Here is a 72,089-nt window from a genome sequence, read left to right as displayed (position 1 = left end):
CGATGACTGCAGCTATTGCCAAAGTGTTCCCTGACACTCGTCATTGTTACTGTCTTTGGCATATTATGCAAAAATTTCAAGAGAAGCTGTCATTTACTAAAATTGAGACACTGGTAACTGACTTGAAGAACACTATTTCTTTCTCGTATAAGATTAGTGATTTTGAAAAAAGATGGTGTACAATAATAGAGAATAATGAGTTGTCTGAAAATCCTTAGTTGACAGAAATGTATAATATACGGGAGAAATGGGTGCCTTGTTATCTCAGTAACACATTTTTTGCTGGTATGCATACGACTGAGAGAAGTGAATCGATGAATTTTTATTATGACCAATTCGTAAATTCGACAACTAGGCTGATGGAGTTTGTACATGGTAATGAGAGGTCTTTGGCTTTGATTGCTAGGAATGAAAGAGATTTTGATTACCGCACCGAGCATAGTTCACGAATTGTGCCTAAAGATGATTTTCTCCTTATGCATGCTGCGAAGGTTTATACAATTAATCCATTCAATAAATTTAAGGAGCAATTAGAGAAGGCAAAGACATAATATAAATTTGATGGGGACGAGATTGTCAACAATGGAACCGGAAGCTATATGGTGAAATTCAGAGACCCACAGAAGAAGTCCGTTCGGAAAGTGAGTTTCAATATAAGAACCTTAGAGGGAGGCTGTGAATGTAAGCATTTTTAGTTTATGGGGTTATTTTGTGGTCGCATGTTAAAGCTTTTTCAGCGTTACGAGATCGAAGAGATTCCAATGCATTTTCTTTTGAAGCGGTGGATGTAAAAGGCAAACACGTATAGAGTGGAGTTTGACACTGGATTAGTGGTCGGCCATGAAAACCATAAACCTTTGAGAGTGGCTCATTGTATTAAGGTTGCTTCTCAAGTGGCTTACGATGAAGGGAATACTGTTCAAACTTATTTATATTTTATAGAAAAGATGGGTGAAATGGCTATTGGAGTTTCAAAGTTGAATGAAACTTCCGAAGGTGTCGCAGATAATGAAGAGCCTCCAGTTGAAGAGCCTTCAATTGATACCTCACAGGTTAATTAATTTTAATGTTTAATTTGATATAGGTTTAATGTTTAATTTGATATTAATATTTATTTCATTTTGACTTTCAAATCTTTATTTCAGATATTGATTTTGAATCCTAACATTTTTCAAACAAAAGGGAGAAAGAAGAACGCGGAGAGATTTAAATCCCATAGGGAGATAGCCCTAAACAATCCAGGAAGAATGTGTAGAAACTATGGAAAGATTGCTAACCATGACTCGAGAAATTGTACAGAGAAAAAGAATGTGTAATCTGTGTGAAATGTAAGTATTTTTGGTTATTGATTGCATTTTCATGGTCTATTATTAAGGATACTGATGCAAGCTGAAATTTGTCAGAGTTTTGAGTTCTGTCAGAGTTAAGGGTGTCAAAGTTTTGAGTTCTGTCAGAGTTAAGGATACTAATGCAAGCAAAGTTAAGGATAATGATTATTAAGAGAGTAGATAGAAATAGTTTTCGTTCATAGTATACATATCTTGTTTTCTTTTGAACTTGTGATGTGGATGTTTGTTTTAATTATGATTGAGATGGAAAATGATAAACTGGATCTTTGAGTTGAATTAAATTGTTGAAACTCCATTGCCCAAGATACAAATGAGGGTGCACCATGGGGGAAAATTCATTGACTATAGTGACTACTGCTAAAGATTATATTAATGGGTCTGATTATTGAATTTTTAATGTTGATGCAAAAAATTTGTGCTTGGTTCGATTGAATGCATTGATTCTTATGCTTGTCCCGAACCCATTTCGTTATGAACTTGAGATTGGTGGTGACCCAATATATTGCTTAAATGGGGATAGACTAAGTATAAAGAATGACAGTGATTGTATGATGTTTGTGAAGGATTCTCGATGTTGATGATCTTTGGTTTTTAATTTATTTGTGGAATTTGTTGTTGTGCCTCCTAAAAAAATTTCAATTGGGGATGGTGAAGTAGGGGTATCTCAAATTGACCCATGAACATTCAGTGTTCATAGTCCAACAAGAGTATGAACATTCAGTGTTCATGTTCATAGTCCACTAGGAGTATGAACACTGAATGTTCATAGTCCAACAAAAGTATGAACATTCAGTGTTCATGTTCATAGTCCACTAGGAGTATGAACACTGAATGTTCATAGTCCAACAAGAGTATGAACATTCAGTGTTCATAGTTGATGCAGTACAGTTTGCCAATGCATATGTCAATGAACTTGGCATATGATGCGTATGTCAATGGACTTGGCATATGATGCATATGTCAATGGACTTGGCATACGTCAATGAACTGGAAAAGCGGATAACAAAGTCGGAAAGACATGGACGCGGCCATATTTGATTGGAAATGTCAAAATAAGCATAACCCTCTCGGGCCCTAAATCCATTGTTTAGGACCTTCAAGATCACGTTTTTGCCGTTTTAGGAAAGTTTTGTTTTTGCTATATCTTTTGATAGGAGAGTCCGTTTTTTATTTGGTCAGTTGGGTTAGTTCTATTTTGATTAATAGTTTCTTAATATGTGGTTATCCCAAAACTTTCCATTTTTAGAAAATTTCGAGTTTTGTGGTAATTAGGGTATTTCGCCTATATAAAGGATGGTAGTCTGTATTAGGGTTTTAAGTTTTGGTTTGAGTTAATAATATTAAGAGTTACTTCTCTTTTTTCCATTGTTTGGTATTCCTTGTGTGTGAATCAACAAACCTTAAAGCCATTAATCCCTGGTATTTCACAAGAAATCAACAGGCTTTAATGTTAATACCTTGAAGCCATTGGACTATGAACATTCAGTGTTCATACTCTTGTTGGACTATGAACAATGAATGTTCATACTCTTGTTGGACAACTTATACATTGTCGTATATAAACTTTCTTTGTTATATAGTGTCATGACACAAACAAAGTGAACCTTTCAAGGAACCACACGTTCAGGGAAATGCAATTTAAAAGTGAACTATCATTTATTTTTCAATCATACAATCAGCATCAGACCCTATGTCCCTATTTTTAGGAAGCTTAGGAGCTCGATCAGATTCATCAAGCATTGGGTAAGGGTTGATCGCGGAAGTTAAAACTACAAAAATGTATATACCAACCACGGAAGTTAATACTATGAACAATAGATTAATAGGCTAATAATATATGAAAACAAAAAGACCACATCTGCTCCCCCAAATCATCTCCTGACACAAATTCTATGAACTCTGAGAAGTTAGTGGATGTGCAGACGAAATAGAGATCCAGAAAACTGAAACATCATTAATCTGAGAGAAGTTAAATGCATTTGTTTACACAAACAACTAGAATTCAACTTAAGAAGCTTCAATGTTCATTAACTGCAATGTAAACAGACAACAATTTCTCAATCTTACATCTTAACTTTGGACCCAATACTGAAACCTTGAGTACACATCTTTTGTTAGTATGCCTTCAACAGTTCAGGAATCTCATGATGATGATACTTTTGATTACATACTCCTAATCTTACCGCATTACCTACAACCTTCTTCGTTATCAAACCCTCGGATACCACAGTTTGAAGAACCTCTTCTTGGGAATATTCTATTTTCTAAGCTATGTCCTAGAACGGTTGTATTGTTAGAATACACAATTTGATGAAACTGTCAGGTTTACAGAGTAGAGTTCCAGGGCTCGAAAATGTAAACTTTGAGATATACCATTTAAGCACACCATGATCATCAGTCTTCGTCCATACCTTCCTCTTCATTATCTTCTCATCTTCATCTTTGTTACCATCTTCATCCTCCTCCTCCATAATGTCTCCTTCAATTTCCACAAATCGAAAATGGGTTATTCAAATTTGGGTACTGAAAATCGAAAATAGGGGGTTTTGGGATCTTTTGATTTCAAATTTAGGTACGTGAAATAGAATAGTTTGTTGGAGGAGAGACGTTTGTTTTGGGTTCGGTTTGATTTTGATTTTTGATAGTTAAAATGGAAATTTTCGGTTTTTGGAGAGAGAAAGAGTGAGAAGGTAAGGGTTTTGACCACAAAATAGAAATGAAAATTGGGAGAGAAAGAAAGTAATTTACTAAAATACCCCTGCTCTATTTAGTTAAGACAATATTTGGGCTTTTGATTTCTAATTTAGATTGGGCGATCCAATAGTGAGTTTCGGCTGTAAGGTTGCTATTAGATTTTCGGCTGTCAACCTATCCGGCCCGATATATATATATATAGCTTGGCTCTTAAGCGGACTGATAAATACAAATTTCAAACGGACTCAAAAATCATATCTCACGTGTCTCCTTCGGTGTTTAAGTTTGGTTAACCAAATATAACTAAAAGTTGGGTCCCACAAGTCCCACGAACAAGCAAAAACTACTTCATCCTCTTACTTTCTCTCTCCGCCATTCCAGTTCTCTTTCACTCCAGCTTCTGTTTTTTAATCTGCTAATACCTTACTGCAAAAATTAAAGTCGTTTTCTTTCTTCTTAACAACAATGTCCACTACAAAAATATTCATTGAAGCTTGAAAAAATTATGAAAGACTCACTTCCACTTTGGTTCGACTTAATAACGACCACTATACAATCAATCCAAGCACATTAGTCCATCCATGATACAATTCTCCATTCTAGAAGTGAGGAAGCACCAGTCGCAGGTCCAAATGCATAGTCATTTCTAGAGCTAGCTATCAGTAACCGGGGTCTTTCTTTGCCTGCCTTCTCTTTGACATGGAAAGCAAGAGCCTGTGGAAAACCCATGCGAACCCAGTTCGAAAGCATTGATGGTCACCTTGATGACGGCACCTGGTGTAGTAGGCCTCCTTGCAGGACAACTCCCTCCATGCTATCCCCCCGTCACGTACGGATAACTGCTCAATGGCTTTTTCTTTCTCTGCAAAAAAGGTTATGAGTGAGTGATGCGCTTCATTTTCAAAAAGCCTCAAGGAGGGAAAATGTGACTGCTTAGGCGGACAGAGAGATCACTTGACGATGGATCTGCCTTTCTCCTCCGATATCGGTAGTATTTATTATAAATAATGCTTTGAGATGTGGATCACCTGGATTATCCTGCCCAGACAAAATGGGAGCGAAAGAAGGGGGAGTCGACCAAATCGAGAAGTGCTCGCTTGGAGCTTGACTGAGGGTCTCTTTCATGTCGAATGTAAGTTTCAGTGAGAACCCAGCCATCCATTTTGATTCAGTGAAAGTGGTAAGACAATGGGCTCCCACTCGAAGTAAACTGGGAGTCTCAATTATTCTCAAATCTTAGAGCAACATTCATCACCAAGCTTTTGTAGTGGAACAAAATCACAAAGGGGAGATTTACACACTAGTATTCATCATCAAGCTTTTGTAGTGGAACAAAATCACAAAGGGAAAGACTGATCAATTTACACACTAGTATAAATAGATTTGTTTTAAATGATAGATTTAAAAAATGTAATTAATACGATACTCATACACTAATAGGGACCAAGTTTTACAGTTTTGGCTTTAATGTAAAAGCGGGTTGATGCTCATACATAAATCTTTAAGGATGGCGATGCAATAGCTTTCTTAATGAAAAACCGACAAATTACTATTGCTTCCTCATTTATTAGCTTATGTCGATCATTGATATTCACATTCATTAATTAACTTTACAATCTTTGACTAAATTGAAAAACCATAAATTTATTGCTCAAAATATAACACTCGAAAAAAAATGTTTAAATTTCAGACTTTTATTTTTCAACATCACCTAATTCAAACCAATAGAAAGTTACTGATTCTTAAACCAATTGAAAGTCATAAATCAACCCATCCGAATATGAGAAGTTACTAAACAATCAATAATCTTCTCCAATCAACAATAGGGAAAATCTATAATAAAGGAGATGGAAAAGAAACACAAGAGAAAAATAGATGAATGGGAAGTAGGATAGTGAAAGAAGAGAGAAAAAAAAAGAAAAGCAGTGGAGTGAAAGACAAAAGTCCAGGAGAGAGATGTGAGAGAGAGAGAGAAAGAACATGATAGTCTCACGAAAAAGGGAGCAAATATAGGAGAGTTGTTTTATATTTGGTAGGTGGGTTGTTTTTTTGGGTTAAGACTCACGTGAGATTCCTTTTTAAGTTTGAGTCCGTTCGAAATCCGTATTTATCAGTCCGCTTAGGGCATCTCCAATGGGGGGTGTAAACCGTATAGAGTGGACACCCCAAATATCAAAAAACTCTTTCCAATGGGGAGTGTAAACCGTAGGTAATATAGTATTAGTTGATAGAGAGGGTGTGGAATTCCCCCTCTCGCTATTAGTTAATAAAAAGCCCGGGCGACACTCGAACTCACATCGGACTAAAATAATTTTCGGACGTCACTTGGAGTGACGTTACTACTGTTGCAACTCAAATGTTACTTAAAGTGACGTCCCATATAAATATCCTGATCCTCCTCTATATAAATATACACCCCTCACTTGATCCCTCCAATAACAAATCACACCGCCAAGTGAAAGTGAGAGAAGTATCTCATGTTTTTCATTTCTTTTTATCTGTTCTCTTTACTATTTTCAATTACGAATAAAACCCCTAATTAGCAAACCATAACAGTTTTCACAGAGAATAGTATACATTATTAAGATATCAATTTTTTTTTGTTTGTTTTTCATACGGAGCTAGTTTTCTTTTCCTATATATTTAAAAATCTTTGTGTAAATATTTATTTATTGTGCTGATTTGAATGTTTATTTATTATGTTTTGGCTGATTATTAAAGCCTTAAAGGTGGTGTAAGAACGGGATTTGGGCAATGGCTAAAGTTGGACTTGGATGCAATCGACGAGGTTTGTGTACGATCAATCTGAATGTAGCTGGGACTTGGGAATCAGCCTTGTGCAGTAGTGAACAAAAGAGGATTGTAAAACCCCTGATAAGTTCTCTCTTTTAACCTAGTTATAATACTTGATCCTTTGCCTTATTTGGGTTTATTTGATTTTCATGGAAAAGCAGTGCAGTCAATGATAAAAGTTCAGTTATTGAATAAGATCCATCAAGGGAAGCCGTCGCCCAGACTTTGATGGACTTAGGCAGTAGCTAGCTTCTTTCGGTTCTGGTTAATCGACCAATTACAAGGTTAGATGTGAGCAATTTGTTAAGTTTTGTATTTCTTTCTTTCTAAACTTGAATGTATTAAATGTGCTTTGATCGATAGTTAATGATCAATTTTTGTTGTATTGTAGGGAGGTTTGCGTCGCAATTGGCGAACAAGAAGGAAGTCAAGCAACCTTCTCCTCTCAAGATACTTCTGATGTAAAATTTGTCATACCCTTATTTTTCGTTTTATGGTATGGTAAGTTGGCTGGATTCTTATGATGGGTTTGTCTTGTATTACAGGAAGCCCAAAATTATCAATACTACCAGAAGACTGTAGTATCATATATGCGGATAAGGAAGAAGAAGAATGGAGTTGAGAGGAAGAAGAAGGAGAGTTTCGGTCTACTGGACTGTTTCTATGTTTTTTTTTGTAAAACAATTGACTATGTTACTCAAAGTGACGTGCCACTTAAAATAGAAGCGGGACTTTTCTTCAAGAAACATAACAAAGGTGGGACGTTATTTAAAGTGACGTTTGAATCTATTAATTTCTCAAACGTCAGTCTGACAAACGTCTGTCCTTTAAAATACACTTCACTCATTTTGCCCCATTGGAAACTACTGAGGGTGTATATTTTGCTTAAATATATCATACATGATTGGGGGTATAAAATCATAGTGGCACCTATGTGGAGCCTATGTGGGAGTGTAAAATTACACCCTCCATTAGAAATGCCCTTAAGAGCCAAGCTGTATATATATATACTAGAAAGTAGATCCATGCATACGCACCGGCTCTTTTAAAAATTTGCTCAACAATCATAACAAATCGTGATTACTATTTACGTCGCTAACCTATTTTAATTTTCTAACAAATTGTTTTAATCAAGTCTTAAAAACCCATTTTAATTTCTTAACAAATTGTTTTAATTATGTTTTTAAAACCCGTGTTTTTTAATTAGGGGAGGGATACCATTTTAATTTGGAAATAAAGAGTTTTTATGCTACTATTTGAGTGTTGGTTTTAAAAGGAAATGAGATTTCGGTTTGAAATTGGATTTTAAAAGGAAAAGAGTTTTCCATTTTAAGTTAACTATTAAGTTGATGACGTGGAATTTTAATAGAGCTCAAAAAATACCCCTTGTGGGAGAAAAATACCCCTTGTGACTCTTTTGAAAACATTTAGATTTTTTTTAGAAAATTGGAATTACCGTTTTAGTCACTAACCTGTTTTAATTTTCTAACAAATTGATTTAAATGAAATTTTAATTAAATTTTAAAAACCTGTTTTTTCAATTGGGAGAGAGATCCTGTTTTAATTGGAGAATAATTCCCGTTTGAATTAGATATGCTAGATTTTCTCTTTTCAATAGAAGAGAATGATTTCCACTTTAATTAGAAGTGTTAGAATTTGTTTTAATATGAGAGAAATTCCCGTTTTAATAGGAGATGACGTGGAATTTTAATAGAGCTCGAAAAATACGAGCTTTAATATTAAGATATAGATATCGGTTTAGCTAGGCAGACAACCAAAATGGAAACAGCCATCAGACAACCAAAATATAACCGTTGGATTTTATAAAATCCAAATCAGAAACCTTAATCGCGATATAATCTAATATTACGAAGGGGTTGTCTATCTCCTCTCATTCTCTCTCCAATTTGCTCCATTGAGCTGCAATTCTCTCACGCCGAGGAAATCTCCTCGTCTCCTTTAACAGGTTCGCTCCTCGATTTCTTCTCATCTCTTCTTGTATATATCGGTTTTAGAGATCTGTAAATCAAAACACCGAAATTCATGACTCTAGTTGTTCATGACTCATTTGGAGTTTATCGAATTCATCGGGAAATTTATCTCGCCATAGCTAGGGATGTACATTACAGAAAATTGAAATTTAATTTAGGTTGCTATGGTTGTATCTATCTTACGATACAAGAGAGAGATAAATTTTGAATGATCTCTTGTATTTCAATTGGAAAGAGAGGTTGTTCCCAAAAATATGCGTCCCTTGATTTTGAATTTGATAGATGGAGAATCTCTTCATCATAAATTCATGACTCTAGTTGTTCCACAAAAATTCATGAGTAGGCCAATGTCTGAAGAATGGACATTTTAGATGGCTGATAAGTGAAAGTGTGAGGAGACAAACGTGATAGTGGGTGTGGAGTAGTGGACTGGTGTGGTGATGACTGGTGTGTTGTAGTGATTGCTACTGCTACCTTGTTGCCTGCCTGCTGCTGATGGAAAGCAAGTGTTGCTGCTGCTGGAGGCAATTACTTCATAGCTAATTTCCTTTTGCTGCCGCCTACTGATGCTGAACTTTCAAAACCGTCGAGCAGTTTTTGGTATTTGCAGAATTAGTTGATACACTCCTTCTAGATACACTCATTTTTGTTAGTTTTTGGAATCTGTTAGAGTTAGTTCTCAATCATGTATAACTTTTGTAGGTTGTTTTGATTGTATCAATCTTACGATACAAGAGAGAGATAAATTTTCTACCATTATGAAAAATATATAGCTTTTCTGCCGTTATGAAAAATATCATGCTGCATCAGCAAGATGAAGTGAAACTGAAGATTTAATGCGAAGCAAGATACCAGGAAAGAATTAGCAAAAAAGACCCGAGCATATGAGGATTGGTACCAAAAGTACATGGAGCGCAGGACACCACCTGATGCGATGGACCCGGGGAGGACTGAAGATGTAAACCGTAAAGACCCTCTTATTGAGAGGCAGTTTGCAATGGAGATGTTGACGCATTGGTTGAAAGGGGGAGGAAAAAGACTACTAAAAGCACTTCAGGCAGGTGAGGGAGAAGACTACCATGTCTGTACATTGCAAATGCTATCAAATTTTGCTCGCTCTGATAGGTGTAACTGTATAAGTTGCTACTATCTTGTCGTGCAGATGCAAAAGCGATCAGAAGTGCGTCCTGAGGGGGTGAAAATTATGTTTACTGCATAGAAGGAATTCCGTGTATAACATTTAGGGCCCTAACATTTAAGTGGCCTTCTTTTTTGTGACAAGATAAATATAATTTATGCGACTTTTAATGTTGGCATAACATTTCTACCTATCTTATGATACCTAACACTTTAAAGTTTAGGTGCTGGATAACAGAAAGTGAATGCAAGTTATTACTTAGGTGTTAATTGCAATATAATGTTTTTTTACAACAGTTATCTTGTAAATGTTAGATAGTGACTCATTGGTTCTAGAGCTTGATGTATCATGCATACAAATTCTGATGTCTTAAACCAAGTGTGCCAACTTAGTTCCAATCTTATTGCAAATCTCTGAAGAACAAAAAACCTGGTCCCGGTTGTATGGAAACAGTGTAGAATGAGTTTTCCTGCTGAAACTAACTGAACAAAGAATACATCAAAATTTCTTCTACATCTCATACTTGGAAAGCAAAACAAAAGAACTAAAAGTATAGACATAAACTTCGAAGCAGAAATTCGTCTTCTCATAGCCCTTCAGAGGAAACCATAGAGCAATTGAGTCTGATCTGACCCAGTGAACTTGTAAGGACTCGAAGGCTCAAAAGCTTGAGCAAAGTCCTGCTGGAATAGTGGTCCATATGATGAGTAGGTTTGAACCCAACTTGCAGTTGCTTCACTGGCCATATATCAACTGCTGATCAGCATGTAGAATTCCCTTCCCTTCCACCAAACTCTTATAGTAGTGTGTACCAAACCCTGATCCTGTTGGCCCCTCATAGTCCATATTCATGCCAGGCTCCTCTGGTAAATCCCCACTGTTATTACCCCAAGGTTATAAAACTCGTGTATATTCAAACACTAAGATTTCAATTTTTTCCAACTTCGAGTATCTGGCCTAATAAGCAATGCCCCTTATCTGCTAGTCTTGGATTGTGATATGAACTGCAATGACCTGATGTCGATAAGCTCGACAAGCAATGTGTTTCATCCTTGATCCTGTGATTTCTAAAGAACTGGCTTTTGTTCAATTTCCTCATTACTTTCACAACATCAGTGAAAATGATATCTATAACAGCCAAATAAGAACATTATTCAAGGTATGTTTAAAATTGAAGTCTTAATATGATTTATGACTACTGCACCAATGTTAATAAGTAACATTATGAAAGCAATTTGGTTGGTTTCATTTCAGGTATCATGCTATGGTTTGAATGGCCTAATGGGGCCATTTCTGTGTGGAACTGGCTTTTCTCTTTTCTTAGAAGGGAGGCATTATATAAAAATTCTATAGAAGGTAATTGTGCGAAAAACGAAAAGTTTTTTTCAAGTAGTGAGCAGAGTAGTTGTACTAATTTTTTTTTTATCTGTTCTATAGATATAAATCTCTTACAAGCAAAAAAGTGGTTAGCCAAAAAATATTTTGGCACTTCCAATGAACTCATAGCATCGATAAGCGGAGACAGTAGGCATCACAATATCATTGAAAATGAAGATGCATCAAACAAACTGTCCCATACTCCCATAACAAACCATATATCTATGGTACGTACTTCTTCCATATTTGAAACAAGGGAACAAATTAACTAACATTTTTTAATTTTTAGACTTATTTTTTTCTTGCAAAAATAGATAGATTTTTGGTACCATTCTTTGGTAGAAGATTTCCTCACAGGGATGCTCTTAAATACAAAAGGGTGGACTTCTGTCTATTATGATCCTCCACGACCGGAGTTTTTGGGTACTGGCACTACAAATTTGAATGACACTTTGGTTCAGAACACAAGATGGAACTCTGGTTTGCTACAAGTCAGTATGTCAAAGTTCTGCCCTCTCACTTATCAGCCATCTAAAATGTCCATTCTTCAGACATTGGCCTACTCATGAATTTTTGTGGAACAATGATAAGTGCTCAAAAAGTGCTATTTAACCCTCGATTATGCCTCTTGTTTAGCCATCTTAGTGGACTAATAGTGTTTATAAGTTGTGTTTTAAGATTCTACAGGTGAAAAAGAGAGTTTTGTAGAATATTAGAGAAAATGGGGTAAAACGAAGCAATACGGAGCATTAAGGATCACATGGGAGACCCGTGGACAATCATGGAGAAGGCCAAGGAATTGGAGCTGTTAAAGATGCGACTTGGACCTATTTTAAAGTCTATTTAGAAGCCCAAGGCCAAAGGATTCGTTGCTTGGACCAAAGCCCGCAAAAGAGGATAGAAGGATAGAAGCGAAAAAAGAAAATCGGCTTTATCGTGCAGGGACGATGTATCGAAAGCGCCCGTGACGCATTGATCAAGCGTCTGGGGACGATAGATCAAGCGCCCGTGGCGCATTGATTAAGTCCGACGATGAATAATGCGTCCCGGGACGCATGAATCGATTCTTGTAGCCAATTCCTTCCGGTTTTGAAAGGCGAAGTCGACTCACGGAAGAAGTCTATTTGTATTAGGAAACAAATGACGGTTTGGAATGCTTCTAGAGCTCATTGTAACCCCTATAAATAGAGGACCTAAGTGCCTCATGTATTTTGCCAATTGACTTATATTCTTGTCTCCAGAACTTGAGGCAGAGAGAGATTAATAATAAAAGATCGGTTTTAACTAGCTGAGTCTTAATAAATTAGTCTTATGTTCTTTAACTCTTCTTCTTCTCGTTCTTCGTGTTCTTCCTTCTTTATGGAAGGCTAATCTTCTCCTTCAAGGGAGGAGATGAAGCCGGTGCTTAAGGTTTAATGATTCTTCCGGTTTTATGGTGTTCTTCAATCGGGGTTAGTTCTTTATGTTTTTAGTTATTAGTTCCATTGCCCACACCGGGGATGGAAGTATAGATTAAGGTTTTTATTTATTACAATTGAATATCATGCTAGTTTAGGGTTTTATTTATTGCAATTGAATATTTGCTAGTAACATGCTTTTATTTATTGCAATTGAATATAATGCTATAATAGAGTTTTATTTATTGTAATTGAATATTATACTATTATTCTCTACTTTTCTTCTAATTGTGTAGTGTTTTAGAGTAAGGAAAGTATTCCTTGTGTTTGCCTTAGATGGTGATTCATTGAATAGCTGCCCAAACTCACATAAAAGGAAAGAAGATACTAGTAACATGAACATAGGAACAACCTTAAGTAAAGTTAATTGTTTAACGATGTTTCACCCAAAAAGGCATCGGCACTCGCTCGATTGCCCGATTGTAGTCTACTCGGAGAACAACATGAAGCAAAGAGTCATTGAATCAAAAGCATTGGTGGATTTGAATCTCTTGAATATATCTCTCTCATATTCTCTCCCTATTTCCAATTCTTAGCTTTAGTATAAGTTTAGTTAGTTTAGTTTAGTTTAGCATTAGAATCTAAAATCTCTACAATCATAGTTTTTAATCCCTCAAACCCCTTTCCAGTCCTGTCCTTCATATAAACATACACTTAAAAGTGGAACGATACCCTACTCATCCTTTACTTATTGAGGGATAATTAGGTTTTGATACGCTTCTTTTTGTTCAACGACCATCATCTATCTACATCATCCATATAACATCTACATACCACAAAAAGAGGAAGGGTCAAATGGCGCCGCTGCCGGTTTAAGTTGTTTATGTTTAACGTTTTCTTTCAAGATTAGAACTTTAGATCTTGAGGCAATTTTTGTCGCATCATCCAACCTTTTGAGAAAGAGAGAAGCTTGAAGGACATCTCGAAGACAAGATCTACCATCCAAGTTAGTCGAATCTTCATTCTTTTTATTGCTTTCTTAGTATAGTTGCATCATAGTTTAGTTTATTGCTTTCTAGTATAATTGCATTTAGGATTTTTCAACAATTGAAGTTGTAAGCCAACACAGCGAAATATCAAACTCTAGTGTTTCTTGACGGACTATCGTCTGTGGGACGTGGTACTTAAGCAATCCAAGTGATTCACCATAACCCTAGAAAAGACAGCTTTAGACAACGGGCGAGATACTAGCTGCAAAGCCCAACCAAGTTGAAGGAAAGTAGTTTTGCATATTATTATAATTTAGAATAGTTGCATATTAGTTTAATTGCATTCAAGCATAATAGGATAGTTTTCATCATCTTTGATAGCAAGAATACTAGACGGGATTGATATAATGGCGCGACTTATGATGATGGAGGTGTTTTGGACACCAATAATCCCGAAGCTATCCCACCCATGCAAGCCACAACAGAGGAAGAAGTTGGCGATTTCTATTCGCCAATCATTGGAGACCCACCCAGATATTGTTTTTCCGTAAAACGAAGCTAACCGGTTTGAGCTTAGAGCAGCATCAAGTAATCTCTATGCTTCCAAAGTTTAACGGTTCGCATAATGTTCAGCCTTATGTTCACATGAACAAATTTCTATCAGTCCTCAGAACTTTCAAGAACCAGAATATCAGGGATGAAAGTATCAAAATCATTCTGTTCCCACTCTCACTCGATGGTAAAGCATCTGAATGGTTAACTGCACAGCCGATCAATTCAATAGACAACTGGGAGAAGTTGAGAACAAAGTTTATGAACAAGTTCTACCCACCCCAGAAGACAGATGCCATGCAGCAAGCTATGAGCAATTTCAAAGGAAAAGTAACTGAAGAATATCATCAAAGCTGGGAGAAATTCAATAATCTGCTAGTCTCATGTCCACATCATGGATATGACAAGAGCACACTGGCTCATTTTTTCTATCGAGGACTCTCGATGATGAACAAGCAGATGATCTGATCAATGCACAAAGGCAAGTTTACATCAATGGATGGAGAGGAAGCTTACAACTTTCTCGAGAATTTAGCTGAAGAAACACAACAATGGACTACTAGCAACGAGGATGTCGCTAGAATGGAGGGGGAGCCAAAGCAATTTGGTTACCAAGCACATGAACAATGAGATCAAGAACTGAAGTCTACATTGGCCAGCCTGGCCACCAGCATTGAAACTCTGAGTAAGAAATTTAATCAGTTCTCTATGAATCCCTCCAAGTTCAACAAGTCTCAAGATAAATCTCTCCCAGTCATGCAAGCTAGCCAATACTGCGAAGTTTGTTCAGACACTTCCCATGCAACTCTAGAATGTCCTAGTTACTATCAACATGCATCAGTTGGAGAGTACAATATAAACTCATTTCAGAGGCCCAACCAAGGTGGTAATAACTTTCAAGGTAATTATTGGAGACGAATCTTTGGACCCCCAGGTTCTCAAGATCAAAGTTATATTCCACAGACAAGTCAAGTTTCACAGTTGGTCCCTCAACAACAATTATACTCTCAACAAAATTCCAATACAAGTGGAGAGTTATTGCCTGATCCTAGGAGAAATTATGCCAAGACCTGCCAACACGGAGAATGCAATTACTTTGCTATCACAGAAAAATTAGAAGTTTGAAAGTGTTCTAGAGCTTATTGCACAGTCTCAGCTCAATCTCCAGCAATCTCAGGCAAGTCAATGTTCTAGAATGGAGTCTCTAGAGGCTAAGGTCGAAAAACTCACCACTGCTTTGCCTGTAAAGATACAAGCCACTCAACCTAGCTTATTGGAACCAATATTGAAGAGTGAAGATGTATGCCACATTGGGACAACTTATAGTATTGATCACCTCCATGATCATGTTAGCTCGATTACTACTCTCGATCGGGGATTGAAGATAGACAACAAGGTTGACTTACCTTCTCATGATGACATTCTTCTGAAGCAATTGGTCAAGATTTCAAATAAAGTTCAAAAAAAGGAAGTGGGGAAATCCTTTCCACTCCCATTTGTCAAGATGACCAAGACAAGATATGCAAGAATGGCAAAGAGAAGAAGAGCAAACACATCGATGTGTTTGTACCAAAGGTACCTTTTCCTATGTTTTTGCTCAAAGCAAAAGGACAAGCAATTTTAAAGATGAAGGAGGCATTTGAGAAAGATAACATCAATATCCCCTTTCTCAAAGCAATCAAGCAAGTTGCCATCATATGCCAAATTCTTGAAGGATGCATGCAACATAAAGAGAAGTACTCATGTTCCAAAGCGAGCATTTCTAATTTGGACAAACAACATCTATTATCCATCGACAAGCTCGGTCAAGCTCAAAGATCCGGGGAAGTCCTACAATATCATGCGGGGATAGGAGAAAAATTCACGGGTAATGCTCTCTTAGACCTTGGTGCTAGTGTTAATCTCTTGCCATATCATGTGTACCAAGCGTTGGGCTGGAAAACCTAAAGCCTACACAAGTCAAATTGAAGTTAGTGACCGCTCTACCAAGATTCGGAGGCATAGTTGAGGATGGTCTTGTTCAAGTAGCTGATTTCTACTATCTAGTGGATTTCATTGTAATAGACACCAAGGAGGCCTTTGATAAAATTCCAATTATTCTAGGTCGACCTTTCCTCATTACCGCGAAAAGCTTTGATAAATTGTCACAACGGTGAAATGAAGATCAACTTTGGTAAGATGTCCATGGACATAAATATCTTCCACTGTTGCATAAGGATTGTGATAACACCGAAGGTGGAGAGGTGAACTTCCTTGATAGCATGATACAAGAATCCTTCCCATTCGAAGATACAATTGAGAGTGCTCAATCTACGTAAAACCGTGATGAACACGAGAACCCCACCACGAGGCGTTGCTAGCCATGTTCTTAGAATCTCTGCAAAAATTCAGGATTTAAGTGAGCATAATGGAAAATTAATGAGAGAGTATCATATCTTGAGAAGATGAACTCTACATTTTCGGGATGAACAACGGACTTACGCTTGGAGAAAAATGGGGTTAATAAAGAATCAGCTTAAAGAAGTTTTGGAAAAACAACAAAATCTAGAAACTGAAATGAGTCTTCTGAAGCAGAAAGTGGACCATATTGATAAGAAGAATTGCACTGTTGAAGCCTCTTCTACACCATTATTGTCTGAACGAGAGAAGTAGGTGAACGTTCATCGCCCACCCCGGCGTGAGTCGGCCCGGACATCCATTATCATTGTTGTGGTGGTAAAGGGCACATCAGATATTATTGTCCTGTTAGAAAGAAAGATTTTCGTCAATCTTCTACACAGGGGAACCACAAGGCCTATCACACAATCATCAGACCTGAAATAGTTCAAGGTAGAGAAGCAACTTCACCAACAATATTTCCAGCATATCAAGGAGTATTTTTGATGACCCACAAGGTGAGACCTCCTCGTCCTCCAAACATTCGTCAGATTTGGGTGAGAAAATCTGATCTCCTCACTCCAAATTGATAATGCATGATATAAAGTCTTGAAAATCTGACTTTAAAAGACTCACATTACGTCTTGGGGATCTGACGTAAAAAGACCTAAAAATTTGTTTCTTGAACTAATTTTGATATTCGGCATCAATGGTAATATCCTACCTTTTTCTCATCCATTTCATTTACTTCTTTATACATTGAGGTCAATGCATGCATAAGTAGGGGGAGGGTGTACTTGAGAAGTACTTGAGAAATGAATTTCAAAAATTAGTTTTCAAAAACAAAAATATTTTTGTTTCTATATCAGTTGCATGAGAAAAATGAATTTTAATGATGAGTCTGGGATATATATTCTATACTGCTTAGTGTTGAGTTTGATAGATAGTTGATATTATTGATTTCATTACCGCTTAGACTATTTATTATGCTCGGACATAGTTCTTGTTGATAGAATTCTTTATCAAGGCACCACCATAATACTTGATCAGTTTTGTATACTTTTGCTAGAAGAGAGATTTAAACCCCTAGTAAACTGGAAGTAGAATTTTTAGACTTAACCCGTAAGACTTGAGCTTTATACCCATTCTTTGGAGAGTTCTTATGAAAAATCCGAGTCTTAGTGACTCAACATCTTTCAGTTCTTTATGTCGTTGTAATATAGTCTTATTATTTGTTGATTTGGTTAATCACGAAGTGACATCAACTGGGGAGATAGCCATTAGGTCTTGTAGTCTATTCGAAACAGAGTATCATACTGATAAGCCAAGTAGTGAACCTATTCAGCCTTTATCCCACCTAGTAAGACCATCATGTTAAACCCTTTTGAGCCTTACAATAAGCCATTTTCTTCCAAAACCCTTTATCCTTTACCCAACTCCAGATAAGGAGTATAGCCAAAATCTTTATCAGCCATACCCATATGTTTCTGAGAATACAAGGGGCACAAAGAGGAAGAAAGAGCACAAAAGGAAGATTATAAGGATATACCAGAGAGATACAATAAAGACCATCATTCTGTTCTAAGTGAAAGAAGCTAGTGGAAAACAAGCATATCCAGTACTAATCAAGGATATACCACTGAGCTTAAAAAAAAAAAAAAAAAAGTTGAATAGAATGGATGGAAAAGCTAAGACAAAGGAAGAATTTTCTCTGCGATACAGAATTTAAAGAAATCTTCCAAAGAAAGAAGCAAAACCCTTAGTGTTTTTCAGAAACAACCTTAGAATCCTTTTTACCTTTTCTTTATAAACCAATACCCAAGCCAAGTTACAACCCATGGCTTATCACTACAGTATGGTACGAAGTCTAGAATAGGTGAGAGGATGCTAAAGTGAATGACCCGACACTTCATATGTGATTGACATTCTTTCCATGATACTACTTTTATTCAGAAGTTTATTTTTCAAAGTAGTATGTGGGATGTTCATATGCATTATTCTTTTCCCCACATATATGAGGTAAAATAATAGACCATCTTCTGAGAGATTCTTTGTTGAGAGTATGACTGGTGAGGATTGAAAGTCGAGATTATCTATCTAAAGGTAAACTAGGGATTCCGTTTATTGGATAGGAGAGTATAGAAAATTGACTAAGTACACACATAAGCCTTGATTGAGATTTTTGTCAATTTTTACTATCTCTCATCATAATCTATGAGTCTTTGCAGCAATGTAGTTAGCAATGAAGATTGTCTATTGGAGTAAGCACTAAGTGGGTAAGGAATTTCTCTCTCTGAAAAATATTATCATTCTTGAACATGCTATTGATTGATTTTGTGGGTATATCACCGAAAACCCTCACGAGACTATAACTTCGTCCTTTTGGGGAACTTAAAAGTTTAAAGCCTTGTTGCATATGGTAAATGCAATCGCGATGCCTCGCGAAAATGAGTTAGGATTTTATTTTTGTTATTAGAATGTGATTTTGATCACTTATCTATTTTTTATCTTATTTGCTAAGAGACTAGCAAAAGGCTAGTTGGGAGTTGTGATAAGTGCTCAAAAGTGCTATTTAACCCTCGATTATGCCTCTTGTTTAGCCATCTTAGTGGACTAATAGTGTTTATAAATTGTGTTTTAAGATTTCTAGGTGAAAAAGAGAGTTTTGTAGAATATTAGAAAAAATGGGGTAAAACGAAGCAATTCGGAGCATTAAGGATCACATGGGAGACCCGTGGACAATCATGGAGAAGGCCAAGGAATTGGAGCTGTTAAAGATGCGACTTGGACCTATTTTAAAGTCTATTTAGAAGCCCAAGGCCAAAGGATTCATTGCTTGGACCAAAGCCCACAAAAGAGGATAGAAGGATAGAGCAGAAGAGAGAAAATCGGCTTATGCGTCTGGGACGCATGTATCGAGCGTCCAGACACATTGATTGCATCTAGGACGTATAGATCGAGCGTCCAGATGCATTGATTAAGTCTTCATGCCCGTCGGGCGCATGAATCATTAATTGTAGCCAATTCCTTCCGGTTTTGAAGCTAAGTCGGACTCTAGAAGAAGTCTATTTGTATTAGGAAACAAATGACAGTTTGGAATGCTTCTAGAGCTCATTGTAACCCCTATAAATAGAGGACCTAAGTGCCTCATGTATTTTGCCAATTGACTTATATTCTTGTCTCCATAACTTGAGGTAGAGAGAGATTAATAATAAAAGATCGGTTTTAACTAGCTGAGTCTTAATAAATTAGTCTTTCTAGTCTTATGTTCTTCAACTCTTCTTCTTCTCATTCTTCGTGTTCTTCCTTCTTTATGGAAGGCTAATCTTCTCCTTCAAGGGAGGAGATGAAGCCGGTGCTTAAGGTTTAATGATTCTTCTGGTTTATGGTGTTCTTCAATCAGGTTAGTTCTTTATGTTTTTAGTTATTAGTTCCATTGCCCACACCAGGGGATGGAAGTATAGATTAAGGTTTTTATTTATTATAATTGAATATCATGCTAGTTTAGGGTTTTATATATTGCAATTGAATATTTGCTAGTAACATGCTTTTATTTATTGCAATTGAATATAATGCTATAATAGAGTTTTATTTATTGTAATTGAATATTATACTATTATTCTCTACTTTTCTTCTAATTGTGTAGTGTTTTAGAGTAAGGGAAGTATTCCTTGTGTTTGCCTTAGATGGTGATTCATTGAATAGCTGCCCAAGCTCACATAAAAGGAAAGAAGATACTAGTAACATGAACATAGGAACAACCTTAAGTAGAGTTAATTGTTTAACGATGTTTCACCCAAAAAGGCATCGGCACTCGCTCGATTACCCGATTGTAGTCTACTTGGAGAACAACATGAAGCAAAAAGTCATTGAATCAAAAGCATTGGTGGATTTGAATCTCTTGAATCTATCTCTCTCATATTCTCTCCCTATTTCCAATTTTTAGCTTTAGTATAAGTTTAGTTAGTTTAGTTTAGTTTAGCATTAGAATCTAAAATCTCTACAATTATAGTTTTTAATCCCTCAAACCCCCTTTCCAGTCCTGTCCTTCATATAAACATACACTTAAAAGTGGAACGATACCCTACTCATCCTTTACTTATTGAGGGATAATTAGGTTTTGATACGCTTCTTTTTGTTCAACGACCATCATCTATCTACATCATCCATATACCACATCTCACACACAAAAAGGAGGCAGTGTCAAACAACTAGAGTCATGAATTTATGACGAAGAGATTCTCCGTCTATCAAATTCAAAATCAAGGGACGCATATTTTTGGGAACAACCTCTCTTTCCAATTGAAATACAAGAGAGCATTCAAAATTTATCTCTCTTGTATCGTAAGATGGATACAACCATAGCAACCTAAATTAAATTTCAATTTTCTATAATGTACATACCTAGCTATGGCGAGATAAATTTCTCGATGAATTCGATAAACTCCAAACGAGTCATGAACAACTAGAGTCATGAATTTCGGTGTTTTGATTTACAGATCTCTAAAACCGATATATACAAGAAGAGATGAGAAGAAATCGAGGAGCAAACTTGTTAAAGGAGACGAGGAGATTTCCTCGGCGTGAGAGAATTGCAGCTCAATGGAGCAAATTGGAGAGAGAAGGAGAGAAGATAGAAAACCCTTCGTAAGATTAGATTATATCGTGCTTAAGGTTTTGATTTGGATTTTAAAAATCTAATAGTTAGATTTTGGATGTCTGATGACTGTTTCCATTTTGGCTGTCTACCTAGCCGGCCCGTATAAAAAGTAGCTACTTAAGTTAACTTAAAATAAGAACATAATTAAAATTTCACCTACAAAATGAGTTTAACCCTAATTTTTTGTGGATATGATATACTCACCATAATGACCATCTCCAAAAAAATTCAGCTCGTTTAATTTGGAAACCTCTTACATTGGTCAAAAATGATTGCAGAAACTTGACATTTTTGGACAGTTAAATTTCTTTTTAAATATAACAACAATTTTTATCTATGTTGAAATTTTTGTGGAGATAATCTTTATGGTGAGTGCTTCATAACTATACAAAATTAGTTTTGAATTCATTTTCTAAGTGAATTTTAATTTACTTACGTACTTATTTAAAGTTTTTTTTTTTTTAAACATTTAGGGATTAGGCCGACCCCAACCTGCATTCATTCATTCATTTAACTCTTTGATACAAGGTGTCTTTAGCATCTTCCTCTACTATTACATTCAATTTTTTCATGAGAGGTGGAGTGCTAAAGGAATAAGAGTGAGAACTAGTTACATTTGATAAGACTTGATTTTTCTTCCTAGATCCCAATCTTGCTATAGTAGGTCTGCCACCCTATTCATTTCTCTGAAGCCATGAGATATTTTGATAGAGTCAAACTAAGCCATCAATTTTTTAATGGAGCTGAGGATGTCAAGGGCGTACCATGGGCAAGACTCCTTTCCACTTATGATTTGGACTGCTCTAAGGGAGTCTGATTCCACCATCATTTTTGTACAGTTCATAAAATGTCCTGCCATCAGGCCAAACTCGATACCTTTTAGTTCTTGAACAATAACATATTGACTTTTTACAGTTCCTGTAAAGATTAGGATTATTGTACCTTCATGATTTCTTATATATATTTTTTAATTAAGTTAACTTAAGTAGCTACTTTTAAGAAAATGACGATATATATATATCAACAATTCTTCAAAAGTTGCATAACTTAGATTTAAAATGACCAAATCTCATTTGTCAACGAGTTAATATATGAAAATATATAAAATATATTAACTCGTTGACAAATGAAATTTGGTCATTTTAAATCTAAGTTATGCAACTTTTGAAGAATTGTTGACATGCCCTGAAGTTGATATGGAACTTAATGTTTCTTCCTTTTTATGTGATTTTATGTAAGTTTAAAACAAGTGGTGATACGTGATAAAGTCATTAAAAAGACCGGCTCTAGATGCAAAATTCTTATTAAACCTATATTTTTCTTATTTTTTGTTCAGAGATTAGCGCGGATTCGTTAAGTACATGTGTATAATAACCCGATGATATTACAAATTTTTTTCTATTATATTGAGGGGAAATTGTGTGAAAAGACTAAATTCTTTTAGCAGTTCATTTTATTTTGATTGAAAAGTTTGTTTTTGTTTTTTCAACAAATTAAAATTGATTCCATACATAAAACTAGTTTGTAATCCTACATCATATCATTTCCAATCAAAGAACAAAGGCCGGTGTGCATCCATGGCAAACTAACATGATTATTAAAGACATTAGAAATATGACGGCTAGCATGCATTAGTTTTCTCTTATTCATGTATTTAAAGAAACAAATAGGTTTGCAGATGCACTTGCATCAAATGTATAATGCTAGGTTTGTAGAGATAGTCCTGTGTGAACCACTTTTTCACCTTACAATCTCACTAGTCTCTCCTGATTCCTCTTCTCTCCTTTCTCCCTTCCCCTTTCTCTTTCCTCTTTCTTTTTTATATCCTCATCTTTTTCTCATTGTTCGTTGATCTCGCATCCTATCCAATGGTCGCTATCTTTTCACCTGTCCCTTTAGGGTTCCGCGACTTTGCTACCGTGCCTCCAGTTCCTTCCTCCTTATTCTATGTTCGGTTCGGTCCAAAGACCTTCCTGAGCCACACGTCCCTTTAGGGTTATGCGGACTTGATTAAGTGCTGCCTGTTTCTCTTCTTTATTCCACCCTGGGAGCAGAAGACATGCCACCTTATATGTCATAAATTAGGCCGATACAGATGCCCCCTCTCAGTTCCCAGAGCTGTATGGAACGTCCAGTTCAGGGGACCGAGAAGCACCCTTTCACCTTACTCTGTGACCCATTTGCCCTTTTGATATCTTAGTGCCGATATATGCTCCCCTTCTACAATCACATGTTCTATCGTGATCTGCACACGTATTGTTCCCATGGACACTTGTCATGAGAGCACGCAGACCTTGGCTCTTCGATTTTCGTGATCCACGCGTCGTTCATCCTCTGGTCCCTTTTTCTGGCTTCTCTATTTTAGCAACTCCGAAATTACCTTTGTACCCTTGGCGTTTCCTATCCCGCTCAAACTCCTTCTCTTTTTCTTTCACCACCTCTTCATTCTCTTATTCAAAATAGTTACTCCCTCACTCCTCTCGTTCTGTCTCCTTCAACACTTCCACCACACTCCTTCTTTCCGGCGAAATCTCCACTAGCCTCCGATCACCCTCGTATCTAGGCCTCCTCCCCTTTCAATCGTCATTGTTTCGCATATCAGGTTTGTTATTTTCTCCCTTCTCTTTCATCTCTTTTCATGCTATTTTTGATAGTTTTCAGCACTTTTTGACATCCTCACACGTACCCAATTAGATCTGTCTCTTTCTTATACACAATCTTTAGAGTTATTTTCAATCATGTCTGATTCTAATTTGCCGAGTTCGTCTGCCGCCAAATCTGATGGATCCGAGTCCCCAAAATCTAAGTCTAGGTCTACTAGCATAGCCGCTGTTATGACTGAGTCCATTGACTCGGGCTCCCTTATCCCCATCGCAGTCCTTTCGACTTTAGGGAGACTGCATAACCTTCCCCCTCCTCTTTCGCACTATCGCAGATCAAACGTAGACGTCGTTAAGGCTGCTTACAGCATCCCAGATAACGTGGTTCTAGAACATGTGTCTGGCGTCACCCATTTCCCCCACCTCGTTGAACCGCGTCCAAGCTACCTAGTCACTACTGTAGGCCAAATAGTGGTTTACTTGCATTTTCCCTTATATTTGCTGGACATGTGTCGATGCCTTGTCATGGTGGAATGTTGAAATGGTTGGTTAGCAGCGTACATAACCCGCCAGACATAATCGCTCATTATTAAATAAAGAAGAGCATCAAGTTTGGGAGTGTGGGCTATCAGTCCTTTTGTGTTCGTCCGCGGAAGAAGTTTTTTGTCCTTCACCTCACTACTTCTAACAAAGTGTGGCATCACTATCTATTGTATGTGTCCAATAGCTTTCTTTCAGCGAACCTGCCTTCGAAGTTTCTCTAAGACATTATCACTTCCTCCAGAGCAGTACATGTAACTTCCTACCGATCTTATTAGTGACGTGCTTGATTTTCTTTGACGTAGGCTGGAAATCTGATTCTCAGTCCCAAATATACGCTGGCGTTGCTTCGGAGATCTTCCAAAGGCTCCGCGATTTGGGAAGTGCTCAGTGCGATGTTATCGGTATATTGATCCTAACAAAGGTACTCCTTTTCTCCTGGACTCTACTCTGAAGGATTTTGGCAAATACCAAGGCCATATTTTACCGTCTTCCGCCACCCAAGGAAAGGTTACCCAAGCCCTCACCGCCCAAGGCTAAGAAAAGGAGATTCAGTTATATGAAGAAGATTTCCTATTCGCAGGCTGCTGCCAAATGAGCGGCGGCCTCTTATTCTTCCCTTGTTGATTGGGAAGATGACGTCGAAGGCACCGGCCTTGACTCCCCTCTACGCTCACCTGTCATGGACGTAAGCAAGTTAAAACTGTGGGACAATGACTCAGATGACGAGCCCACTGACCCTACCGTGAAGGGGCCACCCGCTAAGAAATGCAAGACTGCGGTGACTACCGCTACCCCACTAGCGCCTACTCCTCGACCCGTGGCTACCGCTCCCGGGCGTCGCCCTGGGAAGGATTTGATCAGCTCCAAAATGTGTGTTTTATTTCCCGTATATTGCTGCATTACAGTGCATCTTACGCTTAACGAAAAGACAACTCATAACTTTTATTGCCTTTTTCAGGTTAAGGAGTATTTCATACCACTTATCATAAAAGCTGTGTCTTAACACCAAAAGGAACTTTAATCATGCTTATTATGAAGACTAGTAGTTGCTATGGAAAAGTGCTGAAAAAGTCAAAATCAACCGGTCAAAGTCAATAACCAAAGTCCTCAAATCAGAAGACCAAAGATGGAGGCTTTTATCTCAAATTATGAAGACTTTCTCCCTAAACCTACCTTGGTCATGAAGAAACCAAAAAGTAAAAGCAAAATCAACAACAAAAACAAAAGTGAAGGGGTGAGGTGTCTAGTTTGTAATGAAGAAGGGCAAATTTGTAAAAAGTAAAAGTAGGGGTATATAAGCAAAAAGCAAGGGAGAGAGGACCCATCCATTGTCTTAGGATCCAAACCATTTGGTTTGTTTAATTTCTTGTCTTGTTTTTCAATTTATGTTTTTATTTTCTTGTTGTTTTATTTCATTTCAATCTTGTTATTTACTTGTTATTTGTTTCATTTCAATGTTGTTATTTAATTACTTGTTCTTTGTTTCATTTCAATCTTGTTAGTTACTTGTTCTTTGTTTTAATCTTCAATCTTGTTTGCTTGCTTTCATTTCAATGTTATAATCAATCTTCCTTTCATGTTTTCAATTCATTTCCATATAACAATCAAAGCTTTCAAGTTTTCATAGCTTAAAACCATTCTAATCCTACAAGAGTCTACCTTTCTTCTTTATATCTCCCTCACTCAAACTCTAAATAATTTAGGATGAACCTCTACTTCTAATCTAAACTCTTTTGAAGTATACTCACTACAATATTAAAGTTTTAAATGGCGCCGTCGTCATGGATTGAAGGAGTGAGAGGGATTGGTTGAGAATCTAAGAAGGGAGCATCATTCTCATCTCTCCATTTCTATTTTTTTTTTCAATTTTTGTCATTTTATTTTTATTGTTTCTCTGTACTGAGATACATTTTTACAAATCAGGTTGCAGGACAACGAAGCTGGAAAGGAGCTGAAGACACGGACAAAAAACCGACGACCGTTCACTGGTGTTAGCGGACAAACGCGTGGGCATGGCAAGGGCGACCGCCCAGGCACCTCCAGTGAAAGGTGTCCAGTTTGTTGCAGTCCAGTTGATTTGTGACGAACAGTTGTACTCTGAGCTCGAATTTTGTAATAGGACTTGTTCTTCATCATACTTAGACTAATATACGTACAATAGTTTCTGCATCTTTTCATGAATGGCATGCATCAGCAGTTGTTTATATGATTATTGAGTTCCATATCCTGTGAGAATCTAGCCAAAACCCTCATCTAAATGATTATTGAGTGATGACACAAAGGATGTCCGGATAGAAAGACCACACGTCCACTTTCTTGATCACTACGCCATATCCTATGAGAGAATTTAGGCCATTTTTTTTTATCGATATAGCCAAATAAACGTTAAAAGCCCAAAAAGATAGTTTTTCTCTAGTTACCCCTCTTGAGCCTTCACCCTTTCTAAAAACCTTTTTATTTTTCACCAAAAATTCTTAACCCGTTACAACACATAATAAAAAGCTTACCCGCTGATGAGTTGAGAACTAGATAGATATCAGAAAAAGTGAAGAGAAGATCTTGTACAAAAACAGAACAGTTATTTGCTTCAAAAACAGAAAGAAAAGAAAAGAATGGCCTATCAAAAACCAAAACTCCAAAAAATCAAAGGAGTCAAAACAATCGAATCTCCCAAAAGTTCAAAATCAAAATGAGACGATATCAAAAGCAAAAAAAACAAAAGCAAAGTTATAACTCCCAAAAATTCAAAATCATATGGAGTCACAAAACCAATGGGCTAAAAGAATGTATCACAATTCGGAAGCAAAAGAACAAAACGAGGTTCTTTTCTGGTTACAAGTATCTTGAAGACCCAGTTTCTCGACTTATCAGATTTTGTTTTTCCCTTCTTTTTTCTTTTTAAACCATCACCCTATAGCCCCATAACTCCTAATAAAATACATCTAGCTCGATTAGGAATAGGATGGTGTGATAGTAAGTAGCAAGCGTGATCAATCGACCCCGGTTTTTTTGGACGTCATTTGAGTATGCGAGGAATATAAGTGCTCATTGCACTTGAGAGAACGAACCTTGAGTGAATCTATCAGAGAGTTGTGATTGCAACACACCCTTGTGAGAACCCACCTTAAGAAAGCTCTCCAACAGCCTCGGAAACAACTCTGCTTTTGCATTTCATTGCTTATATTTTGTATATTTATCTTTAGATGATTAAATTACTATACATATGTTATTCTAAGTTCAAAAGAGCTTATCCTTATTCACCGCTAATGAGATGTATGAACTACTGAGAATAAATAAGGAAACAAGACCTTTTGTACTAAATAAAAAAAGTTTGTGAGTATTTTCACTAGAAAACTCTCACGAGGCTTAAAGCTCATCCACTAGGGAATTCCTAGTGGTTTAAGGCCTTGTTGCATATGGTCAATACAATTGCACTTTGCGAAACGAGATTAGTATAACTTATCATAAATCACTTATTTGTAATCTTAGTTTTTTCTCTCATCCTTGCTTGAGGACAAGCAAGATGCTATTTGGGTGGTGATAAGCTCCCAAATGTGCATTTTATTACCCTTATATTACTGCATTACAGTTCTTTTTATGCTTAACGAAAAGACAACTCATAGTTTTTAATGCATTTTTCATGTTAAGGAGTATTTCAGACCACTTATCATAAAAGCTGCGTCTTAGCACCAAAATGAGCTTTAATCCCGCTTATTATGAAGACTAGTAGCTGCTATGGAAAAGTGTAGAAAAAGTCAAAGTCAACCGATCAAAGTCAAAAGTTAAAACCCTCAAATCAGAATACTAGAGATGGAGGCCTTTATCTCAAAATATGATGATTTTCTCTCTAAACCTACCTTGGTCAAGAAGAAACCAAAAAGAAAAAGCAAAAGTAAAAGTGAAGTGTGAGGTGTCTAGTATGTAATAGAGAAGGGTAAATCTGTAAAAGGTAAAAGTAGGGGTATATAAGCTTAAAGCAACGGAGAGAGAAACCATACATTGTCTTAGGATCCAAACCATTTGGTTTGTTTAATTTCTTGTCTTGTTTTTCAATTCATGTTTTCACTTTCTTGTTGTTTTATTTTATTTCAATCAACTTGTTATTTACTTGTTCTTATTTCAATCTTATATACTTGTTCTTGTTTCAAGTTTTAATCTTCAATCTTGTTTACTTGTTCTTGTTTCAAGTTTTCATCAATCTTTACTTCCATATTTTCAAGTCATTTTAATACAACAATCAAAGCTTTCAAGTTTTCATTAGCTTAGAACCATTCCAATCCATACAAGAGTCTACCTTTCTTTTTCACATCTCCCTCACTCAAACTCTAAATAATTTAGGATGAACCTCATTCTTAAGCAAACTTTTTGAAGTATACTCACCACTATCTAAAGCTTCAACTGGCGGGAAACATCATACAGCGGAGCCCATCATACTTGCTTTCTTGTCATTGCGACATCTGTTGCATGAAGTGATGTAAGTGGTCCGCCGGATCTCCCTTCCCATCATATCTCTTAAACCGTGGTTGTGTGAACCTCTTAGGTACCTTTTTTGCCACGCCTTGGTTCTCCTTTTCTGCCGCACGGTTTACCTCTCTGTCCCTTTCGATCATTGCTTGGACCACTTTTAGTGTGATGCCTCCCAGTTGGTTCGCTCCAGGTCCTTGAGGAGCTTCCTCGTTCCGACCATCCACCTCACTACTTTCTGGTTCTCCCATTTCAGCTTCCTCCTGCATGGTTTCGCTTTCTCTCCTCAGTTCATCATTCTCATCTCTAAGCCTCACTACCTCCTCTTGAAGCAGTCTGGTTGCTTCCACCCTCGTGTCCTCAATCTCCTCCTCTTCCATCTTTTCCCTGTCAACACTCACTGTTTCTTCCTCAATGGCTTCAGCCCTCACCTTTTTGGGTCTCCCTCTTCCTCTCTTTGCTACAATAGTCATACTCTAAACTTTTATCGCTAGATCATGGGCCAACTCGTCCCCACATACAACGCCAAATGTGTGAACCACTTTTTCACCTTACAATCTCACTAGTCTCTCCTGATTCCTCTTCTCTCCTTTCTCCCCTTTTCCCCCTTTTCTCTTTCTTCTTTCTTTTATATATCTTCATCTTTTCCTCATTGTTTGTTGATCTCGCATCCTATCTAATGGTCGCTACCTTTCATGTTGTCCCTTTAGGGTTCCGCGGCTTTGCTACCATGCCTCCAGTTCCTTCCTCCTTGTTTTGTGTTCAGTCCAGAGACCCTCCTGGGCCACACGTCCCTCTGAGGCCCACGTCTCTTTAGGGTTCTGCGGACTTGATTAAGTGATACCTGTTTCTCTTCCCTTATTCCACCCTGGGGGCAGAAGACACACCACCTTATATGTCATAAATTAGGCCGATACAAGTGCCTAGCTCCTTTGGAAAAGATGTAAAAAAAACATGTATATGACGATGCTATAGGCAAAGTTTATGGTCAGAGAGAAAGACAAAAAAATAGTTGGCCCATGCATGTCACAAGGGCAGAGATGTAATTTTTACTATTTTTTAAAAGTTTTATTTTGGCAATCTTTGGGAATTTCAAATCTATCATTCGTAGTTATGCTAATAAATTCAAATTCAGAAAAAAAAAAAAAAATCAATTCAGGAAAAATCCAAATTTTAAAAGTGTTTTCTTTTTTTTGGCAATTATGGTAGTAATTAAATCAAAATTCAGGAAAAACTACGATCCCCGATGGGATCCTTGACAGCTAAGCTCATGTCTTTTAAGCATGCGCTACAGGATCTATCTTAAGAGGAAGAGAGACAATGGAAAAGATGTAAAAAAAAAACATGTATATGACGATGCTATAGGCAAAGTTTATGGTAGAGAGAAAGACAAAAAAATAGTTGACCCATGCATGTCACAAGGGCAGAGATGTAATTTTTACTATTTTTTAAAAGTTTTATTTTGGCAATCTTTGGGAATTTCAAATCTATCATTCGTAGTTATGCTAATAAATTCAAATTCAGAAAAAAAAAAATCAATTCAGGAAAAATCCAAATTTTAAAAGTGTTTTCTTTTTTTTTTGGCAATTATGGTAGTAATTAAATCAAAATTCAGGAAAAACTACGATCCCCGATGGGATCCTTGACAGCTAAGCTCATGTCATTTAAGCATGCGCTACAGGATCTATCTTAAGAGGAAGAGAGACAATGGGAGTAGCTTTGATGATCTTGCTTGGGAAGGGTAGGACAATCATATAGATAATCATCTAGTAGTTGATCACACTCATAGTACAAAATATCAGGATATGGCAAAATATCAATTTCTGATTTACAGATATATATTGTGGATTAGGGGTGGGAATTTGGCCCTAACGACCCTAAACCGACCGATAAGCCCTATAAAGCCTCACAACTAAAGCCCTCACAGAGTTTATAGACCCCTAATGCCTTCTTAAGGGGCTAGGGCTAAGATTCTAAAACATAGGCCCGACCCTAACCAAGCCCTAACCGCCCCTGTTTCATATTTTTTATAAATAAAGCATACCATAATTGTCCAACTCTTTGTTAAATATTTTCAATTAAAATAACATTGTCCTTTGTAATTTATCACTTACAAAGGGTACTTCCAATAACTTGTTTTATATAACAAAAACTTGTCAACTTAGCGCCCCATGAAGAACAATGAGCACTAGCCTAATAAAAATAAGACTTTATTCCTTTGATCATCAAGTTAAAGTCCATAATTATTATTCTCAATTTCTTTTTTCACTTATTTCTTATAAATTATATTTTTATTCACATCCAAGCCAAGTCTAAAACTAAAGGTTTCCTTCCACACCATTAAAGCAAAATACGAGCGGACATTTGTAACATAGAAACCAAAAACACCCTTTGTCGAGGAAAAAATGACATTTGTAATCTCAAACCTTTCTCCATCACTTGTTCAAAAGCCAATATTTTCATTTCCATATACAAAGCTTGAATCACTTTTAAATTAGAAGAAAGGTAATATTATATTTGTTTGAATCTATTATAGAAATAATTTATGATATTACAAATAGTTTAACAACTTCCATGACCCTTAACCAAAACTATTATGTTTCTTCTTTATATCTATTACTTCTTCCTTTAAAATGATAATATAATTATTTGTCTATGTATTTCAATGTTAAATGTAATTTTAGTGAGGTTTGAGTACAAGGAAGAACAAATTCGAACTCTCGATGTACTTCAGTTCATTAGATTGTGGATGGTATTTTAAATTTTGGACTTATACGGGATTATTGCTAGATTGGTTGGACTTTGAGTTTGTAGATTATTGTACATTTTGTAATATAAATGAGTTTTAAACTGATGTAGTAAAAAAAGAAAATATATAGGCCCGGCCCTAAAGTACCCTAAAAAGGGCTAGGGGGATCGTGGCTTGAGGTTTAGACTTGTGACCCGCCCTATCTTTGACTTTAGGGCGGGCCGACCCGAACCTACCCTAATATGAAGGGCTTTAAATGTTTAGGGCGGGCTAGCCCGACCCGCCCATTGCCCACCCATATTGTGGATATATCTCTCTCTTTGGGGATATTTGACATTGTTTCATATACAAATATCGTGGATATATCCAAAATATCGACAAATATCGTGGATATTTCTTGATATATCATGATATATAATTTCTATTTATTTGAAATATAATGATTAATATTAAATAAAATTGTTATCTACACAAAATATCCCCAAATATCGCAATATATATCCTAAAATATCGATAATATCATAAATATCGCCGAAATATCATCGATATTTACAATTGTATATATCTATAAACATATCACAATATTTACATATCCTTTGCTGAAATCTCGATATTTATCGCGATATATCGTGATATTTTGTACTATGGTCACACTCATAAACAAGTATGAGACCGAGAAGGCTTTTAAGGATATTGACTTTGATTTAGTAGAAGATGATATGGTCTTGAAAGCATATTTGAATTTGGGAACTATTACCCTGATCTTGAAAGAAATTTTGTTTTTATTTCTTCAACAAGATTGATTTTAGATATAAAACCAGTCGGGATTAATTGGTAGGGTGGCTATTTTTTTTTTTTGGCTTATACGAGGGTTATTTTGTTGTACACTCAGCACAATTTTGTTATTGCCGAGGTGGAAACTATTGAAGGTGACTTTTTTTATTAAAAAATATTCGTTTGAACTTGGTTAATATTTTACTGAACAGTCGAATCTTTTGCGAACTTAAGTATTTTGTCACGTATCCTTGCCCTTGCACCTGCCTCTACTTCTTTTCAACGACCCTTGTCCAAACAAATCCCTTCGCATCCTTCACATTTCGCTCTATACCTCCAAGGATTTGAGGTTGCTTTTCGTAGTCAAAAGGAGTAATGCTCGAGTGTCGGGTGGAAAGTTATCATGCCACTCCATGTTGTTACTGAATCTGCATGCACATTTTGTCATCCAATCAACCGACATATTCTGGAGCCCAAGGATTTGTGTGGCAATCTCTAACTTGAAAGTCGCCTTTAAGCTCAATATTTCTTCAATGATATCACTTTCAACTTTTTTCTAGTCTTTATGTTTCAAATTCATTTTTCAACGTCACTGCTAGATGATTATCCATATGGGCGTCCCAATTTTCCCAATTAAGACCATGGATGTTCACCCTAATGGATTTCTTCATTTCAAACTCTTATAGTAAATACATCAGCCATGAGATCAGCAGTAACCGAGCCGACCATTCTTTTTTTAATAAGGTAATTAATTAATTATGTATATCCAGGTAAAAATAATTGACACGGAGCAACCCTGATTACATAACCTCCAAGATATTTACCTTTATTGTCATCAACACGATCGTCGATGTTCAACAAATGTTTGGTTATATTATATATACACATAATATAAATGCATGTGAATTTGGTTAATCTCTTGTTGAAAGTTGGATTTTTTGTACTCTTTTCTCTCTCTCTCTCTCAGAACATTTTTAATAGCCTTTTCTAATAGCCTATAATGCCTCTTTGAAAAGTTTGAGTATATTTCAACTTCATATATATATATTTTACCAAATAAAAAAAATTCTAAAAAATAAGTAATTTGTAACAGAACTCTTAGCGAAGTTATGAAGATCCATTGCTAAAAAATAGTTGATTTGTAACATAATTATTTGCGAAGTTATGAAGATCCAAATAGTTTTTGTTTAAAAGTCCCATTTCAATTATGGATAATATTCTCTAATTGAAGGAGCTAAAAATTAGGAAACTAATAACTGTATTTACTTCAGAACTTCGATGGAGTGTTATATATTAGGAAGGAAAATATTTATAATTAAGATCTGTAATACAAGAATTATTACGGAAATGAATTAATTACTTAGGAATTAATGTTAACAAAATTAGGAGCAATATACGTAGATTTAATTTCATACAACCAAAAAAATTGTAAAGCCATGTTCATCTATTTATCTTTATACTATTTGAGCTTTCTGTCAGTGCAGTTTGTAAAAGGGTTAAAAAATCTAGCATTTAACTTTTTTTGTAGTATATTTAAAATTATGCATAGATTTCACACTTTTAATTAAGTTGTGGTAAGAGCTCATCTAAATCAAATGAGGCTCATATCGCGCACTATTTTGATTCTTTCAAGGACTAACTTCAATCTGAAGAGGAACTTCATATTCATATAAATGACGCTTTGAGAACCTTGAATGATGAACATGCATGGGAGATATATATCAATGGATTAATGGATTATGGTCATTTAGTAAAACACATATGGAAGCACACTACACCAGAAAAGACGTTTACCAACAACTATATCTGTTACTTATATTTTTACTAATGGTTATATCCGTTAGCTCTAGGGCGTCACTGTCACTTAGGTCAAATTTTGTAACAGATACAGTAACGGTTATATCTGTTACTATAATTCTTTGTAACGGATAGTCAACTGTTGCTCGCCCATTTAATCTATTCATTTCTAACGGATGTATGTGTTAGTAAAGTTTGACACCGCTTTAGTTACTTTTTAGCGGGATTTTTTTTCGTATGTGACGGATATATCCGTTAGTAATATATGTGTCACTTACTATTAATTACGATTTTTGTAACGGAAATATCCGTTACTAAGCTTTTGTTAGTAAAAAAAAAATTATTTTTTTCCCGATCAAAATTTGTCCACCCTGCACATCTAGCTCTAGCACATATGAATACTCCATCTTATATAGATATCACATTCCACAAACTTAATCAATATAGAATAACAAGAAACAAAAATACTAATCAATTAAACATTATTATAAAAACATAGACACCAATCCAAATCCCAATTTACAAATCAAACTTATATAGAAATGACTTCACTTAACTTAATCTTGGGATGTCTAATATGTTGTCATAGAAGATCCCATTGTATTGGTCATCACTGCTCGTCTGTTATTGCTCTCTCTCTCAAGTGTTCCTCAATCACTTTCAGGGGTTCGCTTGATGAACTGGCCCCTGGCCTTGTCTAGCTCATTTATGTGTTGCTCAAGTCAATGTTCGTCAAAACATTAATCTGTCTGTATTCAATTGGTGCAATGTCGTAAGCACAAACAACCTTTTCATAAGTACATGCAATATATAAGTAATCGATTAAGGCATATGCAATTAAAGGAATAAAACCAAGTAACAAGTGAATAACATGAAAAAAAACATCCGAATTCAATACTAAAGGAATAAAGCCACAATCCAAATCCCAATTTACAAATCAAACATAATTAAAAATAACTTAACATAATTGTATCCATCTAAAGTTACATGACAGGAGAACACAAACACTAAAAATGTCACATTAGCCTCAAACTTCCCACAAATAAAATAAAAATGGTATTGATCTCAACAATACAGAAAAGGGCAATGAAACATAAGGGAACCAATGTCCTTGAACCTAGAAATAAAGCCACACAATGGAACTACAGAACTAGTGCATGTCAAATGGATTCTCTTGTGATTCCACTAGCATATTTGCAAGAATCAAATATCTACCACAGAGGAGACAAGAAGATGGCTCAACACGAGGGAAGAAGATCAACTTATGACAACAATATTGTCTTCTTAGAATAAAAGTAACAAATTTGGAAAACAGAATGCTAGAGCACAAAGCCAAAGTGCAACAAATACTTGTAAACATTCTGGACTGCGAGGTAGCTTGACCCGTTTGTTGGCTCACACATATTTAGTAAATATTTAGTAATGAAATAAAACATTAACATCCAGATGACACAATTCAAAAGTATAATCTTGAGCCACCTAATACAATAACTTACCCAACAGACGAGAAAAATGATAGGAACAATCAATTCCTATTTTCTGTGTGATCAGTTCCATTATATATCCAAATTCTGTGTGAATCTCATGGATGTGCGCCTAAGATTATATAAGATATACTAGTTACTAAACCATACTAGAAGTGCTTATAAGCTTTCCAAAACCAAAAGTTCAATCTTGTTTCAAACACGTACTTTCAATAGCAAGCATGACTTCAAAGAATTCCAAACCACAAGAGATTATAGAGATAGTTAAAAACTCATGCAGGCATACAAACAACGTCACTTGAATGTGTCAAGATGTTGTATATTGGTTAAAAACAAAGTATATTGAACACAAACTCAACGACATGGAATATATTGTTGTTGTTGTTGTTCAAATTGCGCTTGGAATTTAGTACTTCAACAAAAAGACACTGTAACAAGATAATAATCAATAGGAATTTCAAAGTGGGGAACTATATATGTCAATCCCAACATATACCATCATTCCTTAATATCCTTTAGTTACATACTCTCTTCTTCTTGACAAGCAATGAAGTAAAGATAGTTCTTTACATTTTTTCTTTTGTGAGTTCTATGGATATGGCAAAAGGGTATCACACCCTTTGCGCTCTATCTGGTTTCTAAACATTGTGCCGGCTACCAAGTGTTAACAGATATACTAAACCATAAAATGTTAGAGAATACAAGCATCTTTGCGGAATGGGTGCTCTCTTAGCCTTTTAGTTAGCATGCCATAATTGGACTACACCAGAAACCATAACCAAACAAATTGAATTTCTAAGTCATAACGTCCATACCATAATGGAGCACCCCGAGACATTGGAAAGTCCAATTGATGTTGTTCTTCTAGTCTTGCTTGTTGTGCATCATCACCCCCTTGAGAAGTTTCCTGCTTGAGACCATGCAATCCATGTTTGCAAGCAAAAAAGCAAGAAACTCTATCAAACAAAAGTTCAAATATATAGATATAAGAGCTAGTAATAATAACTGAAATGGCTTCAATTTCAAAGCAACCCTAACAAATTAACAAAGCTACAAGGCCTACCTATAATACATCAAATCTTGACCAGAAAAAGAGTTGCCAAAACAGCCATATGAGTTTCAAAAGATTGGAATTAAAACAAACATAGTCATACCACCGAAGAGTTGTAACCCATTTAGTGTTCACCAAAAGTTTCATCAACTCAGATCTGTTCAAGCAAGTATAGAACTACATCAATTATTAGAACCTTAAAATACCTGAGCAGAAAAAATATAGACAGAACCAAAGTTCAATTAATACCAAAGAACACATGGCCAGCCTTTCTTTCTTATGGCAAGTTTGTCTTCCACAGTTCCACTTGAGAGTTTGTTAAAGTGCTTGCAACTCAAAAACACATAATCAGATTCATCTACTCATGCACACGGACATTAAAATTCTGAAGTTAATAAAATGTATGCTACACATATGGCATCCAAGTTAGCTTGATGTTGCATAGTACATGGTTCCCCAGCTATCTTAAGGCTCCTATAGGTTGAGATGTATAGTATGCCCTTCGTTACCTGCGTAACATTATGTAAGTTCCTAACCTAATCCACAGCCTCCAGTCCTCCACTCAATGGTTTTTGAGTTGGATGTAGAGTTGAGATGGTACGCCAGGCAGGGGCGGACCCAGGACTTCAACTCTCTCCGGGCTAAAAGCCTAAAAGATGATAGTCATGCCATTGTGTAATCCTTCAAGCCCAAGTTCTAAGAGCATCTCTAGGTGGTGGTAGTATCACCTGTAGATTTGCCTCCGAAATTTGACAAAACTTTTCTCAAAATCTGACCAACTCTAGGTGGCCGCAAATTTCACCCCGCGTGTCATTGGTACTGTCGCGCGACACTCCCAATGTCGCCCCAAATTGAAAAAAATAAATAAATAAATAAATAAATAAAATAAAAAACCCCAACGCGACATTCCGGTCCGCTTGAATATCGTCTTTAAAAAAAACCCCACACCACGACATTTGGAATGGCGCGCGACATTACCATTGTAGCGCCGCATCCACATCCGAAATCGAAAATTTGCATCTAGGGATGCGGCTAAACAAGTGATACTACTAGATTTGCTTTCACCTAGAGTTGGTTTTTAGCAAAATTTCGAGTTTTGGAAGCAAATTTAGAGGTGATACTACCACCTAGAGATGCTCTAAGTATGTGGGCAGACTTTTTTGCCTTGGGCAGTTGGGCTTTAGGTAGTTTAGGTAGTATAGTATTTTTTGTTTTGTAGCAAAAAGACCCCGGGCTGAAGCCTAGTCCAGCCCTCTCCTAGGTCCTCCCCTGAGGCCAGGCCGCTAGCAATCTTAGTTAATTATGTTATTCCCATGGGTTAGGCTCAAGTGCCCCGAGACGCGAGGAGGCGTTTTTAGATGTATAACAAGATTTACTAATACTAAATGTTATAGCTTTGATATTTCAATCCCATAAAAAAAACACACCTAACAATATATGTCCAAACTATATATATCAAAGACCATTAATACTGAGTAGTTGAGAATGCTCCCAGTGACCCACGTCAGCCCCCCTTTTTTCTCTCAAACTGACACATCAGATTTTTCTTAAAAAAAGTAAATATACGCTCTTTTTTGTAGATTTCAATTGTTCGTAACTGAAAATAGATAAAAACCCCATTTTTAAATCTTATCTCCATTCTCCTAAATCTTATCTCTATTCTCTCCATTCTCCATTCTCTATTCTTAAATCTTATCTCTATTCTCCATTCTTAAACAAAAAAAAAACCTAAACCAACAAATCCAACGCCAAATATAGAAACCTTTGAAAAAAAAAAAAAAAAAAAAAAAACGAAGCCCTTTCTTTTTTACAACGATCACCATTAGACATCGGTCTGATTTAGTTTCGGATGATAACAGTTGAGTCATTGGTGGAATCTGAGGAAGGCGAGGAAGAGAGTGAAGAAGCGGGCTCGAAAGAAGAAAAGGGAATGACATGGGATCAGTTCTTTGGATAAAGCTAGCAGAGAAGACAAGGAGAAAGGTGATGAGTCGGACAGTGAGGAGGAGAGACAGCGAAGAAAGTTGAAAGCTTATGGAAAGTCACGATCCCGATAAGAGGGATCCCAAGAGGGCTTAAGAGGTAAAATGTCATTAGCTGCTTCATCCTATATATAATCTGTCATATTCTAGGCGGCGTAAGCGGTGGTAATCTATCCGGTACATTGTTTTAACCCTACTTGCGGTTGTACCTAATTCTTAAGATAGAAGACAAAGCAATCTTTCACTTTTAAACCAAACAAAGAGATTTGTGGACCAACTATCTCACCATAAAACCTGTTTGAGCAAGCACAACCAAAGGCTTTGGCTTACTATAGGAAATTAGGAACTAGCGAGGGAGAAATAGAAACGTTGAGGAGCTCCAAGTGGCATTTGAGTAGTTTAATATACAATAGTTCTTGATCTTTCAAATAACACCTAATCTTTGGTTTGATTTGAGAGAATAAACTTTTGGAGGTTTTTCTATTCATTTTCGGTGGTTTTGAGTTGAGGGAATAACTTTCTGAAATCTTTATGGTCGTTGGATGGACGAATATTTTGTTGTGGAAGAATTCTTTCTCCTAATCATAAGTTATCTCAATTAATCTAATTCATAGTTTTCTTCAGTTCAAGTATCTAGATATTATTTATCTTTTACCCAAAATGAAACAAGACAGAGATGTCCACCTTTAAGAAGCATTTCTAAAGTCTAAACAATTCCATAAAACGAAAAACTGGACGAGGCGTTTCAACTTTCACATGAAAAAAATGAATAAAGCAAGGACCGAATAACACAAACAGGACAATTAGAAAAATAATATTAATATATCCCAAAAAGCAGGAGCTAACATGAACTATAATGCTATACAAGACATATTACATGCTGCAAAATACAATAAGCTTACTTCATTGCCCCAAAACACGAGGGGTGAAGCATATTCGGTATTTGTTTGAGTGACAATCAAAGCTCTTCATTTGAGTAAGATTGGGCTCGGTATTGGCGAACACGGAAAGCCATATGAACGCTTTATCTTAAGGGTGGATGGGTGATCCCCATGTCGATCTCAAGTTAAGTGCACCTCCATTTTGATGAGGAACTACGGCTAAACAATACGGTCGGATGTGAGCATTTTTCGGAGCTTGCAATGGACACGGACAAAGAAAGACCTAGCATCCAATCAATCCAACTATTCTACACAATCAATGTCCACAGAGGTTTTAATTGGTGAAGTACTGAAATTAACGATGGGTTAATTTCTGTTCTTCACTTCTTCCCACAAACCTTTATTTCTATCCCTTGAAGCGAGCGCCGACTTCTTCGGAAAACCTGAATAACTAAAAAGGAAGTTCTTTGCTCATTAAAAAATGATTCAATCGTTTCTCTGCATTTTTCATGTCATCGACTTGCCAAAGATCTTGCACTTTCGGCAAAGCCAAAGAGGAAAATTTTGTATACTCTCCATATTGTATGCAACTTGCATTGAATTTGTTAGCAAATGGTGCTAAGGGTTCGACCTTAACAAAATTGCTTTCGAGTTGTTTAGAAGTTAAAAGTTTGCAAGATCTGAATTCAGTTGCTAAAGAACAGGTTGACATGTTCACTTTGGATTTGAAGGAAGGAGGACCAGTTTTATCCTTTGTTAGTCTTTGTTTGGGTTGATCAGTCTCTTGGTTTGAATCCAACCTTCAAAACCCCCATAGCAGAAAATATTTACCAAGGGAAGGCTGAAGTTGTGGATTTCCAAGCATCCAATCAATCCAACCTTTGGAGATCACTTTTTGACTTTACTTCTTCAATACTTCAATTCCATACTCTAGCGGTAAACTTTGGAAGTCAGTGTTATTCAACTACTTACCGTTGTTGTTGTTCATCATGATTGGGCAATACAGTAAAAGGGGTTTGTAAGAATATTTATGTGTATCAACTACTTTACTATGTTCAATCTTTAAGGTTTTACAGATTCATCGCCTCTTTAATCTTGGACTAATTGTATAACCATCTGTTAGTGCGCAATTTAATTACTTTGATATTCGATTCTTCATGCATAGTTTTTCATTGGTGGCTCTTTTGTGGTAGGTTCTTCTTTTTTAGATGATATCAATTGGACATGGCAAGGGGATGACATGATTTAATGAACAAAAGTAGATTTGATAGAGGATATTCTTTGGTTTGTCAGTTATAATTTGATGAACCCACCGCAAAATTTTTGTGCAGACTTCTTTTCTAGCGTGGATCGTACATATTCCAAACTAAGGTAATTATTTAAGGTTGGTATATTTGCATTTGATATCGACATAATTTTGCGATATGATTTTTTCTCCCCACTTGCTTTGATAAACAAGAATGGTTACTGTATCATGGTCATTCCAATCTAGAACTTCTAATTAGCAGGTATGTACTGATCATTGTAGAATTTTATGATCATTGAGATCATTTTTAGCTTTAATATTTGTATAGTTTTTTTTCTTTGATTTTTTCCCATTAGCACTACTTACTGTGATTATGCCAAGTCTTAATAGATTTTTCATGTTTGACAACTTTCGTTGATCAAGAGGGTTACATTCTAAGAAGGATAATCGTTATACAAGTTGTGGAGTTCCTGGTGGCCTTTGTAGGGATTCAAGACATGGTGCATAAGTATGCTGCTTGCCAAAAGCGACAGAATGGTCCTGTCTCTGTGACCATAAAGCCCTTTGCAACGTTTCAGGTGGCACTTTAGGCATTGGCAAGCACAAAGAGATGCTAAGAAGTTAATAGAGCTACTGAACTGAATGAACTACACAGTCTAGCATACGACATTGGTACATAGAGACATGCATAATAGTAGTAGTTTGCATAGGTTTCAGAAGATGTATGTACATATCAACAAGACTCAATTGCCTTCAGAAGTTTCAATCTGTAATTTGTATCAATAGTCAATATTTCATATGCATAATACTGAATGAGGCTAAGAAGTTACTTCTATTCTTAATTGGTCAGAAGCACCCATAACTTGACAAATTGTCCTCTACATGTTACTATTCTATAACGTAAAATTTAAAGGACCAAAATGAAAACTTTTAAAATAGCAGGCCTGGCCATAAATCTTTTGGAAGGATGACCTCCAAAGTGTTGTTGAAATGGGGTTTTTTTTAATACAAATTTAGTGGTAGCATACAACAATCGAGCAGGTGGTATAATGAAGTTATTAAAATGTCTCTACAATCGCATAAGGTTGAATTTGTTGCAGTGGTGGTAACTAAAGCCAGACTATAAGAGTCATGCGATAGATATTACACCAAATGTACTAGCAACCTGTTAGATATATCTATTTTATTTTATTTTTGTTGATGTAGCTTTTTAATTGGAAGTCTGAAACGGACAGGCATGCTTAAAAATACAACAGACGTCTAAACCTAATATATTAGAGCTTATCATGCATATGGTTTATTTTAATATTTGGAATTTTTTATTTCTTATGTGTAACCGCTAGAACTTAAAACAATTTATGTTGAATTTTAGTATTTTACCAAAAAGTGGAGCAAGGTTGTCAATACGGCTTCAACTGAGGTAAATATATTTGTTTTTCAGTTTTTTTTTCGTACTAATAAAATGTTTGAATTGATTTATGTTTTAACCACAGTTATATTGCCTTCTTATTCTTTGATTGAAACCACTCTCATTGTTTTTATTAAATAGCATTCAGCCAAATATGCTCTGAACACAACCACTTCATGAAAAGGATATGATTCGTATGCAAACAATATTATTAGTGATTTATAATTCTGACAAGTGTTTGATTTTATGAACGATATGTTTGGTTGCATGAGATAGTTTTCATTGGTTAGAAAATTCCTTTTGAATTATTAACTTGCTGTAAGAATACTCCCCTAAAATTTCTCCCCTGCAATTCACTCGGTGAATTTATCAATACAATCATTACCATGTTCAACTAATAATTTAGCGGCTATATAATCCTTCCGTGAAGGCATCAATACATCATATTCAACTTTTCGAAAGCATCAAATTACCTTTTAGGCTTGCATTGAATGATTTTTATAGAAGAAACCGAGTATAGATTGAAATTGAATTGGGATGGAAAAATTTACTTTCTAATTACTCGACATATGCATTACTTATGGATAATTCAAATTGATTTGCAGTTTAGTTTTCATTTGGCAACCGAAATTCATTTGTTTCTTCCCAAGCACTTAATTGTTAGCTTTTATGTTTCAGATTGTAGCAATAATTGAGAACACAATCTCAACTATCCAACATCACTTACAGACTATCTAAGATATAATCAAATCATTACTAAAGACCATCGACCGTCAAAAGAGTTATATATATATATATATATATATATATATATATATATACATATTTATTAATGCTTGAAATAGTATTCATCATGAGCTTGACTTGAATAGGGCATAATATTCATAGGAAATATATTTTTTTTTTTCTTCATTCTTTCTTTTTTGCCATTATGGTACATTAGTAGGTATTAAACTTTTTATATGGTAGTCTTTGCTTGAACTTTGGCTAGCTTTAACAGGGATTTACTCTAAGGGTGTCCATGTCAATTTTTACTCACGAAAATTCAGGAGGAAAATAAGAAATATTACAATAAATCAGGGGAAGTCGCCTTCTCAATTCCCTATTTTTCTTTAGCTTTGAATATATTTCTTTTGGTTTTCATTACATGCAACACTTACATGACTATATCACTGTAACACTGTTAATGGTTAGATATTTCTCAATCTTCGTTTTTAGTTAAAATCCTATTACTTCAGTTTATATTTGGTAAGTTCAGCAATTGCTCTTACATAACCTATGTCCTCTATGTAATTTTCATAATTGGGTTGAGATTGAAATTTTGATCACGTGAATTTTATTGGTGAGATAAACTGAATCTTGGAGACATCTCATTCAATAGGATTGCTTAACAAATGGCTGCATTTTCTTATTCTTAGTTGTTTTAGTTTACACGTGTGTTTGAATTCACTATATTTCTCCACATGCCACAACTGAAGCTCCATGTCTGAAAAATTAAGATAAAAAAACAAATAATGTTTTTCCTTTCTTTATTTCCTCTTAAAACAAAGTAATTAAGTGCAATGTTGTGTTTATATGGTTTTGTTTTGTTGAGGTTCTCAGTCTATATATTGTTGTCGTGAATTAGCCTAGCGGTAATTAAGAGGATAAAGCCCACTCTCGGTGCCCTCTTAAGAATGAAAGCATTACTTCAGTGCCAGATTGTCTTTCACCAAGGAACAGTTGCCTGTTGGATGCATTACTTCATGAGTCACAAGCTTTAAGTGGCACGAAGAATCAGTCATCTGAGAAGAGCTCAAGTTCATGTGTAGTCACACCTGGTGACATAGTAGACAGTTCTACACTGGGCGTGAGACGAATGGGAAGAATATGGTGATCCTTTTTCTCATTTGTCGTCTTTCTGCTGCATCAGTTTTCAATGAGAGTACTCTGTTAGTGGAAACTCATTGGGCCGAACCCCCGCTCCCCCGAGGGTTGTTTGGTGCGTGTTTTATCTTTTTTGTTTGTTGAATGGTTAAATTCTACTACGTTTCTGTCGGCCGGTGCTAATAATTCTGATTGATGCTTTCTGCGAGGGGTTTGGAATAAAGACGAGAACCGGTTGATCATGATATGAGTCGATGAAAAGAAGTAAATACCAAACTGGGAGTATTACTGCATACGATGCTTTACTTGATCTTTGCTTGGTGCGAACAGAGTTATGAATGTGCCAAGGACCAATCAATCTGGACCGATGCTATATCAACATTAATTGGAGAAGATATTTGTGGTGATTACAAGTCAAAGTTTCTTGAATCTTCTTCACTAAGTCAAGGATGGGGTTCTTCTTTTGGAATAGCTTGCTGCTTGGTGCATCAAAGGTTACTTTTTTCCCTCCAAATATGTTGTGGTGTATGAAATGGAAAACTTATTGGTTGCATTTACATGGAACAATTCAGCAGTATTGTTTTGTTAACTATGAATGGATGACTGAGTGACTCTCTTTTTGGTTATTGCACTACTGGATTTGTGTTGTAGAATATCTCATACTCTACTACTGGTGTGAATGCTTCTTTTGCCGTATATTCAAATGACTCTGAAAGGACTTGCTTATTGTCATAAGAAATGGGTCTTGCATATGTAATGTATAAATACTGCTGAATTGATGAAGAAAATGCCGGAGATGCTATTAGATTACAAGAAGCGCAGATGGGCAAAGAAGATGAAAGAGGAGGATGCAAAAAACTGAATTTCTCCTTGGTGGAAATACTCTCATTCAGTTCTCCTTTGAAACTCATTTTTGTATTAAAATTTTTGTATGTAACACCCGTTGAATTTCTGAATAAGGTCGCATTACACTCGTGAGAAATGCTATTGTAGAAATATTATTATGAATCTTATCTGCTTAATTAAGATGTTCCCAAGAACTCAGAAAGTGGTTGAAGTTCACACTGAATGATCCTCATCCATCACATATTGTACCTTCACATTTTGTGTCGATCGCCTCTTCTCTGTAAAAGCCCAAAACCAAAAGGTATTGCCATCAGATGAACTGGATTTTCCAATTATGACTTACCAAATGTACCCAACACCTAAAGGTATTGCCATCAGATAAATTGGATTTTCTCAATTTAGACTTACTAAAGTGTAAGTGTAACATTTAATCTTATTTTTTTCTTTGAATGATATATTCTTTACAACATTTGTCTTTCTCATCAAAAGTCAACAATGCATTTGATCACCAAAAGGAAGTACAAAGAAGTTACAAGAATCATTTGCTATATAGGCTTGGAAAATAGTCGGCAATTCGGCATGCCAATTTTATTTTTTATTTATTTTTTTTCCTTGAAGCAGACATTGATCATTGTAGTTTACTACTCACGGCAGACTTCTGGAAAAGTTTAAGTCGCGCGTTCCTTAGGACCATGCTGATTCTTCAACGTACATCATCTAATGTTTTTCGTTAGTGACAATGTAACAAAAGAACTTCACCATTGGGAACAGTAGTGACGTTTGAGGCAGTCAACTTCACAAGTGGTGTTAGTGCAGTCAGAGTTGTAACTAGACAATTCCGTTCTAAACACATGCCTAGAACTTAAATTTTTTTTATACCCCATTCTTATTTTTTGATGATTTATTCATTTTATCATTTATCTTTTTTATGAATTCGAAATTGACAAAAAAAAGCTTATTATGAAATGCTAACTATCATTGTTTGTGTTGAATTGATTGGGGTCTAAATGTATGTGACAATGGAACCAAATCGAACAGTTTAGCGACACATTTAATTGACCTTTTCACCTATGAGTAAAGTAATAGGAAATCTAAATTTTCAGTAAAATAGGTGTTTGACATGTGTCAAATATGGCAGCTCTAAATGAGGCATTGACTGCGGAAGTCTAGCGACTGAAGCTGGCTACAACACAATTGGGTTGAGAAGTACACAATTCTAGCTTTGCTCAGCAATTATCCATGAACCCCGGATGTTCCAAAGAACAAAGCATCAACAGACTAACAAGCTTAACATGTTTCAATTGAAGCCGCATCAACAACAAATGTCACCTCAGCCACAAGAACAACAGCAGCAGAACAACAACTCGGTCACAAAGCATGAGTCGGAGCAATAGAATTATTGAAAGGGAGTATTTTTTTTTTTTGTAATACTCATAAAATGGTACCTTGGACGCACCAATGGTCGCTCACCGCTTTTCATGCACCCACTTAACTGTCTAGAAGTTTAGCGGCACATTTAATTGACATTTTCACCTATGAGTAAACTAATAGGTAATCTAAATTTTCAGTAAAATAGGTGTTTGACGTGTGTCAAATATGGCAGCTCTAAATGAGGCATTGACTGCGGAAGTCCAAATTTGAAGCTGGCTACAACACAACATCCCATAATAACATATGGTTTTGCAGTATTTTTCTAAGTCACTTCAAGTACATGATACATTGAAGCAATCCTTAGATTATTTCGGGCAATAGCAAAATTTAGTGTCTAAATATATGTAGTTATGAACATCATTTACAATGGAGTTTCCCAATATGAAATCTATCCCGTGAATTAGAATGTATAAACCCTTCAAACAAAGTATACATATATTATAAGCAATGAATCATTAGCTATTAATATACATATATTATTTATTCAAATAGACTTTAAGCTTTTAAGTCATTAGCTATCTATATAGCAAGTCCGGCCATCGGCCGGGCCAAATGGCTAGTATATATATATATAGGGGAGGGATAGAGCCACATTTACTGTAGCCACATTCTAGACACAGCCAATCCCATCCCTCTATCTATTTCAATCCAACGGATACAATCAATTCTCAATTAGCAATATGAAATTTTGCAAATTTCGGAAATATATTTTTACCGAAACAAAAAAACGAAATTTTCAAAATTTAGATTCAGACTCTTCCTTCTCCCCTCTATCTCTTCTCTCTTCTCCACTCTCTCCAAACAACCACGACTCTCTCTCCACCACTCCAAAAATAGGCGACTCTAGACCTCAATTTCTCTCTTTCTCGATATGAAATATATTTTGCAAATTTCGGAAATATATTTTTACCGAAACAAAAAAAATGAAATTTTCAAAATTTAGATCGAGAATGTGGCTCTGAAACTCCTCCTTCTCCACTGTCTCTTCTCTCTTCTCCACTCAACCACGACTCTCTCTATTCCCGTAGCCGGTAATCCTTTATTTATTATATATCTGTTTGTTTATTTGTATACCTTATTCGAAATCAATCAATTGTATATAGGCAATACATAATTATATATAGGCACATAGATGTGGAAATACTAAAGTGGTAAAGCTTGTATTTTGTTGACCTTGGTGTACATTGTGATTTATTTACTAAACATGATTGGGAAATTAACTTGTTTTACTGTTTACGTGCTCAAGTGGACGTTATGTTGTACTATGGTGTTTGGTATGCATTTTGCTTAAGGAAGATATTGTTGCTTTGTCAAAAGCTAACCCATTCCGTTACTCGATGTTTTGAACTTTGCACCCCAAATCGTTTGTTTGGTTGAGTCATCTCGAGAGTATGTATGCACGATGAAAGTAAAGTTTCACAGAAGAACATTAAGTCCCAAATGGTTAATGTGACGAGGGGCGTAGAGAACATGGTGCTTATAAGGATAATGAAAGAACATAGGTGCTCCTTTTCTTGTAGGATTTAAGCAGGTGAAGGATTTCGTTGATTTTCCTTTGGTTGCTTGATTTGGGCATCAAGATTTCATGAATGGAGCACAATTGGTATTCTTAATAATATATGAGGTAGCGTACCGTTGTATTGAAAACACATGCGCTAGGTGGTGGGATTTTTCATGATATTAGTTTTTACGCTTCGAGAGTTGATTTGTTCAAGTATTCCTTCTTGTTTTGTTTTATTGCCTGGGACGAAGAAGTCATTCGACTTCTCCACGACGACACAAAAGTCGTTCACCTACTCCAAGGCGCGTCGCACAATTCGTTCTCCAACTCCAAAGGCGTCACAAGAGGCGTAGAAGTCACGAGCTCCTCGGTGTCCCCTATTAACAACAAGTCTAGTAGTCCGGCGTTGGTGCTATAGACCGCCAAGAATGCTATTGAGAAGTTGAAAATTGAAGAGGAAGAAAAGCAAAGGTATACTGTCATTTTACATGTCTGTACTAGCATACTATAATATATCTTTTCTCTCTCTCGTGTTTAAAGTAAAGAGTAAGTTCAGTATTGTTTCAAACTTTATCCTTTATATCCTTTATGTATAATTTCTTGCAAGCTTGGGTTCATCAGTATCCTTATTTCTCTTCTATGTGTGCGGAATTAAATAATCCATGGGATCTACTGCTCGATTCAAAGTCATGACTCCGTAATTCTTGAATACTATGTATCTACTAGCACTGTATCACGTTTGCATGTAATTTGCAATAAGGCTCCTATATTTCAACTTCAGATATTCAAATGGTGATGTCTAGGCATTTATTATATAAATCTGCCAAAAGTTTTCATATGGATTTTCTTTTAGTTATGAGAAAGGCTTCATATATGTTTTTGAAGGGTCCTTTACTCTTTGCCTTGTGGCCTTGAAAACCTTCTTGATTCTCTTAGCTCATGAGAAACTTTGGATTTTGTCAGAAATTATTGTAGGTGATACGTGATAGTTAGTTGATGGTAGAAAGACGCTGAATATGTTTTGCAACTCTTTGGGTGCTTAATTTTTTTGTTCGACATTTCACAAGCTGTCGTACTGGTTTGTATGGCCTGATTCACATGGACAATCATTGTGAACCCCTTTCTCCACCGCCAATGTATGAGTTAATTATCTTATGGCTTCTACAATCACCGGATGTTATCGATTGTAAATGTTTAATGCATATGTGCATCGAACTCGAAGTGAATGAAGCGGAATAGGAGCCTCGGTCTACTTCGCATCGAGCACTTTATTTGAGCTCTTTATTCCCCGTTTAGTTGCATTCACTGAAAGTTAAATGACTTAAATATGATATTTGGAAATCATGGACTCGTTTTGTGCAAAAGTTAATCACAAGTAAATAATATTTTGTTTTTCTTTTCCTGTTAATCTATTTGTTCTCCAGTTTTAAAATTTTATAGTTTTGCTCTTGATAGCTTAGGGAAGCTATGACCATTTTCTGGTAGCGTGAATTCAATTGCAAAACAATTAACTTTAAAAGGTGTACGCTATAAAAAAAAATAGAGAGAAGTTGAATGAACTCAGGAAAATAATCTTGTGTCTAATTTTTTTTCTACCGTTGATACCCGGGGGGGTTGCAATTCACCGCACTTATATCAATCGCTCGAGAGTATTGTGGAAGTTCCTCGTCTTTCAAACATCTAATAAAATGTTGGCAGTATATCTGTACTAGATGGTCAAGATGAATATGGGTAGTAAGAGTGTGAAGCTATGCTATAAAAGAATAAAAGTTATATAATCAAACTGAACTCTGCCGTCACCCTTGTGGGATAGAGTGGAGAGTTTTTTTTGCACAAAAATCTTTCCTTGGTGGAATCATTTGCTCTTGTTCACTGGTTGTTGTTCCCCAAAAGTCAATTCCTAAACATTTTTCTTGTATTTGAATAAATTTAATAAATCTGGTTGTGTCAGAGTTGTAGTTAATGTGAGGATTGAAGTGCTTTCGTGATTAGTTTTAAACCTGCAACGGGTTACTTGACATTCTTCTCGGCGAGGCTTTCTTGAAGGAAGCTACCGCTATAGTTCAACTTGTAATATTTGATGATGCAATTGGTGCCTCGTTTATCTCGTTCACCGGTTTGAATACTCATTTGTTTGGATCAGAAATCTGTTAGAGAGGTATGCCTTATTAGCATAAGCTTGTATTTAGTGTCTTGATGAAGGAAAGGTTAGTTAGTCATTCATTATAAATTACGTAGATCTGACACTGCAGCTTCCGTTTAACATTTAATTGGAAATAGAAGTGTTGTGCTCTTACGTGTTAAAGGTCATTTTCTGGTTGACTTTTTTCTTGTTTTATCAAAGTCGGCGTGAAGTGGAGTTGAAACTATTAGAAGAAGAAACTGTGAAGAGAGTTGAAGAGGCAATTAAGAAGCAAGTTGAAGAGAGACTGAACTCTGAGGAAGTAAAGCTCGAGATACAAAGGCGAATTGAGGAAGGTCGCAATAAACTCCTTGACGAGGTTGCTTGCTCAACTTGAAAAGAAAAGGAAGCCGCTCTTATAGAGGCTCGGCAGAAAGAGGTAGCTTATTGTTCTCTCCGTTGTCGATATTGATTGCTTAATCTTGATAGTGTTCTTAAACTAAAAGCGCGAATGAGCCAAATATTTTCATCGGATTGATATGATGGACTGATTATGAACTAAGATGTTACATTTATTAAAGTTTCTGCAAAGTCAAACTTTCATGATGATCTCTTTAATTGGCTTTATCTATTGTTATACGTAGAACCTGTTTTATGCTAAAATCTTAAAATTGTGGCTTGGTATCTCATAGGAACAAGCTCGTAGAGAGAGAGAGAGAGGAGCTGGATAAGATGCTAGAGGAGAACCGAAGGAGAGTGGAAGAAGCTAAAAAAAGAGAAGCATTAGAGCAGCAGAGGAAGGAGGAGGAACGCTACCGGGAGCTGGAACAACTCCAAAGGCAGAAAGAAGAGGCCATGCGGAGAAAGAAATTGGAAGAAGAGGAAGAAAGATCAAATCAGATGAAGCTATTGGATAAAAACAAAACACGGCCGAAGCTGTCGTTTGGACTTGGTTTAAAATAATGGATGCCTTATTATGTAACATGGCTGGTGTTTAAGTTGGATTACACATGGTTTTGGACAAAGTTGAGAAAGAAAAGGTTTTGAAGGTCTACCTTCTCGCCATGGCAGCCGTAAAAACACATGGTTGGCTCATATGAAATGAAAATGATTCAAAAGCCATTGTTTTAGAGAATTCGTGGTCCGTCTATTCTTGGTTCATGTCATTGTTTTTGACAGTTCTGGGTCCGTCTATTACTTGGTTTATGTCATTTTTGAATTTTCTTTGTTTGGCTGTAACAAATATTGATACTCAGACATGTGAATCATTTGACAAGCTTTGTATGATTAGAAGGTGGATTCGGCTTGGAACCACACGGTATTAAACCAACTGTTGGAGAGTAGTTTCTAGGTCGACTATGTTTGAATCTATGTTTCTTGTGCATTGTATTTCATTCTCATTGTATCATGTTTCTCTCTAATCTGGCAACGATTGTCTTGGGTTTGCATAATTGATAGACTAGATGTTTTGTTAAGTTCTAACACGACTGTAAATAACTCCACGTCACGAGTATAAATATCTCTTTTTTCACCGCTCTTCACTCTAAAGTTACAGGAGCAAAATGAGTATGTTGCAAGAATTAGTCGCTCGTAAGTTGAAACTTAAAATTAATAAAAATGAATGAACAAATAAATCTAAATTTTAGTCTCACATTTGTCACAGTGCCACATATAGTGAGACTCCCAGTAGCACAAGATCTTGAGTATTTAAACTTAATTGCAACAACAGAAACTCTTCAGTCTTTACATCTTAACTACAACGAAGATTTCGGTAAGAGATAATGATGGAAGATTTAGAGTTAATCAGTTAAAGAGACCCACTCAACTCGAACTCAGTAATCTTCATTTACGTCTCTTGTTTCTTCATCTTACTTCCTTGATTAGTGGATTCTAAGCATTTGATTCTTAGTTAACTAAAGAGTCCTGCATGCTTCGTACCCTGTAAACCAAAGATCTATTATTCTTTTCTCACACCTTATATATTCGTCTCTCAAGTAGTTCTCTGCATTACTCCAATTTGTTAACATTCCACCCACCCTTCTTTCACCTATGGCTTCTTCACCCTTCAACGTTTCTTCCGTTATGATGCTAGTAATGGTGTCCTTGTTTGTTTCACCTACGCGGAATCATGCACAGCAAGCATAGGTTGGCGAGGCTCAATTCGTAGCCGTTCTCAATGATCACTTAATCAATCAGTTTTCCCATGAAGAAAACATAATTGAAACAGAGAGAATGAAATGATACCTGTTTTGGAGTTGTAGATAGACAAAGCTTTCCTCGAGAGTTGTAGATCTAGATTTTAAATCGAGAAAGAGAGAAAGGGAGTTTTAAGATCGAGAAAGAGAGAAATTGAGGTCTAGAGTCGCCTATTTTTGGAGTGGTGGAGAGAGAGTCGTGGTTGTTTGGAGAGAGTGGAGAAGAGAGAAGAGAGAAGAGAGAAGAGAGAGAGGGGAGAAGGAGGAGTCTGAATCTAAATTTTGAAAATTTCGTTTTTTTGTTTCAGTAAAAATATATTTCCGAAATTTGCAAAATTTCATATTGCTAATTGAGAATTGATTGTATCCGTTGGATTGAAATAGATAGAGGGATGGGATTGGCTGTGTCTAGAATGTGGCTACAGTAAATGTGCCTCTATCCCTATATATATCTTTTAAGCAAAACAAGTTAAGATGTAATTGGTCTAGTTGTCCATTATCAAAAAATCACTGAATACCTTCGAACAACATCTATGCCCGACATTTTATCAAATAAATCTAGAGAAGTTAAGCACCATTAGCGTTTATGAAAAGCTACATTTGTAGAAAGGCATAACATTTTCAATGCCCAAAAACAAAAACTGAAGGAATAATATATCTCAGCTGTTCAAATAACCAAAATGTTGTTTGCGGTGTTTAGTGATTAAAACGCCAACTTTTTTTTCGATCAAAACGTTTAAATAGGGGTTCAAAAGACCAACTAGATCAAAGCGTGCACCAAATATTTGGCTCTCCTGCTCAACAAGATTAAGATTGAAGAAGAGATAGAAAAAATACTCACTTAGTTGCGTGGTTCAGCAAAAACTGCTTCCGTCTTCTTTAAAAGTGCACCTAATTTCCAAAAATGATTCCCTAGAATTTCATTTGTTAATCAACTGCCAGACAAATGAAGAAAATACAATAAAAACAAAAACTTATAGATTAGAAGAAACTATTTGTCGAACGCAGATCTGATTTGTGAACCAAACACATGGGTTCTGGATTTCACCTCTTCAAGAGAAAACTTGTAGTATTTCAATAAGATCTGTATAATTGAATCAGCAGTGCGTCATTACTTGTTCAAGCCTTAAAGTCATTTTTCAGTATTGCTTCTCTTAAAAAAAATTACTCAACTGCCACTATTATTCAGTACATGCAAAACATAATGAAAAACACCTCTCTTTTTTTCAAATTCAAACAACCAGACGAATACTAACGGTCCCTCTTTGAGTTCATTAATCAACTAAAAATCAAAATTCCATATCTTACAACAATGAAAAACAGTAGATTCTTTGTCTAATAGAAATCCTAACATTAACTAATAGAAAATTAGAAAAGATTAATAAAATTAATAGAGGAAGCACCAATTGAGGAGCTTACCCGATTTTGAACTCCCACTTTTGATCTGTCCACCGGAATTCTACAAATAAACCAAGAGAATGAGAGATAGAAAACATTGATTAAATTGGTAAAAAAACAAGCTTTTTCAATCGGTAAAATTAATTTTGAAATCAGTACGTAAAAACATGTTCCAAATCGAAATCGAGAGAGTCCCACCTCACTAACTTGGGGTTTTAGACGGTGGAAAATTGGAGAAGATGAGAAAAACCAAAAATGCTTTCAGAAGGAGTTAGGGTTCTTAGAGAGAGTTTGTTTTTACTTGTTCCCATAACTATGAAAGAGGCGAAACTATGTTGATTGATTAAGTGTTAGCCGAAAAAATAAAAGGGGAAACATGAAAATTAGAAATATTGTCCGGTCTCGTGGGTTTTTTGTTTTTATTATTATTATTTATTTATATTACATTGCATATTTTTCTCCATTTCTCACGGATATAAGTGTTAGCATATCCCAACATAAGTTTAAAATATTATCCTTAGATATATATTATAGCTATACCTTCTTGGCTCTATTTTTCAAGGCTTCACAGAGTCTCCAATTTTTTGTAAACTCTAATACTAATTAAGAAAGAAAAAAAAAAATGAATTCCAAATTAGGAGTTTCCATTATCCACGTAATGGGATTTAACGAAAAGTCCCACAAAAACACTATTTCCCAAATTTTCTTCTAAATTAGAAATTTAGCTAGATAAACCCTAGAAAACCCAAGTAGAAAATAACCCAAATAAACAAAACCCCTATATCAGAGAGTTATTTTTTTTTTTTTTTTTTTTTTTTTTTGCACTAAAAATTGTTGTTATTAAAGTTAGATCAATTATAAACGTGTTTCGAGTACCAATAAGTTCTAACAGTAATAGGTAATATGGTTACAGAAGTTAAGTAGTATGTTCGAGAGACATTCAGCCCGGACAATGTTCAGTATTTAAATATTAAGGCCGAGTTCAACAAGGTAGATGATCATGTTTGTGACATGGTGATTTCACTGTCCTGATACTTATATTTTTAGTAGCAATATCATGTTATATATCCTCAATGTCAAGGGAAAATGTCAATCACGTGTTTTTATATGATGACAACAAAACACAATAATAATGAAAATAACTAATGATTGTTAGGAGAAAATGATAACTTCTAAGACATGTAGATTTTGCAAAACATATTAAGTAAAATACGAAACATTATTATTCTCAAATTTATAGAAGGCCCAAATCTCTTTGTAGTGTGTAGACTATCGATGCTAATCACATGTTACTATGTACTGATAGTCCATAACCTATTAAAATATTATACCAAAAAGAGAACTATCACATAATGCTCCAAGAATGTTTAGATTTGGATGTAAGGTGGGGTTTTCTTTTGGATCAGCGGGGAACTATCAATGACATGAGCAAGCTAAATAATTGATGCAACTGCATTGAACTAACTTCAAAGAATAATTAACAGGAAATTGAAAACTAAAAATAATTAATGGGAAATCAGAAACTGGATGTGAATGCATCGATCTAACCTCTAAGAATAATTAACAGAAAATTGAAAACTAAAAACAAACGTATCGAACTAATCTAAAAACATAATTAACACCAAATCAAAAACTGGACCCAACTGCTTGGAACTAACACCAAAAATTAAATAATAGAAAATTAGAAACTGGATGCAAATGTATTGAACTAACCTCACAAAATAATTAACGGGAATTTAGAAACTGGATGCAACTTTATTGAAATATCCTTATAGAATAATTAACATGAAATAAAAAACTGGATGGAAATGAATTAAACTAACTTCAAAGAAAAAAAAATTAACAGAAAATCGAAAATTGGATGTAAATGCATCGATCTAACCTAAAAAAATAATTAACAACAAATCATAAACTGGTAGCAAATGCATCAAACTAACTTCAAAGAATAATTAACGAAAAATCAGCAACAAGATGCAAATGCATTAAACTAATCTCAAAAGATAATTAATGTGAAATCGAAACTGGATACAACTGAACCTCAAAAAATAATTAATGGGATATTGGAAACGGGACGCAACTGCATGGAACTAACAACAAATAATAATTAATGGGAGATCGAAAACTATATGCAAATACATTGTACTAATCTAAAAGAATAATTAACAGAAAATCAGAAATTGGATAATCTTTTATGATCACACTTAGTGAATCATGTATAATACATTTTTTTATGTCAAGTTTGTAAGGAAACTACAGAAGAATCAATAGAAGTTGGTATTACACACCACCTTTAAATCTTGAATAACTAATGAGAAATCACAAATTGGATGCAAATGCATCTAACTAACCTCAAAAAATAATTAACTGGAAATCCAAAAATGGATGCAACTGCATTGAACAAACCTAAAAGAATGATTAATGAGAAATAAAAAACTAGGTGTAATTGCATTGAACTAACTTCAAAGAATAATTAACAGGAAATTAGAAACTGGATGTGGATGCTTCAATTTAACCTCAAAGAAAAATCGAAAATTGTATGCAAATACTCCAAACTAACTTCAAAACATAATTAACGGAAAATCAGAAGCTAGATATATGCAATTGCATGGAACTAACCTCAATGAATAATTAATAGAAAATCGGAAACTATATGCAAATACATCGAACTAACCTCAAAGAATATTTAACGGGGAATTAGAAATTAGATGCAAATGAATCGAACTATCCTAAAAAATAACTAATTGGGAATTGGCAACATGATGCAAATGCATTAAACTAATCTCAAAGAATAATTAATGGAAAATCCGAAATAGGTCGGATGAGAATATAATGAACTAACTTTAAAGAATAATTAACTGAAAATCGAAAATTGGAAATTGTTTTATGATCCAACATAGTGAATCATGTACTTGTATGATAATTTTTTAAGCCATGTTTGCAAGGAAACAACAGAAGGATTAATTGACTTAGGTATTACACACTAGGGGTGGGAATTTGGCCCTAACGACCCTAACCCGGCCCTGACCGACCCGACCCTAAGCCCTATAAAGCCCTCACAACTAAAGCCCTCAAGAGTTTAGGGTTAGGGCCCGCCCGCCCTAATGCTTCTATGAGGGGCTAGGGCTAAGATTCTAAAACATAGGCCGACCCTAACCAAGCCCTAACCAAGCCCTAACCGGCCCTGTTTCATACTTTCACTATAAATACACATACCATAATTGTCCAACTCTTTGTTAAATATTTTCAATTAAAATAACATTGTCCTTTGTAATTTATCACTTACACCCAAGGGTACTTCCAATAACTTGTTTTATATAACAAAAACTTGTCAACTTAACCATGAAGAACAATGAGCACTAGCCTAATAAAAATAAGACTTTATTCCTTTGATCATCAAGTCAAAGTCCATAACTTATTATTCTCAATTTCTTTTCTCACTTATTTCTTATAAATTATATTTTTATTCACATCCAAGCCAAGTCTAAAACTAAAGATTTCCTTCCACACCATTAAAGCAAAATCTGAAGCGGACATTTGTAACATAGAAACCAAAAAACAACCTTTGTCAGAAAAATGACATTTGTAATCTCAAACATTTCTCCATCACTTGTTCAAAAGCCAATATTTTCATTTACATATACAAAGCTTGAATCACTTTTAAATTAGAAGAAAGGTAATATTATATTTGTTTGAATCTATTATAGAAATAATTTATGATATTACAAATAGTTTAACAACTTCCATGACCCTTAACCAAAACTATTATGTTTCTTCTTTATATATATTACTTCTTCCTTTAAAATGATAATATAATTATTTGTCTATGTATTTCAATGTTAAATGTAATTTTAGTGAGGTTTGAGTACAAGGAAGAACAAATTCCGAACTCTCGATGTACTTGATTCATTAGATTGTGGATGTGCATTTTAAATTTTTGGACTTATCTGGGATTATTACTAGATTGGTTGGACTTTGAGTTTGTAGATTATTGTACATTTTTTTGTAATATAAATGAGTTTTAAAACTGATGTAGTAAAAAAAGAAAATATATAGGTTGCCTTAAAGCCCGACCCCTAAAGCCTTTAAAAAAGGCTTGAGGTTTTCGACTTGTGACCCGGCCCAACCCCGCCCTATGCTGACTTTAGGGCGGGCCGACCCGGCCCTAATATCTTAAGGGCTTTAAATGTTTAGGGCCGGGCTAGCCCGACCCGGCCCATTGCCCACCCCTATTACACACCACCTTGAATTACTAATGGAAAATCGAAAATTGGACGCGATTGCATCCAACTAACCTCTAAAAGTAATTAACGGAAAATCGGCAATTGGATGCAAATGCATTGAACAAACCTCAAAAAATAATTAACAGGAAAGTCTACATGCAACCAAACTCGAGGACGAGTTTCTTTTAAGCAGGGGAGTATAATGCATGGGCATAGAAACTTCTAATTATATTATTAGTAGTCTTATATATTGAATTAGTAGAGTTTCTTATTTGTTCTAGATTTAGGTTAATTAGTAAGATTTCAATTTTGGTTTCTAAATAGAATTAGAAACATTGGTTATTATATAAAGGCAACTAAGCCTTCATTTTTTTTGGTAACTAAGCCTTCATTGTTCATCTTTAGAGGGAGATTGTTATTGAATATTTATTCTAAATGAATTGTTCTTCATGATTGAAGGTTTATTCTAACCTCAAAGTATATAATTAACGGGGAATCGAAAACTTGATGCAAATGCAACGAACTAACCTAAAAAAATATTTAGTGGAAAATCATAAACTAAATGCAAATTGATCGAACTATCCCCAAAGAATAATTAATCGGAAATTGGCAACATGATATAAATACATCGAACTTACCTCAAGGAATAATTAACGGAAATTCGGAAATTGGATTCAAATGCATCGAACTAATCTCAAAACATAGTTGTATCATATATAATGGGAATATCTTGACAAGTATAGTTTTGTATTTAAAATGGTGTTTATCGTAATGTTTTGCTATTCAATTAACGTCAATGTGATCTTTGCCTCTTTGGGCATTCTCCCAAAACTTCAATCAAATTTATATTATTAATTAAACAATAAAAAAAAAGTCAAAGGGTTTTATCAGAGTAGGTTCTTTCTTTTGATTGAAAATGGGATTTTCACATTGCAAGAAATTTGGATAAGTGGTCAATATAATATTCATATCTCATAGTTATGCATAGCTGCATGCTAATACTTTTATAACGGCACCCGTTCATAGGACATATTCGGAAGCTAGTTGAATTAGATATTAATTATGAACTTTAAGTAACGTTTAAAGTCATAAGCAATGGATATATCTGTTACTTAAAGAGTAACGGTTATTTCCATTACTTACTGAAAATTTGCCTTGTTACAAAATAGCTCTACTTCTTTTCAACGACTCTTGTCCAAACAAATCCCTTCGCATCCTTCACATTTGCTCTATACTTCCAAGGGCTTGAGGTTGCCTTTTCCTAATCAAAAGGAGCAATACTTGGGTGTCGGGTGGAAAGTTATCATGCCACTCCATGTTGTTACTGAATCTGCATGCACATTTTGTCATCCAATCAGCTGACATATTTTGGAGCCCAAGGATTTGTGTGGCAATCTCTAACTTGAAAGTCGCCTTTAAGCTCAATATTTCTTCAATGATATCACTTTCAACTTTTTTCTAGTCTTTATGTTTCAAATTCATTTTTCAACGTCACTGCTAGATGATTATCCATATGGGCGTCCTAGTTTTCCCAATTAAGACCATGGATGTTCACCCCAATGGCTTTCTTCATTTCAAACTCTTATAGTGAATACATCAGCCATGAGATCAGCAGTTAGCGAGCCGGCCATTCTTTTTGAATAAGGTAATTAATTAATTATGTACATCCAGGTAAAAATAATTGACACAGAGCAACCCTTATTACATAACCTCCAAGATATTTACCTTTATTGTCATCAACACAATCGTCGATGTTCAGCAAATGTTTGGTTATATTATATATATATATATATATATATATATATACATAATATAAATGCATGTGAATTTTGGTTAATCTCTTGTTGAAAGTTGGATTTTTTGTACTCTCTCTCTCTCTCTCTCATAACATTTTTAATAGCCTGCAATGCCTCTTTGAAGAGTTTGAGTATATTTCAACTTCATATATATTTTACCAAATAAAAAAATTGCTAAAAAATAAGTGATTTGTAACAGAATTCTCAGTGAAGTTATGAAGATCCATTGCTAAAAAATAGTTGATTTGTAACAGAATTATTTGTGAAGTTATGAATATCCAAATAGTTTTTGTTTAAAAGTCCCATTTCAATTATAGGTAACATTTTCTAATTGAAGGAGCAAAAAATTAGGAAACTAATAACTGTATTTACTCCAGAATTTCGATGGAGTGTTATATATTAGGAAGGAAAATATTTATAATTAAGATCTCTAATACAAGAATTATTACGGAAATGAATTAATTACTTTGGAATTGATATTAACAAAATTAGGAGCAATATACGTAGATTTAATTTCAAACAACCAAAAAAATTATAAAGTCATGTTCATCTCTTTATCTTTATACTATTTGGGATGTCTGTTAGTGCAGTTTGTAAAAGGGTTAAAAAATCTAGCATTTAACTTTTTTTGTAGTATATTTAAAATTATGCATGGATTTGACACTCTTAATTAAGTTGTGGTAAGAGTTCAAAGTAATGTGTGTATTCATCTAAATCAAAGGAGGCTCATATCACGCATTATTTTGATTCTTTCAAGGACTAACTTCAATCTGAAGAGGAACTTAATATTCATATAAATGACGTTTTGAGAACCTTGAATGATGAACATGCATGAGAGATATATATCAATGGATTAATGGATTATAGTCATTTACTAAAACACATATGGAAGCAGCTATACTAAGTGGAATGATCCATTCTAGGAAACACAACATTAAGTTTGTTAAGATTTTTTTGTGAAGATATGAACCACGAAAGATGATGTGTTATGGTGCTATGTGCTACTGATCAAAATTAAATTTAGTGGGATGTTGTGAAGTTTCAGGCGTATCAATGTCAACTTAATACAATAACTCAACTTGTCGACCTGCTTGCTACTTCCATAAAACACCTCAACTGCGTGCTTTAATGGTTCATATATTAGCTTTGGACCAAAACAAGTCAAAGCCTTAAAGGTACTTATTTTAAACAGTGTTATATGCGTTAAAACGATGCATCAAACAATAATTATTGGTATAATATTCCTCCTCCGTGTATTAATCTCAAGAGTTAGACCCTGAAAGTTTTATTAGTAGAGTACATCTTAGCTTAGTTTTAAGAACTCATGCCTTAACCTATTCTCATATCCAATATTGAGTTGATTAATTAAAAATTTATAGATTTCGTTGTGGTGCATGATACAAGCTTTTAGTGATTTGAAAGATGGTTTAAGCCGGGAACTGAAGATTGCTAAATCACTGACAATCTAATAAACCAATATACAAGCTAGAGTTTAAGAGGCCATATCAATTCTATCTCTATGTGGGCAAGTGCGTGAGTGGCTGCTCATAGCTGGGCAGTTTAAGCGCTTATTAAGCGGCGCATAAGCGCTATGCGCCCCTCGACCAATCCGATCAAGAAAAAATTTAGAGGTTTGAGCGGGTGCCATAAAACGAGCAATTTCTTCCGCTTAATCGGCGATTAATCAGAAAATCGGTATAAAAAAAGCGTTGATTAATAGGTTTATATATATATATAAGCCCACACAAAACCACAAAAAAGAAAATTCCACGAATCTATATATTGAAAACGTTTCACTTCACCGAGAAAATAATCAAAACCGTAAAAAGTGAAAAGCCACCAAAAAAACTCTTAGGCTAGCTAGTACTCCACCACTCAGGCTTGTAGTTTTTTTACTTTATTTTGTTTTAGGTTGTTATATCACTTATATGTGACATATGTATTATAAGTTAACTAAGGCGATTAATTCCGATTAATCGCTATAAGCTTTTGGAGCGATTTGCTCCCGATTAGTGCGTAAACTGCACAAGCTCATAGAGAGAATTTGTAAAGCCTTTTTCAACACGCAAAATATCTAATAGAGTCGGGCGTATGCTCGGTTCAAAATCTAGTTCATTCCTAAATGCAAATTGCCTGTCATCAAGTTGCTGATCGATTTAGTAAGCTGCAGGTGCCGACTAGCAAAGTCGGTAAAATCTTTGGGTGATAATACCAGAGGTCTGGGGGTTGATCTCATTTAAAACAGGCTTGGTAAAAAAATAATAATAAATTAGTAAGCTAATTTTTGGGTGTTGTCACATAAAAAAAACAAAGTAATTTCTAATAGTGATTCGTTACAACCGTTTTAATTATCAAATGGACCAAGACATAAATTTATATCATCAGTGTCTTTGAGGGTAACGAAATACATTGCCGCGTTTAGTGACATTAGATATACATTTAGCCTATGTGGATACCAAATATATATCTACATTTTCAATGGCTCAACTCGTCACAAAATTTCAATCCGAAAGAAATTTTAAATGGATCCCCCACAACAAAATTGGTAAGCCCTAAAATTTACCATCATACACAACGGTAGGTCACAGTCAGACGAATTGGACGAGCTTAATAATTGAAGAAAAAACACTTTCTTGGTCAATAAGTCACAAAATTCCATTTCGGCCCAACAAAAACAAACTTATATATATATATATATCAGGGTAAAGCAGTCGGTTCAAACCCAAACTAGAAAGATAAGACAAAACCGAAACAAGGTCGTGTCTTCTAAAAAAACAAACAGCCGTTAGTCCAACACGGCGGCAGATATCACACGCGTGACATGACATGAACATACATACATACATGCTTTTTCAGACATACATACATCCTTTGCCTATTTATTCACACCTTTGCATCAAAAGCAAACAGAATCTCCAATTTAGAAAGTGGAAGAAGGAAAAAAAAATCAGTTTCGATTCTAACAAAAAAACAAAGGCAATGGGAGAGGTAAACTAGTTACTCTTTATCTAAAACCCCCCTTTTGTTATATTATTGTTCATTAGAGCTTGAAAAATAATGTTTGGGTTTTTGCAGAAAGAAGGAGAGAAGAAACAGGAAGGTGGTGGGTCTATAACTATTGTGTATAAGGTGGATATGCATTGTGATGGTTGTGCTAAGAAGATTAAAAAGTCTGTTAAGAAATATGATGGTATGTTGTTTTTTTTCTCTCTCTCTTAAAACTAGCCCCATTACTCTGTTTTCTCACTTGTTTTCGGTGTCTCTTAATGGTGTATGTTAGAGACATTAGAGATTACTCCTTCTCTCCTTTTTAACATTTTTTTTTATTTTTGTTTTGTGTTGATGAAGGTGTGGAGACGGTAGAAGGAGACAGTTCAACAAACAAACTGACTGTGAAAGGGAAAGTTGACCCAACAAAACTACGAGAGAGAATCGAGCATAAGACTCATAAGAAGGTGGAACTTATCTCTCCACAACCCAAGAAACAAGAAGGAGGCGAGAAAAAGGATGGTGATGAGAAAAAGAAAGAGGTATGTATTTTTATTTTTATTTTATTTTTTTACTAACGTGCGCCTTGTTTGTTCATGTTCTCAACAACTGGTGGAAAATTTAGTAATCACCTGAAATCTGTATCAGAATTTCCTATTTTTTTGGTTTGTTCGTTTTAGGCAAGTGGGTTTCTGTTTGTTCAGTGATGATTTTGTAGTTCCAGGAGTAGGGAAATTAAGTATGTACTGCCACGTGGTCCTGGAGTAGGGAAAGTTATGTATCTGCTGTACCAGGCTGTTAGTTAGTTTTGAGCTATGACTTACTTTTTGATGGGGAAAGTTTTGTTTGGTTGGGGGATGTATTAAAATTCGCTAGCTGCTGGCAAAGACTCAAGAGTGCGCTATGCATTGTGGTAGTGTAGTACCACAGTCCACAGAGACTGTTTCCTGCAGTACAAGTTGTACACTAGTGTTTTTGTTTGTTTGTTTGCTTTCTAATAAATTATTTTTGCTTTTTGATCAATTCTGATTATGGTTTTATTTTGATGTCTTATTAGCCCTCGGTGCAAACAGTGGTGCTGAAGATCAGATTGCATTGTGATGGGTGCACTCAGAGGATTCGCAAGATTATATCCAAGTTCAAAGGTAAAATTTCATGTCAGCTAACTAAATGGTAGATAAACTTAATTATCTTAATTGATCGGTTGTTTAGTCATTAACATCTCTGTTCATTATTGGGGTTGCAGGTGTTTATGATGTTGCAATTGATAGTCAGAAGGATTTGGTGACTGTGAAGGGTATTATGGACATGAAGGCTCTTCAACCTTACTTGAAAGAAAAGCTCAAGAGAAGTGTTGACATTGTTCCACCTAAGAAAGAAGAGGGAGACAAAAAAGAAGGGGGTGGTGACAAGAAAGAAGCTGGTGGAGGCGATAAGAAAGATGAAGGCGACAAGAAAGAAGCAGGAGGAAAAGGGGATGGTGGAAAGAAAGAGGGTGGGAAAATGGAAGGAAACAAACTGGAGTACTATGGGCAGGGAAATGAGCACGGGTATGGGTATAACTATGGAAATGGGTTTGTTGTTGAGTATGTTCATGCACCTCAGATTTTCAGTGATGAAAATCCCAATGCTTGCTCCATCATGTGAATTATGATATGGCAAAAGGAGAAATGTAAATAAGAGTGAAATTACATAGACGATAACTGAAAATCATCTAAAAATACTCAGTAGGTTAGGATGAACTCTCCGATCCAACGGATAGTGTTTAGTAGCATGGCTTAATGTTCTTTTAATTTTGGGGCTGAAATTCGTTGTTGGTTAATTAATTCATTTTTGGGATATATCTTTTGTGGTCATTAACTCATTATGGACTTATGGTTGAATATGAATATCAATGAGAATATATGATCTGTTTATATTTTGCAAATGAAGTTTCTGATTTTGATTTCTGAAGTGAGATAATTGCATCTTTTTCTTGTCTTATTTGTGTTATACTCGCTTATTCTTACCAAGTTACTATTGTATTAAAATGAAATGCTGTGTGTTACAAACTTACAGCTTACAAGGCGTGCTCTTCTTTGAAGAGCTTGCAGACTTGCAGTGTACATTTTCTGGTTTTTGTCATCCAAATCCCTTTGGCCTTTGCTTGCTTAGTGGCCCCAGTACCTGCTCTTAATCCAATGGCTCTCCATTTGTTTTTGCTGATCAATATTTTGATTAAATGGATCCTGGCCATTGAGTCCATGGATTTCCAAGAATCAGTAGAGGGAAGTGGCCGGGATTTTCAGAGATGATCATGGATCAGACAAGCTGGCATTTTGTCATTTTGAGGTGTGAAGGAACACAAGGACGTTGTGTTCCTGTTTGTTTATAGTACAAGGTACGCTTAAGGACTCTGGAATGATCTTTTTGTCCTACCACTACGCCGCATTTGCTGGTTTTCTTCTGCAATAGTGGTGGATATGTCCAAAACTTTAACTCAGCAACCAGCATTGAACATGCATGCTTGGAAAATGGATCAAAATAAAATATGTGAATGTTGGTGCATATAAGGAAACTGGAGAATAGTCTACCTAATCAGCTTAGGTTTTGGTCAATGAACTGATACAGAATATGAGCATTTCCAAAGTTTAAAATTTGGAGAGTGGGTATATTGTAGAAGAACTGTGTATAAGAATAGGGAATATACGGCTGGGATGGTAGTATATGGCACTGCATAAACCTGCATGCCTTGTAAATTATGTTTTAGTTAGTGAATTGGTTGGTAATAGAATCCACTTATATATATATACACTAAAAGAGATTCTATAGCCAAAGTGAATGCATATCCAGACCTTTTGGAATAAATTTGATTAGAGATCTAGTATATATTAAGACAATATGATCGAATTTTGATGTACAAGTTTAGTCTAATTAGGTGAAGACTAGGGCTTTCCTTTTCCCCTAGTGGAGATATCTAGATTCAGGCATTTAGCATTAGCTGCCTTGAGTAATTGTTTTGGAACAACGCCTATGTATACAATTGTAGCACATAAATAATTTGTTGAATATTTTATTTTAATTTTAGAGAAACATGCATGCAATCAACGGTAATGGATCACAAATAATGGTGCTTAGAGCATCTTTAGGTGGTGGTAGTATCACCAACATGTTTGAGCAAAATTTGACCAACTCTAGGTGGCGGCAAATAACAGCTGCAAATTTGGAATAGGGTATCTTGCGCGACATTGATACTATCGCCTCAGGTTGAAAAAAAAAAAAAAAAAAACTCACACAACATTCCCACTGTTGTGCCAAATTGAAAAAGTCAAAAAAAGAACACACGCGATATTACCACTGTCGCGCCGCATCCGCATCTAAACCCACAAATTTGCATCAACGGATGCGGCTAAACAGGTGATACATCCACCTAGAAATGGTTTTTCGCGAAATTCCGAATTGTTGAGGCAAATGTGCAGGTGATACTTCCACCTAGAGATGTTCTTATATGTAGTCTTTGGTAAGTTGTACGTTTTTTACATTGACAAATGTGTAGTTATGTGCGCACTTATCAGTAGGGCTGTTTTCGATCTGGTTTTTACCGGTTTCTATAGAAATCATAGATCGAACCGATATATTCGATTTTCTAAAAGTCTAAACCGAAACCAAATTGAATTTAAACAAAATCGAGATGAAATTCAATTCAGTTTCGGTTCGGTTGTCGGTTTGGGCCTTGCTATTTGAACTTTCTATCAAGCTTCAAATTGAAGCCCCTTGATCACCGCCAAGTGAATTTTAATAAATATATTGAATAGTATTGATGCAAATTTAAATATGTTTACAAGTTATAATGCCAATCACAAAAACAAATATTCAAGTACTCAATAACATGAATCATTTAGCTCCCAGTAATAAAAAAAAAACTTTAAAATATATATATATATATATATATATATATATATATATATATATAGCACCCAGTTTGGTTCGGTTTATATCGATTAACCGAACCCCTAAATCGAAAAATTGAACCTAATAAATCGGTTTTATTTTTTGAGAACTGAAACCGAACCGAGAAAATTAAAAACAGTTAATTTCACCCGTTTCGGTTAAAGCATCTCTAGGTGGTTTCGGAATTTTTAAAAACCAACTCTAGGTGGTCGCAAATTGATTAAGTTTTCGGCTTTTTTAACAACCATTACTCTTCAAATTTGAATTAAGTACACAGATTGTGGTAGCATTACATTTTTTATTATTGCGGGCTAATCTATACAAGAGTTGTATAAATGCTACCTTACTAAAGAGACACGTGCCTTTTTGAGATTCAAACTTTCAAGTCCACTTTTTCATGTTTGAGATGGAAATTGAGATGGAAATGGAAATGGAATTCAAACTTTCAAGTCCACTTTTTCATGTTTGAGATGGAAATTGAGATGGAAATGGAAATGTGAGTTAACCCTGTTAATTATCTTAAGTACAGGAAAACGAAACATTGATTGTCGGAAAGAGTTGGAGTTTCTTCTCTGGAAGCATTTTCAGTTCATCAGACAACAAATGGGGCTTCCGGTACAAAATGTAGTCTCAAATATTAGACATTCAAGTTCATAAATACTGTGAGAAAAATTTACGGTGAAAAGCTCCATATACAGTGCCTCATTGTTTATTTAAGGGTTAATTTGTTTAAACTTTTCACATTTGTCACCAGTTTTTTGTAAACATCATAAACATCATGATTTATTCCCCCACTCCGTCTGATTTCTGTTCTAGTTTCGTTAGCATTCCAAAATTACCCTTGTAAAGGATGTTTTTGGTAATCTTTATAAATATAGGTTTAGTGAGCAGATTGGGATGATTAGATAGGGTTGATCGAGTTCGTATAGATGAACTGCCTACGTATCAAATTCTCTCTCTCTGGGGGGAGACTTGAATCAGGTCAGACGTAGTTCCTCATCGTCTTTATATAGGCAAGGAGCCCGTTCCCGTTGCTCTTCTCCTTCAGGTCAGATCCAGATTTTCAGGTCACTTATGAGCCATGAAGGTGAGTTATGAAGAATCAATGAGCTGCGTGCCTGAAGCTGTGGTCTTGATAGTTGTAATAAAGGTTTACGTTACGAGCAGTTGTGGAGCGAGAGGAATGGGTATTGTGGAGATCGATTCTTGGTGAGATCGTCTACTCGGCTCGAGTCACTTGAAAGCGAGCTCGTAGGTCGAGTATAAGAGATCGGTTGGTGGTGAAATCACTCTGGACGCGAGTTGAATATGTTGCTTGCCTAAATCGAGTCACTATATAGCGAGCTCTGAGGACGAGGATACGATATTGGTTGTTAGTTATGTATATGTTGGACACGTGTGTGATATTCATTGGATTTGAATATTACTCCCTCACACATCCCCATCTTAGTAGGTCGTTTAGTACGTATTAACGAGCTGCTGAGAGAAAACTTTTGCACGTGTGTAGCATATGTGCGGAATAATAACCGCCTCGATTCGAGGGATTTTGAAATACGACGGTTTCAGAAGACGTGTCATCTAGGGTTTAGGGGATAATGATTGCTTTTCTAATTTTTTGAAAAATGAACAGGTGGCTTGCTGCATACGCGTTGGGAGAGTTTGAGGGTTTCTCACTTTGCTTCCAACTGAAAACGAGAGGGTTAGGTTAGTCTTCTTCCGCCATTGTTGCTTGTTGTTATTTTTCTTTGTCATTGCTTTCTCTATTTGGTTTTAAGGTCATCTTTAGTTGTAATTGTTGTTTGCATTGTGATATCTCAAAAGATATGTCTGATTTGGATTACACTCGTTCTGAGGAGATTTGAGAAGTGTCTTTGGGTTATGACAAAATAGAGAAGGATATGGCAGTCGATAGGGTTTGAGGATGTATAGGAAGATGTTAAATCTGACTCTGTTGTTGCTATAGCTAGCAGTTTGAATAGTGGGACTGCATCGTCCTCTAGTGGTTTGCCACCCAGGATAGTAGATAAGCGAGCTTTAAAAAGCTTTTTAGATTTAAGGGAGGCGTACATTATAAAGGTTAGCAATCTGGAAATACACGAACTAGGAGATGACGCGGACATTTTTAGCAACGCGTTCTCACTGCTAGGTTATGTGGTCATTGTATGTGAGGGGTTATTGAGAGCTAGAATGAGGATACCGTTCTCAAACTTTACCTGTGAATTTTTGAATTTTTGTGAAAAAGTGCCCTACCAGTTCGTTGGTAATACCTGGCGCTTGCTTAGTTTGACTTGTTGAATGAGAGTGGTGAGTACCACATTGGTGTTGTAGATATTGTTGAGCATTTTGCGGTGAAAAGATCTAGAGCTAATTTTAGCTTACAGACGTTGACTGGGAAGTCAAGTGTTTTGGATGGTGTAAGCAACGAACGAGCCTTGGAAGAGAAGGCCGTTGTTGCTAATTGGAATTTTTTGTGCTAGTGGCTTTGGTTTACACACTAGGATTTGCAATTTTGCTGGTATGTACTAGTGTATTGTCCTTTGTCTTGATGTCTAGATTGGTGGCTTTGATTTTGATATATTTTTGTACTATTTTGCAGAGGTCGCTGTCAGAGAGCGAATTGAGCGCTGTGTGATTGAGAAGTTTGATAGGCTAAGTCGGGCTGTGAAGCAAGAAAAACTTCCTGAGGTTGTGAGCTACTTTGTAGAAAAGGGAGGTCCCGAGGTTAAGTTGAAAAGGTATAACCAGAAGAAGAGGGCGTGTGGACGAGCTGCTCGAGAGCCTTCAACTGAGCTATTAATGGACAGAGAAAACAATGACATTATGACCAGGGAGGAGAGAAATCGTGCTAGGCAAGGGCGACCTGCAGGAGGTGGGTTGGATAGGCGACCTGAGGGGGGAAGGGGGAGGAGTCATGAGACTACTTCTGTTGTAGTGGAAGACATCTCTTTTACTCCTCGTGAGTGGAGTAAGTCGCTGAAGTGGAAGGCTGATGTTCCCGATCGAAGGGCTGCTAAGGTCGCGAGAGCGGCTGAGATTGTGCTCGGAGGCAGCTCTGGTGGTGCAAGCTGTGAGCAGAGTGGTGGAAAGACCACTCGCAGTTCGAGGGCGAGGCCCCCGGTCGATTTCAGTATTCTTGGTGGTAGTGGTACTAAAATTGTTCTAGCTCCTCCTGCTAGCAGGGTGAGAGAGAAAGGGGTTGCCAAGGATAGTGGGAAAGGTTCTTCTGGTAAGGGTAAGGACATTCTAGATCGCAATCTGGAGTATGTTAATGAGAGGTCGGGGCATAAACAGTTCGTGAAGAGGTCAGACATTAGCTATCTGTCTGCACCTATAACAATTTGTTTACTGGAAGGGATAACTCTCGATAGAGATAGAAATGATCTTGATTCCAAGGGTCTAGAACAAAATCTGAGAGTTATGGACATGGCGCACTGTTTGGTAAGCGATCGATTTATCATTGTTAGGTTTACTTGTCATCTCTTCATCCATTTGTGTTTGACTGTGCACTTGTGCGATGTTGTGATTTTCTTTTGGTGCAGCTGATAGTTGGTTATCAGAAGTTAAAGACGGCAGCTTAAATAGCTGAAATGGAGAAGGGTGAGCTCGAGGCCTCGAGGGACAAGCTGGTGGTTGTTCGCCAAGTTCAAGAGTCTATGATAAAAGAGTTGGACGTTATGAAGGCATAGCTCGTCACTGAAACTCTAGAGAAAACGGTAGCTGTCAACATTGTGAGCGACCTAAAGGGGAAACTAGCCACGGCTAACGACTTTGCCCAGAAGTGCAAGGGGGTGACGCTGCAGGCGAAGATGGCGTATGATGATATGTGCCTTGAGTTAGAAGAGCTGGAACAGAAGTATGAGCAGCTCAGAGAAGAGCATGAATGTGGGGCTTTGGGTGAACGAGAGAACGTCTCACTCGAAGATGCAAGTAATGCTCTTAATGTAGTGCCCTATGTTGCTGCCTCTGCCCCTGTTGATTCACTTCATGTTATTAGCGAGCTGGAACTGAACCCTGTCGTCCCTCCTGCTGCAACCACCATGGAACCTGACTCGAGTCTTGTGTTGGATCCTCTGCTAGTTGATACTTTTGAACATGTTATTTGATGCTTTTTCTTTGAGAGGTGTGAGGTATTTGCTTTTCTTTTGATTGATTGTAGAGATACAATAGAGTTGGTTTCCTGGGTTTGCCTGGGCAGTTCGCCTTTATTTATTTTTGCATGGCCTATGACCCGATACATTAAGAGTTGATAACATGGGCTTGCCTCGGCAGTTCGCCTTTATTATCTGCTTTATTTTGGAACGAACTAGATTCCACCTGAGTGGTAGTTCGGTAATTATAGAGAATTGGTTTCCTAAGCTTGTCAGGCAGTTCGGTAACTATAGAGAATTGGTTTCCTGAGCTTGTCAGGCAGTTCGCTCTTTTATATTTATGCATGTTTATTTTCCTTGGTCTTTCTATTTCTTTGAATGTACTCGCCTGATGTTGTTGCACTTGTATAGCGTTGTGTGTTCCAACTGGTAATCATTGTCCAGGCTATATAGCCTTTGAACTCTAGTGGTGATGTTGCTCTTTGTAGAGCATTCTTCTCTAGGTCGCGTCCTAACATTGTAGGCTTCGACTAATAAAAAGTGGTGTGGTTGTGTCGCATATTAGCTCGAGAGAGAGTTCTGCTCGTAGAGAGCATCCTGCTCGTAAAGAGCGTGCTGCATGTTGTTGCATTCTACTGAGAGATGATTTTTTCACGTGGGTGGCATGTGTGAGGATGTGAACCGTTTGAGAGAGCCAGACATGGCGGTATACGCGGCACATCGGTTAGGGTTTCATTGCATTTATGGAATATCTTGGGAAGTGAAATGGTCCACCCGAAAAGACTTTTTGTGAGAGGTTTGGGGGTACTGGTTCATCACTTTCCTCAAGCTAGTTACCAAAGTTCTTGCCAAAGCTCTCATCAAAGCTCTTGCCCAAGTTCTCTAGCGTATAAGGCTTGTTTCCGACTTCTTTTTCTTTCTCTTCTTTGTGATATGTACGCTTAGTATGCTTCTTTTGCTGATCTTTGTGTTGTCCATGGAGTGTAGCATGTCGAGGGCAGATGGTGATGACTTTGAATCTTTGGTCCCTCCAATGGGAGGGGTGAGGGAGACTTCTCTACTCGTCATGGAGGAGATTGAATTTGTGCCATGTTGTTCACGTGATCTGGGGAAGCGAAAGGCGGTCTCTGCTGAACCGAGGGCCACAAAACGATCTAAAAATGTGGGTCGCTCTGCCTCTGGTTCGCCCAAGCGAACTCGAGGTGTGGTGTTCAGGGACCCGACTTCTAGGGGTGGGGCCGACTTGGGTGCTCGCAATCGTGTTGTAGCCGGCAAGGGAAATGCTGTTGCTGAGGAGAGCTCTGGGGCAGGTGTGTTGGGGGGTCAGGATGGCGATCTAGGGAGACAGTTCGTCTACACTGGGAAGATGGAGAAGAGGCGTGGAGTAAAATGATCTGATTGCAGCCTTGGGTC

General features: G+C 36.0%; 2 protein-coding genes, 1 long non-coding RNA gene and 1 pseudogene across 8 annotated transcripts; all 4 read left to right on the top strand.

The window, feature by feature from the left end:
- The first annotated feature begins 6,448 nt into the window (after window positions 1-6,448).
- Window positions 6,449-10,146, top strand: LOC147482326 (uncharacterized). 6 transcript variants are annotated; one of them, XR_015206159.1, is made up of 5 exons: window positions 6,449-6,504; window positions 6,765-7,120; window positions 7,228-7,297; window positions 7,382-8,802; window positions 9,530-10,146. It is a non-coding gene; the product is annotated as an uncharacterized LOC147482326 (long non-coding RNA). The 6 variants fall into 6 exon arrangements; XR_015206160.1 differs by lacking the exon at window positions 6,449-6,504 and having other exon boundaries at window positions 6,511-6,905; window positions 6,998-7,120; XR_015206161.1 differs by lacking the exon at window positions 6,449-6,504 and having other exon boundaries at window positions 6,511-6,905; window positions 6,995-7,120.
- A 37,556-nt stretch (window positions 10,147-47,702) lies between these two features.
- Window positions 47,703-51,115, top strand: LOC147482325 (uncharacterized; annotated as a pseudogene).
- Window positions 51,116-62,500: 11,385 nt separating this feature from the next.
- LOC147482324 (heavy metal-associated isoprenylated plant protein 3-like) lies at window positions 62,501-64,585 on the top strand. Its single transcript, XM_086576380.1, has 5 exons — window positions 62,501-62,658; window positions 62,746-62,860; window positions 63,019-63,200; window positions 63,716-63,803; window positions 63,905-64,585. Exons 1-5 carry the CDS (start codon window positions 62,515-62,517, stop codon window positions 64,303-64,305), a joined length of 930 nt encoding a protein of 309 aa, XP_086432506.1. The 5' UTR covers window positions 62,501-62,514; the 3' UTR covers window positions 64,306-64,585.
- Window positions 64,586-67,364: 2,779 nt separating this feature from the next.
- On the top strand, window positions 67,365-70,859 carry LOC147482323 (uncharacterized). Its single transcript, XM_086578431.1, has 2 exons — window positions 67,365-70,026; window positions 70,128-70,859. Exons 1-2 carry the CDS (start codon window positions 69,385-69,387, stop codon window positions 70,164-70,166), a joined length of 681 nt encoding a protein of 226 aa, XP_086434557.1. The 5' UTR covers window positions 67,365-69,384; the 3' UTR covers window positions 70,167-70,859.
- The last annotated feature ends 1,230 nt before the right edge of the window (window positions 70,860-72,089 follow it).

This window comes from Coptis chinensis, chromosome 8 (genome assembly GCF_015680905.1).
Source record: "Coptis chinensis isolate HL-2020 chromosome 8, ASM1568090v1, whole genome shotgun sequence".
In the NCBI taxonomy this organism is placed as follows: domain Eukaryota; kingdom Viridiplantae; phylum Streptophyta; class Magnoliopsida; order Ranunculales; family Ranunculaceae; genus Coptis; species Coptis chinensis.
This window is presented reverse-complemented; position numbering and strand designations above follow the sequence as displayed.

Excerpts from the sequence above, each read along its gene's own strand:
- LOC147482324 (XM_086576380.1), top strand. The coding sequence starts at position 62,515 with ATGCTTTTTCAGACATACATACATCCTTTGCCTATTTATTCACACCTT. Across the intron at positions 62,861-63,018 it reads GTCTGTTAAGAAATATGATG|GTGTGGAGACGGTAGAAGGA; the intron begins GTATGTTGTTTT and ends GTGTTGATGAAG. Across the intron at positions 63,804-63,904 it reads GATTATATCCAAGTTCAAAG|GTGTTTATGATGTTGCAATT; the intron begins GTAAAATTTCAT and ends TTGGGGTTGCAG.
- LOC147482323 (XM_086578431.1), top strand. The coding sequence starts at position 69,385 with ATGGACAGAGAAAACAATGACATTATGACCAGGGAGGAGAGAAATCGT. Across the intron at positions 70,027-70,127 it reads TGGACATGGCGCACTGTTTG|CTGATAGTTGGTTATCAGAA; the intron begins GTAAGCGATCGA and ends CTTTTGGTGCAG.